General features: G+C 32.7%; 8 protein-coding genes across 14 annotated transcripts; 3 read left to right on the top strand and 5 right to left on the bottom strand.

Moving 5' to 3' along the window:
* Positions 1-547: 547 nt before the first annotated feature.
* Positions 548-4,975, bottom strand: LOC108912193 (E3 ubiquitin-protein ligase RNF216-like). Its single transcript, XM_023454020.1, has 5 exons — positions 4,460-4,975; positions 4,117-4,401; positions 1,266-1,555; positions 771-920; positions 548-717 (listed from the first exon to the last, which is right to left on the bottom strand). The coding sequence occupies exons 1-5, from the start codon at positions 4,664-4,666 to the stop codon at positions 657-659; spliced, it is 993 nt and encodes a 330-aa protein (XP_023309788.1). The 5' UTR covers positions 4,667-4,975; the 3' UTR covers positions 548-656.
* An 8,673-nt stretch (positions 4,976-13,648) lies between these two features.
* Positions 13,649-22,475, bottom strand: LOC108912192 (85/88 kDa calcium-independent phospholipase A2). Of its 3 annotated transcripts, none has more exons than XM_023454021.1 (11): positions 22,327-22,475; positions 20,884-21,088; positions 20,742-20,832; positions 20,384-20,686; positions 19,441-19,808; positions 19,142-19,332; positions 18,943-19,067; positions 16,202-16,448; positions 15,797-16,145; positions 14,404-14,671; positions 13,649-13,976 (listed from the first exon to the last, which is right to left on the bottom strand). In XM_023454021.1, the coding sequence occupies exons 1-11, from the start codon at positions 22,454-22,456 to the stop codon at positions 13,758-13,760; spliced, it is 2,496 nt and encodes an 831-aa protein (XP_023309789.1). In that variant the 5' UTR covers positions 22,457-22,475; the 3' UTR covers positions 13,649-13,757. The 3 variants fall into 3 exon arrangements, with proteins under 3 accessions (XP_023309789.1, XP_023309791.1, XP_023309790.1); XM_023454023.1 differs by lacking the exon at positions 22,327-22,475 and adding an exon at positions 21,164-21,611 and having other exon boundaries at positions 20,884-21,104; XM_023454022.1 differs by lacking the exon at positions 22,327-22,475 and adding an exon at positions 21,164-21,611.
* On the top strand, positions 21,689-26,588 carry LOC108912232 (eukaryotic translation initiation factor 3 subunit L). The gene is made up of 4 exons (XM_018717410.2): positions 21,689-21,805; positions 22,052-22,309; positions 22,852-24,069; positions 26,394-26,588. The coding sequence occupies exons 1-4, from the start codon at positions 21,773-21,775 to the stop codon at positions 26,526-26,528; spliced, it is 1,644 nt and encodes a 547-aa protein (XP_018572926.1). The 5' UTR covers positions 21,689-21,772; the 3' UTR covers positions 26,529-26,588.
* A 54-nt stretch (positions 26,589-26,642) lies between these two features.
* LOC108912231 (pentatricopeptide repeat-containing protein 1, mitochondrial) lies at positions 26,643-29,609 on the bottom strand. Its single transcript, XM_018717408.1, has 4 exons — positions 28,066-29,609; positions 27,880-28,010; positions 27,643-27,817; positions 26,643-26,985 (listed from the first exon to the last, which is right to left on the bottom strand). The coding sequence occupies exons 1-4, from the start codon at positions 29,593-29,595 to the stop codon at positions 26,752-26,754; spliced, it is 2,070 nt and encodes a 689-aa protein (XP_018572924.1). The 5' UTR covers positions 29,596-29,609; the 3' UTR covers positions 26,643-26,751.
* A 949-nt stretch (positions 29,610-30,558) lies between these two features.
* LOC108912234 (gamma-glutamyl hydrolase) lies at positions 30,559-36,832 on the top strand. Of its 5 annotated transcripts, XM_018717416.2 has the most exons (8): positions 30,563-30,708; positions 31,494-31,657; positions 32,070-32,159; positions 33,524-33,613; positions 34,036-34,171; positions 34,665-34,715; positions 35,638-35,864; positions 36,258-36,832. In XM_018717416.2, the coding sequence occupies exons 4-8, from the start codon at positions 33,562-33,564 to the stop codon at positions 36,743-36,745; spliced, it is 954 nt and encodes a 317-aa protein (XP_018572932.1). In that variant the 5' UTR covers positions 30,563-30,708; positions 31,494-31,657; positions 32,070-32,159; positions 33,524-33,561; the 3' UTR covers positions 36,746-36,832. The 5 variants fall into 5 exon arrangements, with proteins under 5 accessions (XP_018572929.1, XP_018572930.1, XP_018572928.1 ...); XM_018717413.2 differs by lacking the exon at positions 32,070-32,159 and having other exon boundaries at positions 30,559-30,708; positions 31,494-31,661; XM_018717412.2 differs by lacking the exon at positions 32,070-32,159 and having other exon boundaries at positions 30,560-30,708.
* Positions 36,833-40,001: 3,169 nt separating this feature from the next.
* LOC108912191 (serine/threonine-protein phosphatase 6 regulatory ankyrin repeat subunit C-like) lies at positions 40,002-42,932 on the top strand. Its single transcript, XM_018717370.1, has 3 exons — positions 40,002-40,095; positions 40,146-40,670; positions 42,583-42,932. The coding sequence occupies exons 1-3, from the start codon at positions 40,002-40,004 to the stop codon at positions 42,930-42,932; spliced, it is 969 nt and encodes a 322-aa protein (XP_018572886.1).
* Positions 42,933-53,530: 10,598 nt separating this feature from the next.
* On the bottom strand, positions 53,531-56,186 carry LOC108912203 (gamma-glutamyl hydrolase B-like). Its single transcript, XM_018717383.2, has 4 exons — positions 55,943-56,186; positions 54,716-54,766; positions 54,302-54,528; positions 53,531-54,176 (listed from the first exon to the last, which is right to left on the bottom strand). Exons 1-4 carry the CDS (start codon positions 56,131-56,133, stop codon positions 53,686-53,688), a joined length of 960 nt encoding a protein of 319 aa, XP_018572899.1. The 5' UTR covers positions 56,134-56,186; the 3' UTR covers positions 53,531-53,685.
* A 12,629-nt stretch (positions 56,187-68,815) lies between these two features.
* On the bottom strand, positions 68,816-69,409 carry LOC108912230. The gene has a single exon (XM_018717407.1). It carries the CDS (start codon positions 69,407-69,409, stop codon positions 68,816-68,818), a length of 594 nt encoding a protein of 197 aa, XP_018572923.1.
* Between the last annotated feature and the right edge of the window lie 1,060 nt (positions 69,410-70,469).

The following is a 70,469-nucleotide window of genomic DNA, read 5'->3' as shown; positions in this document are numbered from 1 at the left end:
TTGTTTTTTTTCCTCATAAAGGGTGGATTTTAAGAGTTTGAATGTTGCTACAAATCCAAAATTATTATTCAAAACATAAAAGAATGCTTATTCTATTGACATAATACTTAAATCTATGGTTTTTACGTTTTCTGCAAGAAGGGGTAGTTTTCACCCCCTAAACACCATAAGCACACATTATGGATATGTAACTTTACTAAAAACTAAAAACTAAAAAAGGGTATTTACTGACCAATTTAACTTGGGTTTGGAGCTTAAAAAAGTATTAAATCACATATGATCCGAGTTACGTTTTATCAATGTAATTTGTACGAAATTTCGAGAAAAAATATTTGTTGTTCATTGTAAAATTAATAGTAAAAGTTTTACCAATTCCGTTCTTCCTGAACGGGGTAAGCAACCTATGGAATTGTAAATAAATTGAATAAATAAAATGTACTCTTAAAATTCCTTTCACCTCTTTCGTGCTCGTTCGAGATCGAGATCATTTGTCACCGGTTACATAAATAAATTAATAAAAGTAAATTAAACTCACTTGTTGGATCGGTTCTCTAATTTGTTATTCCTCGGGCACCTTCTTGGCCCTGTCCCTGTGATCATCATGCGCACAGTCGGGTCCATTTTTAGTTTCGACACATCTATTTCGGCCTTGGCGGCTACTGCAGCCTCTTCAATATTCGACTGTTTGTCTTCTTGTCCTCGCTGAACAACGGGCACCTATAAGCGAACTGTTATCATACACAAACTTTAAACAACATGTAACAGCTTACAGTTCGTACTTGTCGTTGCTCATCCATTTGAAATGGGAGTAATCCGTCACGGGCTCTCGGCAGAGATAGCACATGCTGGCCCCACATGGGCACGTCATCTTGTTACATCCCTCATCTTTGATGAAGTTGATTCCACAGTGCCAGCATTTTCTAAAACAATAATTACTTGTTTAATTTATATATTTTCATTTCTGTGCGATATCTTATTGCCATTCTTTTAATTTATGGGGTTTGACAATGCGTGCCATAGCTCCCAAGTGTGTATGTCGCATGTTGCTTTAAAATTTTTACGTTTACATGTTTCTTCAATAACATTTGCTTGATGCTTGTTATAAACGCACACTAAATGTGCTTTATTTTGTTTTGAATTAAAAAAAAATATATATATTTTTTTTATTGAATAAACGATTGGATAAAATTGAACGTATTAAGTGTACAAAAAAATAAAGAAGTGAAGCTTTATCGAAGTTTATAAATATCAGTTTCCAGATTTACCTTAACAAAGCTTCCGTCATTTTGTTTTCTATGTAAGTCCTCGCCTTAACATTTTCATCTTTCTCCACCTCTTCGCACTTAAGGGGAAGGTGGTTGGGTTCCTTGCACTTCCGACAGGACTCCTTCATGCAGTCCGGATTAAGGCATCGGAAAATTTTGTCCGATTCGTTGGGGATGTAAGCAAAGTCACAGAAGGGGCACGATTCTAGTTCTTCTATACCAGCGGCCTTGATCTCTGCCACCGCCTTCTTCTGGGCCCACTTCGAAAACATTTTCGGTGGCAGAACACTCTGATGGAATACATAAAGAGAATTAGTAGTTTAACAAAATTAAAAATGTCCGTGCTTGATTTGTTTAATCTAGTCTAGTGTCAACACAGGTCCTGCTTTCATAATATTTGAAAAATTGCAGACTAATCTCTGCCAGTTTAGCCATTTAAAGGTCCAGGTGTCGAGTAGCAGTGACCATTCACAGATAAAGCACCGCTTTGTTTCTATTAACAGAGAGCACCGATGGAAATAACTCATTTAGAGGGAAAAAAAAAGAAAGTTGTTACCTGGACTTTTATATGTGGAAATAGTAAATAGGCTTATAACAAATTTTTTTAGATAAACAAATCAAGACGTTTCCGAGATATTAATTTTTTTCGGTCTGAAAAACTTTCTTCAAAGAAAAATTCTACTTAGAAAAATCATTGTACAGAGTTCTGCCCATGATCATTTTTCTCGTTTTTACATATACTTTTTGGTGAAATAAAAAAAATCTGTAATCACAGTTCAAAACATGCTCAAAAATGCAAAAAATTAAAAAATGACTTGCAACATTGAATTTTTCAGTAATTGTTGATAATTTGTTTAAATTAAAAAAAAATCAAATACTGTTTACACCATTCAATTGTACCGAAAAAGTACAAAAAAAAAACTGTTATTGTTTGACCCAAAACTTTTTTTGTACAGTATTGCTATAAAAATAAGTCGAATAGTGAATAAATAAAATAAATAACTTTTTTCTATAGGATCGAGTAGTGCTTATTTTTTAAAATTTTGATGAATTCATAGATATACAGTGTGTCCAAGATAAGGATGGGATAGCATTAGGACCTAGGAAACGGGTAGTTCCGGAAAAACCCGAAATTTTGTGAAATTGGTTCAATTTTTTCGGATTTATTTGAAAATAAATTACATATTTACAATACCACTTTTTTCGCTCTACACAATGGCGTCAACATATTTGCAATCTGACGTTTCGTCTTTGTTTCCTGAGTACGGCTCTGGAATGCTTTCAAAATATCTATTGGAAGAAGTCATAACAGTATAAAAGTCAATACCGCACAAAATATCTAATAATTTTTTTTACTACTATTACAAATATTAATTAGAAATAATAAAATATTTCATAAATTTGTATTATTTTTTTATTAGGTACAACTTTTTAAATTATTGATTAAAAAAAATTGGATATTTTGTGCTGTATTGACTTTTATACTGTTATGACTTCCTCCAATAGATATTTTGAAAGCGTTCAGAGCCGTACTAAGGAAAAATTTGAAATGATAAATTTTAAAATTCGTTTTCAACTAAAGCCAGAAAAAAATAAAACGATTTTGCAAAATTTCGTTTTCGGATTTCGCGTCAACAGTAGACTTTGCAGTTAATACTTTGTATTGCTGAAATCTCAAATCGTCCAAAGATAATTTATCATTTGTGCATTTGTAATTCGACTTAGATGTTTATAACAATACTGTACGAAAATAAAGTTTTGGATCAAACAATGACAGTTTTTTTTTGTTTTTTTCTTTCGTAGAATTGAATGGTGTAATCAGTTTTTGAATGTTTTTTAATTTAAATAAATTATCAAAAATTACTGAAAAATTTATTGTTGCACGTCATTTTAATTTTTTTTTGGCATTTTTGAGCAAAAAAATTATTACCGGCAGAACTCTGTACGATGATTTTTCTAAGTAGAATTTGAAAAAAAGTGTTTCAGGTCGAAAAAAATGAATATCTCGGAAACTACTTGATTTTTTTTATCTAAAAAAAATTGTGGTTATTTAATACACAGAAAAGTATACTTTCACCAAGTTTCATTAAAATTAAATTATTTTTGCGGAAATGAGAAATAAAAAACGAAAAATTAGAAGAAAAACAGTTTTTCGCATATTTCTCGGTAATTTTGAGGTTATCTTAAAAAGTGACCTGTACAAAAGTTGTAGATTTTTGCATGGTCTACAACTTTTGTATTGGATACTTTTTTGTTTGACGTCAGAAATCCCAATGATACAATTTTTCATAACTTTTCAACCCTCCAAATCAACCCTCCGCCGCCCCTGCTCACGCATTTATTTTTTTTAGGTTTATTATAAGCCTTTTTACCATTTCCACTTATAAAAGTCTAGGTAACAATTTTTTTTTCTTCAAGTGTAATTTGGTTGGACTACTATTAATTTGTATGTATGTACTACGAAAGCATGACTATAGTCCCGTCCAGCATTAAATCACACCCATCACATCTAATATTATTTGTCAGCAGAACCACTCATAAGTGAGAGAACTGACAAACGATTTAACTATTTAGCTCACGCGCATAAAATTTATTAAAAAAGTTGGGAGTGTTCGCTGTTCGAAAGAGTCCAGGCCGAACCTTCACGACTGCAACAAATTGGTTACCAAAAAAATCCGTTAACTTTCCCAGCCTTTTTTAAAAAAATTCATTAACACTCGGGGCAATTCCTATTACAGAGGCATAATAAAAAGAATTCTTAACTTAATTTTAATTATGCTTAAATGTGCTAGGAAGAGTCTAAGATAACGCAAATTGATACTAGAGCTTCAAACATTTGCAAAATACTCACCTGCAATGTCTGCACCGAAAACTCGGTTGGACAAGCAGCCAAGCATAGAAAGTCTGTTTTGCCTTCTCCAAAGGTGACTTCACAGCTTCTTATAATACATTCTCGGCAAAACCCACAACCATTTGGACAGCGGAAGATGTCTTTCGGCATGACTTCATCGTCGCAGCAGCAAGAGCAGGTTTGCATGTTGTTGTCTGCTATTGTTTTCCTCCGCTCCTCTTTATCCCTCGCCTGTTTTTGCCGGAGGTGCTCCACGATCTCATCTCGGTGAGTAATGTAGGCAAGCTAAGAAATTGTACAGTATCATTAAAGGAGACTGGAACTGTCGAATTAAACGTCTTACCTCTTGCAACAACGGGATGTTATCACAATTTGTAGGTAACCGAACAGGCTTTCTTTTAGTTTTCATAGTGGCATTCTGCTCAACGTAACTGCTCAAGACTTTGTCACAGATTAAAGACTTAAAGTTATTCTCGGTCAGTACCTTTTGAATCGTCTTTACCGACATATTATTGTACCTATTTCTAAAAAATGCGCTAGCATAATTCATTGAGCGCGAGTCCAACTTAATGCTCCTGTCGGGATCTTCAAAGATTTTTTCTGGTTCGGGGAAGAGATTTATAAAATTTTCCACATTAAATCGTGTTGTGTAATCCCTTTGTTGGGCAGAAAGTTGCTGTTTTCTGAAAATTACACAAACAAGAAAGATTTAACACCCAGTCAAAGAGAACTCTTGAAATTTATTTCCATATTAATTTTATCATGGAATAATCAAATAAGAGTTAATTATAACTTAATAACCATTCGAGCGTTTACCTCCTATTCTCCTTTAAAGTGGGATAATTTTTCGTTTCTCGATCACGATTGACAAATTCCTTTAAACCATCGCTGTCATCGGCATACCGTTCACATTGCATTCTGATATAGTTAGGATCTGCATCGGGCAGAAGCGCCTTAACTATTTGGAATTGGTCTTCCGTATCGATTTCATTAGGCACACTTGGTTTATATTTTGGCCTTTTCGGGTAATCGGGATCTGAAACACCAAAGCCACAAAAAAAAATAATTTCCGAGAATTCATAAATTCAAGATGGCAAAAAGAGCCACAAAGATGGCTACAAAAATACATATTATATAGGGAGTCCCAGAATCCCAGAAATGGTTGCATTTTTTTCTGTTGGTTATCGTGTTGGCAAAAATTAACCAAAATCTAAAAAAAAATGCCACGCATGTCACTTATTTCTTCGTTAATATACAGGCTGTTACAAATTCGCTTCTCACTACAATGATCTCAGAAACAATAAGAGGTACGAAGTAGCTTTAATGGGGGTAAAGTTGTGTAATCAGGGGACTAACATCATGACTATAAAAAATCAAGGCTTACATGATTAGTTTTTGAAATATTTGAAAAATACCGAATAAAACTTTTATATAATCGTGGATCTGCGTAGGTTTCGATATATAAGGTTTTGGAAATTAAAGAACATCACATTTTTCCGAACATCTCCGCGTACGCTTGGTGTGTACTGTTAATATTTGGGCCCTTGATTTATCAAATTAGAAATGAATATTTGCTACATTCACTCAGAAATACATCAACCAGTTGCGAAAATATGGAGAGTAGGTACCACTCAGAACTTCGTTGCCACAGAATAATTTGGAATTTGAGTAAGTGCTTTTAATTTCTAATGGAATTTTAAAATGAATAAATCGAGAATAACTTTATAACTATTTGTGTTACAAACACAAATTATGGGATTTAATAATCGAAAGTTCAAAAAATCATTGACGCTGATATATTGATTTTTTTTTTTAATAAGTTATATTAAATTAATCTATTATCAAACGTTACTTTATCGTGAAAGAATCACGAATAGCCATTAAAATTACATACCTGAAAGAATAACAGTGGTGACGTTATCAAGATCATCCCACTTCTTTCCACCACAAATATTTATGATATACTGCGGCTGCGCATCGGGGAATAGTTCTATTACTTTAAATACTAGCTGATCATCCAGCCCACTCATATCCACGCCAGTGTTTGATCCCGCAACACTCGAATCAATTGTGACATAATCTGGATCTTTCGAGTGTCTACAAAGGAATCGTGACGTCGCAGAAACTTACAATGTCAGTATCAAATAAAGTTATTCTTACCCAGGTAAAGCATTGATTACAGGAATCGTATTGTCCTTTGAAGACGTGGGTCGGATAACGGACCTGGTCGTCTCGGTAGGAGGGGCATCAGAGTCTGTACCACCTGGAGGCAAAACCAAGACAGGCTCCCTTAGTTAAAGTCTCTGGTGTAAGACGATAGTGGTATCGATCCTATTTTTTTTATCGCAATCAATAGGTCAAAATAGCGTTTTCTTATTTTTCACATTTAAAATTTTCTTAAGAGTTTGAAAAATGCGATAGTATCAAAATTAAAATTTAAAAAGCTGTGCAATTTGGGTTTATACTTCTAGCACTAAAAATTCCTTATTAACACGTAACCATATGCCCTGAAGATGTTTATTTTAACTAAATGAGACATTGGCTTGGTAGCACAGTGATATACAGGGTGGTCCCAAGGTAATGGGCCAATGTTCATGGGTAGATTCCCGAAGCAAAAATATTGCGATTTAGCCGAACTTACCTTAGTCCAAAAGTTGATAGTTAAAGAGATACAGGGTGTTAAATGTTAAATATGATTTTAGTTTATTTCCATTTATTTCTTAAAAAATGCAAATATCTACACAAAATTCTCGGAAACGGTGCGAGACAGCTACTTGCATAAAGTATACCTTTTTTGTGTAAAAAAAGTTGGAAAATAACAATTTGATACCAAAGATGAGATATCTGAAAGTACAAAAAAGTTATGTCGTTTTCAACACATTCAATCTACGGCAGCTGGCGCCCTCTACGAACAATAACCAAAATGTGAGCAAATTTCAATTCCTCTACCCAAAGAACCCCAAACCCCAAAATTTTGTGAGGATATTTGCATTTGTTAAGGAATAAATGAAAAAAACCGGAAATAATATTTTACATTTAACACCCTGTCAACTATCAACATTTGGACTAAGGTAAGTTCGGCTAAATCGCAATATTTTTGCGTGGGGAATCTACCCATGAATTTTGGCCCATTACCTCGGGACGACCCTGTATTTATAGCGATTTCAATGACTGTCATTATTTTAAAGGCGCGAACTCTCAAATTTGAAAATAATACCTTTCTCGCTGCTGACTTCAGGGTTCTTGCTAGACTTCTTCTTGCTAGACCTCGTTTCCATTTCAGATTCTGAGATAGACTTAATAACGTGACTTATAACAGCAGTTATTTCTAGAAATTAATACATTACTTCAAGCAATGGATGTATTGAATTAAATTTTACCTGGGACCGTATTGTCCGGTAAAGTATTTCAAGAATGACTTGAGCTGCTCGTAACTGAAGTAGTCGCTTCCTCAATTTGTTCATCCACAACACTGAATAGTTAAAAATAAGTGAAGAAATCTAAAGACATTTTAATAGCGTATTATCTGGTTAGCTTAACTGAAACTATATTCGTCCAAAAAATTAAGCGAGCAAAATAAAAAATTTTTGTTTCTATTTTTGAAAGGCTGTAACTTTGGGAAAAATGATCGTGTCAAGATTAAAAAAAAGCATTTTGAAATTTGAAGGCATTAGATTTGATATATTCTGACGAAAAATATTTTATGGGTGAAACTTATACCACAATCAAAGGAAATATCACGAGACACAAAATCTTTGAAATTTTTTCTAGTTATGTTTGGGTCTAAAAAAATTTTTTCTTATTAAATGAAGGTCGTTAAGCCTGATCATTTATCTTTGTTTTTTTTTTTAACTGAACGCTGAATGAAAAGTCGCCTTTTGTCTTTGACCATCGATATCTCAAGTACTAAAATGATCGTACAGCGAATCGACCAGCAGTTTTAAAAAGATTTTCATCAAGCTAAACAATGGCTTTGATCGTAATACAAACACAGTTTTCAACAGTCAAACACAATCACATTTGATTCGAAACAATGAATTTTTAATTTTTGATGAGATTAATTAATTTTGATCTATTTGATGAGATTAAGTCCAAAAAATTTAAATGAAAGTGGAATCTTAACAAGTTATCATGATTTTAAAATTGAAAAAAATATTTACAGGAATAGTGTGTAAATAAAGTTACGTAACGGTAGAATTTTCTACAAAATTAATTAAAGATTTGCCATTTTTTTAATTTTTAAGGCAAAAATCTAAAACTTTCAGAGATTACTCGTGAAATAGAATTTAAAATAGTGAGTGATATAAAAAAAAATCTTAAAATTTTAATTCGAAAAATACGCTTGAAAATATTCAATAATTTAAAAAAAAAGGTAAATTTGATTTTGTACGTCACGTTTCAAAGTCCAATAACTTTAGTTCAAAATATGATATTGCAACTTTGCAGGAGCATTTTTTGAAGCTTGAAAACTGTACTTTAAGATGCTCCGTTTATTTAAAACATTGAATTGATAATAAAATTTAAAGAAAACCAAAACAAAAAATTTTTTCTTCTAAAACCATGAAATTTGTTGTTAAATAAACTTTAATAAAGTTAAAAAAAAATGTTTTTGCTTGTTTAACTAATATATTTTCAAACTATGATCTTACAAAAATATAATAAACGAAAACAAATTTTTTTTCGAAGAAGAACGAGAATCGGACCAATTTCCAGAACTTACAATGATTCATGAGAATGAAAATTGAATATTATTTTTTTATATTTCTATTTTTAATATGCAAATACTTTTTCTTATTTAATAAATTCGTTAATTAAGAATCCCAATTTTTGCAGAACCTTAAACATCATACCCAAGTTTCTTTAAAACTTAACGAGTTGATTTCATTTTATATTTATTCAATGATCTGAAAAATCCTAAAAATATCGAAGAGGAAAAAAGTTTTAGAATTGAATTTTGCACAATATACTGTAAGTTACAAATGTTTAAATTTATTACCGATGTTGCAAAATAGCAATAATTGATGAAAAAAGGCAAAATAAACAAGTTGTTTGGATAATTTTTTTAAAATACTTTAATTGCTCCGAGGGCATTCTAATTTTAGTAAAAAAAACTTTAGAGTATAATAAATCAACACACCAAATTTCATTAAAATCGGTTCTACAGTTTTCGCAAAATAATTTTTTGAAAAAAAATTTGAAAAAAAATTTTCAAATTTTCAAAATCTTGCACGGCCTCAAATAATGCATTTAGATACTTGAAAATGTTTTCACATAGAAGAGACCGCTCAACCTTTCAAATGGTTTTTGAAAAATTGAAATCGGTTGATTAGGACGGCCACAGTAAATTTTTAAAGTCAACACTCCTTTTTTTATTTTTAAACCATTAGATTACATTTATCAATTTGCAATTTAGTTTTTTTTTAGTACTCGGAAAGGCGCTTCGTTTTAGAAAAAAAAAGTTAAATTCCGTTTATTGGTTCTCGAGATAGAAGCGGTCAAAGTTTATCGAATTTACCGTTAATTTATAAATAATTTAGCAATAATCTTTTTCATTTTTTTCTCCGAGTTCTAAGCTAGAAAACATTTTCATATCCATAAGTTATCGGCAACATAGATAAATCAGCGAAAAAGCTGTCGCCTGTAGGCGCGAAAAGTGACTCAAAACAGGAAAAGTGGGAGAGGGGGCTTTTGCTCCGAGACTGAATTCGGAGGTTCAAAATGCGAAGGTACGAAAAATATTGCATTTGACCAATTTCGACGATCTTTTTTTTTATCTGATGTCTCGTGAGCCAAGGAATTCGAATATCGTAATGCCAACTGTCTAATTTGCACATATTTTGTTATAAACAAAGTTTATTATTTATGCATTAAATATACAATATATTTTACTCTATACTATGTTGTTGCATTTTTTCAATGAAAAAATTTGTTTACGTATATATTTCAACACTCTGAATATGAATGTATTTAGTTATAATTATTACAATTATTTAATTAAAAAAAAATATTTGGAAATTAATTTTTTTGTTAAATACAAATAATATTAAGAAAAAATAGTACTTTAAAATTATAATTTTTGGGAACAACTATATTGCAAATTGATAAATGTAATCTAATTGTTTAAAAATAAAAAAAAGTGTGTTAACTTTAAAAATTTACTGTGGCCGTCCTAATCAACCGATTTCAATTTTTCAAAAACCATTTTTGAGTGATCTATGTGAGAAAATTTTCAAGTATCTAGATGCTTTATTTGACGCTGTGCAACATTTTGAAAATTCGAAATTTTTTTTTCAAAATATTATTTCGCTTAAAACTATCGAACCGATTTTAATGAAATTTGGTGTGTTGTTTTATTATACTCTCATACTATGAGTAAAATTGCTTTGAAAATGTAATGTTTAAATAATTTTTTTAAAAAGTCGGCCATAATGGATCAGCCATTTTGAATTTTTATTTTCTGATATAATATTCTTATAATATTCTTGTTCAGCGACTTTGAAAACCCCTAAAAAATATCAATTTGATTAAAATTGCTTTGAAAATTGTCATTATTTAATAAATCATTCGAAAAAAGTCGGTCATATTGGATTAGCCATTTTGAATTTTTATTTTTTAACATTATATTCTTATTCAGTGACCTCGATAACCCCTATAGTATCAATTTGATTAAAATTGGTTTGAAATTTGATATATTTAAAATAATCTTCGAAAAATCGTTTTTTTATTGTTTAAACAATTAAATAATAATTAGCGTACAAATATAAGTTTATAATTTTTTTCTATAAGCCATTTCAAGGTGATTACAAAAGGTTTTATGAAAATCCAAGGCTCTGCTAATTATTACGAAATAATGCATATTTTTTTTACTCCACTAATTATATTTAAAGGAAAATGCGTATTGGTAGATTACTGGAATAAGTTGACCGACAGTTGCAGTATATTTTTCGTAAAACATTTAAATAGATAAATATTACATAATTAAGATTCAGTACTACACATGTGTTGCAGCTGTTAAAACATCTATTCAAATTCAAATGTGGTTTGAGAAACCATTTTGAATAATTCTAAGATTTTTTATTGTTGGAACCAAATCAAATTTATACAAATTAGTAAGTAGAAAAGAAATTGTGCTGCAGTATGAAAACATGTTTCAAAATTCACAATTTACATTTTGTTTAAATAAATTTATTACCTGCTTGTCTTCACAACAACACACCCACATTAAAAATGCCTATCATATTCTAGAAATTTAAACTTATCTACTCTAGCAAAGACCAGCAAAAAATAAGCAGCTCATAAAAAGCTATCTATAAAAAGGGTTAAAAAAATAGTTCTTACTTTAAAAATGTAACATTGTACCAATTTTAAACATGAATATTCTTTATCACTCATCTTAATATAAAAATATTTTAAATAGGTACCTATTGTAAAATAAATCATAAATTATTATTAATTGGTTATAAAGAAAACAAAATGGATTTTTTCCCCACATAAACTTTACCGAGTTTATGTTGCTGTATATCAGTTGCAAATTGCACCCTTTCCCCGATAAAATAGATGTTTTTATGCACCCATTTACTGAATTTACACTTTTTTTAATATATTAAATAATAATTAATATATTAATTAATTTTTTCTTAATATATTAATTTATAAAGTAAATTAATTCTATTTTAATCAATTTCTTCTTTAGTTCTAGGTGAAATCTAAGTCTATTAAAAAAACAACCATTGTATCACAATGGTAAAATTGTTATTTTCTCCATCTTCAATTTATTTTTCAAAATTATTCGTCTGACAATCCCTTTTTTTCAGAAAGTAACATAAGGTCACTTGATTTNTATTAAAAAACCAACCGTTGTATCACAATAGTAAAATTGTTATTTTCGCCATCTTCAATTTATTTTTCAAAATTATTCGTCTGACAATCCCTTTTTTCAGAAAGTAACATAAGGTCATTTGATTTCGTAAACGACTTTCATCCAAAGGTATTTTTTTTTATAAAATATACAGGGTGTTGGTAAATAAGTGCGAAATATTTTAGGGGGTGGTTGCCGAAGTTATCTTGTGGAAAAAAGTTCATTTAAGTGTAGGTCGAAATATCGTCGTCGTCGTATCGAGGTCGTTTCCAAGATACAGCGTTTAAATTTTAATTATTTATGTATTTTTATTAATTATTTCAATTTTAAAGATATCGACTCGAAAGAGTGACCACAAAAATGCTGCGATTTTCGCCCGTTTTTTCACAATTCGCAGAGAATTAAAAAAAAATACATAAAAATTTGTTTTTGGTCACAAATTACAAACTGAAATGAGCATAGCTTTTAGTATTTTGAAAATTTAAAAAATCACCCCTACTTAGGGGTTGAAAAAAGCCAAAAATGAAGAATTTTAATAATAATAATTGATATAAAAACTATTAGCATGTAAATTATCTATTTATTTATTATTTGAATTATTACAATTATTTCTGATATTCTCTATTTTTGGGGATGATTCCACCCCTTGAACGCGCTTAAGGGTTGATTTTCTAATTCAACATGCTTATTTTAGTCATGAGAATAAATCTTTCTTTGTATCAAGAATCATTCGATAGAAAAATTTACATGCTAATAGTTTTATATTTATTGGTAATATTCGATTCTTCATTTTGCGCGTCTTTTCAACCCTTAAATAGGGGTAATTTTTGAAAATTTTCAAAAAACTAAAAGCTATGCTCATCTCAATTTTTTACGAGTAATTTGAGACCAAAAACATTCTTATTTATTTTCCTCAGTTCTCTGTGAATTGCGAAAAACTGGGTGATTTTTGCGGTCAATCTTTGAAAAATGCTTTGGAGGGATAAATGTACATTTTTCGGGTGATCCAAATATTTCTACTTGCACCAGTGACGTTCGTACGAGAATGCAACCTTTTTAATAAAAAAAAATTGGTACGCCACTGACTTTTCCCATTTTCAATTTTGATTTCTTTCATCGGATGCGCCGTTTTTGAGGAAAAACTAAAACATTTTATTGCAAGTCCTGCATTTTTAATTTCTATTCATACATTATCTTGTAGGTTGCCGTCAATATTTCTAAATAAATTACAACCATCAAATTTCGAGTCAACATCTTTAAAACTCTTTGAAATAATTAATAGAAATAAATAAAAAATTAAAATTTAAGCACTCACCCTCCAGCGTCAAGAATTTTATGATCCGTTGCGCAACAGACGGGTGAACTTCCTTCTCGTTCATCTTTGCCATTACTTGGCTAACGGTCTTAGGGTTGTGTCGACTGCGATCCCCCACTCGACCTATCCCTACCAACATTCCCTGTCCATACGTGAGCCAATCGGTGCCCTTTCAAGATGTCCGCCTTGACATTCTCGTTTATATTTGAATCACCCTCGTACGTTAAAAATTCATAATTTTGACTGATATTGGGGAAAATTAAAGCAAACATATAACACGTACATTTACTTTCATATACAATAATAACAGTAAATAGATCTATTAAAAAAAAAAACATAAAATATTAAGAGTATGACTAATTTAGAAATAAACCAATAGACTATTAAATTAAATAAAAATAAATAAAAACTGGTATACATTTCACAATTCACATCAATTACAGCCTTAATGAAAGGGTGTGGAGATTTCTAGCCTCTATTTAATATATCGGATATTTCTTTCATGACGTTTATATGTGCGTGCATGTAAACTTTAGCCTCCCACAACATGCCGCACAATTTCTCGTCAGATTTCTCGTCCATCGCGATGTCCTCTGACAACTGCGGGTTGAAACGGAAATAGGGCACGCCAATCATAGAACACCAGGCTCTGGCTCTATCGACCACCCTGCCGTCGCTCGACGTCGCCTTGAAAATAATATTAAGGCCAATTTTATTTACTGCGGACAGCTGCTTCCTCCATCACATGATTTTTCACACATTCTGCATTACATGTGAAGGAAGAAAGGAAACGGAACAATAAAATGCAACATAAAATAATTAAAATAAGTTGGAATTTTCATCGTTAGATCAGTAAAAATTACACTGCCCCACAAAATGTCCACAAATAACAAAAAAATTACAATGGAAGAGCACTAACGAATATCAATTAGAAAGATTTTAAAAGAACAGTGGGCCCGAGTGATGTCGCTGCGATTTTGTCGTAGAAGAGTACCGCAAATTCTACGTAAACGAATTTTTATGTAGATTAAAATATTCCGATTCATTCTGACAATCCATCCGTTAATTATTTTTCGCGATAAAAATACCACGGTAAAAAAATGTATTCTATTACCTGGTCTACGAGGAGTGTGCCGAGAGCAGATATCCCTATGACCAACTTGGCGCTGTCCCAGATGCTTTCCGGCCTAAAAACATCGATTTCCTTTATTTGCGTCACCGGAATCAGTCCCGTCCCGAGACTGATCACTACAGACACGGGGCAAGATTCGTTTTCTTTCCCCTTCGCTTTGAGGGCCAAGCAATGCTCATGGATCTCCGTAAGTGCGTCCAAGGTTGGATTGTTGGCTATCAAGCCGCCGTCGAGGAATCGACCAAAGGCCCTAAAAAGTGCATCACTTACTTGTCAGTTTTAACAAAAAAAGTTAAAATACAACAAAAGTGCGATGGAAAGATAGCAACGATCAGTTGGTCTTTGACGTTCATGCTTGTCACTTGTTGGGTATGATTTTGTCTACTACTGTTTCGTTTGCTTTTTTAAATTTTCTGCTAGAGTAGGTACAACATATTTATCACCACCGCATCCTCAAAGGCAACTGCCCAATAAAAAAACACTTATGGAATTGTTTCAATGGCTCCTTGATACTGGTGGTGTTGTCTCTTGCACTGAAAGTCATGGCCCAAACGGATAGGTGGATGTCAATACAAAAGGTCATATTTTAGACATTGTTACAAGAACAGTTATATCGATATCATCTACAGCAGATTCGAGAAATATTAGTTGTAGATTTCGCCCCTCGAGCAAATTTTTGTAGACGGTTTTAAGAAAAATGACAACATCCAGTTTTTTTGAATATTTTTAGCTAAGGGTGAGGAGTACGTTACTAGAAGTGGCATTCTTTTCATAATACTCATGACCGAGCTACAGAAAATTCAAAAATACAGAAATCAAATTTCCACAGTCATTTTTCGATCGATTTAGAGGGGATCATAGAAGACAATCTAATAGGATCTTTAATCTTGCCTGACAGATTCCAACGTAAGAGCAAATATGTGGTTTTTGTACGAAGTCAAAGTACAATCTGATATTTAAATAATTTTTCAAGAAACCATTTGGATGGGTAGAAAAGGCCGACAGTGTTGGCCAGCTCATACACCAGATCTATATCCATTAGATTTAAACTTATGAGGACACATGAAGAAGTTGGTATATGAAACCGAAGTTGAAGCAGAAGAATACTTGCCAGAACGGATTTTTGCAATTGCCCACAAATAAGAAAAAATCCTGCGCATGGATTGAAAATGATAATGGACATGGACATTCAATTTATCATTTGAATCTAAATTATTTTATTAAAACATGAGTTACGATTACTATGAAAACAATTGCGATAATCGCCAAGTGATAAAATTTGAATACACAATTTTAAAAAAAATAACCGTCAAACTTCCAACACCCTATATATGTACTTTTTATAATTTTTTAAAATTCGACTACGATTTTTTACCTGAAATACGTCGGAGCGGCTCCGGTGGCCCTCCCGACCTGCCATACATGCTGTTCCTCGGGAGCCGGAGGTAATTCGTAAGGAGAGTCGTGTTTCACTTCCAGTATATCGTTAGGACTGGTGTAATTTCTAAATAAATGTAATTCGACTGGTTTCCTATCTGCTAAGACCCCCGTTACCATCAATCGGGGGTATTTAATGTCCGACATCACGGTATCCACTCCGAAAGTTTCCTTCAGTATGTTCTCGAGTGCTTCACTGGAATACGGCCTATTTCCAATGAAAGTAATCTCTTTCAAGCGAAAGTACAGGCAAAGGCATTCCTTCATTGTCTTTCCCGAAGCGATACCTAAGGAAAAAAAATTTGTATCCACGTGCATATCGAAAATCAAACACTATAAACACCTAAAGCTAAGATGCCTCCGGTGCTGGTTCCCGCTAACCAATCGAAGCAACTGTTGATGGACTTTCCCAAGACTTTTTCTAATTCTAAGAGCATCTGTACCAGAATCAATCCTCTGATGCCTCCGCCGTCTAAACTCAACAGCCTGCCCTTGTTCGGAAATTTGTTTTTGTGCTTATCCGACGCCACTTCCATGGCCGCTACGGACAGCATCAAATTGAGGATGTCGCGATTAGTTGGTCCGATAACCTAAAAGCACCAGCCATTAACAAAAATTAATAAAAAATCCATATTTGGGTGAATCGTATATCCAAGGAGATTTTTGGCATTTTGGCTTTCAAATATCACTGGAAAGGAAAATTATTCTATGCGCATAAAAAAAACGTAGGCTTAACTTTTGGCGGCACAATATGTTAAAAAAATTCGAAAAATGTCATATTTTTCTTCTTATTTCATTATATATCTTTTCAAGAGTTGATTTTAGGCAGAAATGGAAGCCGAAAAAATATTTGTAATTAAATATTTTACAAAATATGACTAGTTACCAATCGAATGAATCATGATCGCCAAAATATCGCCAAAAATGGGGTTAAAAAACATTACTTTAAGGGAATTTTTTTGGGGTCTTTAAATCGGGTATAGGACCTTCATACTTGGCTCAAGAAAACTTCATGTTATGTAGAATCATCACACCAAATTTCATCAAAATCGGTTTGATAGATTTTGCAATCTAAATTTTGAAAAAAAATTTGCAAATTTTCAAAATTTTGCACAGCAAAAACAAAAGCCCTTAGATACTTGAAAATTTAATAACATATAGAAGGGCTCTCAAGCTTTCAAACGCTTTTTGAAAAATTCGAATCTGACAATTAGGAGAGCTCTGGCGTTTGTTTAAACATTGGTCGACTTTTTGTACTAATAAAAAATTAGAATAACTTTGTGAATTCAAATACCAATTCAAATGTTTTAAAATAGGTTTTAAAAGTTCTTGGAAAGACGCTTCTTTAAAAAAAAAACAGATTGATTGGTCAATTAATTACGTAGTCATAGCCAATCAAAATTAATCGTCATTTACACTAAATGTACTGGGACATCCGGGCTAATTTTTCGAAAAATACCTTTGGTATTCCGAGTACTTACCTGGTCTAAGTTTGTTGCAATACTTTTCTTCATTGGCAACTTACTTTAAAACGTGTTTAAAATTATTTATGCAAGCGAGAAATTCAAGAAAATCGTACGGGCGGTGGTGGAGGGGGAAGCAGTGTGCGGCCGCTTTGACCTGTTCAAAATTGAATCGGCGAATTCAAAACCGCGATGCGCTGAAAAATTTTTAATATCTCAGTTTCTAGAGGGCCGATTTTTTTTTAAATTCATGTCTCGCAATTTAAAAAAAACAATTAATGTATTTTCAAATGCCTATTGTTAATAATTATTGGTCTTTGAACAGTCCGATAATTATTTATCTTTAAACTTCCTTTAATAAAATAAGCGCCAAAGCTCCTCTAATTGACGGATTCGAATTTTTCAAAAAACATTTGAAAGCTTGAGAGCCCTTCTGTATGTGATTAAATTTTCAAGTATCTAAGGGCCTTGGTTTTTGCTGTGCAAAATTTTGAAAATTTACCCAATTTAAAGACCCCAAAAAAATCCATAAAAAGTAATGTTTTTTAACCCCATTTTTATCCACTTTTTCGATTTTTCCAATAATAATCATAATCCATTCGATTTATAACTATTTTGTAAAAAATTTAATTACAAACATATTTTCCTCTTCCATTTTCGCCTAAAATCAACTCTTGAAAAGATCCATAATCAAATTGGAAGTAAAATATGACATTTTTCGAATTTTTTTAAAAAATGGGCCCCCAAAAAGTAAAACCAACGGGTTTTTTTTATGTGCATAGAAAAATTTACAATTCTAGTGATATTTGAAAGCCAAAAAGCAAAAAATCTCCGTGGATATATGATTCACCCAAACCAAAACAAATACCGCCTAGTCTAAAACTATAATGGATGACAATCTGAATTAAGACATATTAAACATGGGGCGACTCAAGGATCCACTGTAAGTCCTATACTTTTTTTATTGTACGTAAATGATTTACCTACAAATAGTAATGCATGCTGTCTTATTTGCTGATGACACTACCACAGTGACTTGTAGTGAATCAACATATAATCTCTTCTCCGAAACAATTGCCTACTTTTGAAAATTAGTTCAGTACAAATAAATTAATTTTAATTATTGCAAAAACTCAATCCCTCCATTTTTGTCTTCATAGATGTGAAGTAATGCGGTAATAAAGCCGCATTTAGTTCAGTGAACCGTGGGGAGCATAAAAACGTTTAGTTGGGTAAAAAATTCATGTCAAAAAAAATCACAGGACACGTCTCCCTCGATACAAGGCCAAGGCCATTAGAGTGCTGTTCGGCGTTGTAATAAAGTGTCAGATAAAAATATCTATAAACAAGGCATCAGTCTCGGAATGTATTGTGTACCCTTTGGCTGGACTGTGACTCAATTTTATCACAAGGCATAAAATAACACAAGCAAGATAAAAAGTTTAAAGTTCATAATATTTACAAAAGGAAAACTGTCTGATAATCCTGGTAACAAGTAGTTTAGATAAAATATACATGTTTCGCAATTCTCATAATTATAAATAATTTACGGTATCAATATAAATGTATCGACAGAATGAAAACCATTACATATAAAATTTTAAACGTTTTTCTGGCTTACCTTAGGTGGTGGAATTCCTTCGTAGGTACTATTAAATTTGCAACCATCCGTGCAACCCTGCATATCAGAGGAACAACGTTTGGCACCCACTGCGTGAAGATAATATAAAAGTTTCGGTTCTTGTTCTGAAAAAGAAAAATAAAGAAACAACATTCTATATACAGTCAACCTGAGACTAGAAACGATTAAAAAAAATTACCTTTGGTAATTAAATGTCGAGGCGTTTCACCAGCATTATTCAAAATATCTAAATTAGCACCAAATACAATGAGGGCTTGAATTATTGATATATTCCCACCCTTCACAGCTAAATGAATCGGCCTATTTCCATCCTTATCGCCTAGATCTGCATTCGCTTCCCTGCTTAAAAGGGCAACGACACATTCTAGCCTGAAAAAAGTCAATACCAGATAACGCACGGTCAGCAACGTAAACGAACTTCACATCAGAATTAAAAATAAACTCTGCTAACGTCTAATAACTTAAAACGTTACTCGCCTGTTCCTTTCAACCATGACGTGAAGAGCGGTCTTTGCCTCGAAATTGAGAGCATTGATATGACAATTAACATCGATGAGTGCTTCGATAACTTGCCTCGATGAAGACCAATGTAAGGGAGTGCCGCCGTTCTTCATGTCTTTCTGATATAAAGTGTTTGGATTATCTTGAAGGAAATTTCCAACGTAGCCCGGTTCTACGTCATTTTCATTTTCGGCTTCCGTGGCCGCTATATTCACGTCGGCTCCAGCCAACAAGAGAGCTTTGACACACTCGGGTTTATCGGCAAGACAGGACATGTGGAGGGGCGTGTATCCGTTTTTGTTGCGGGCATTTAAACATCTGGGTGGTGAGCCGTGGGCAAGGACCTGAAGGTGGGGAATTAGAAAGTGGAATTTATTAAACAGATAGACAGGTTAAATTCCAAACTCGAGTTAAATTGACAGCATAACATTAGCTATGTCGAGTAAAAATACAAATCGTGAACATATTATTTTATATGTGTATTTGTGTATTTTCAAATGAATCAACAAAGAAAAATACTTATAGTTTTTTATGTATAAAGTAGAGATATAAAAATCAGATATATTTAAAAAAAAATAGATTACGACACACAAAGCAATATCAACAGGAAGTAGTGTTTACATAAATTGGTAAATCACTCAAGTGATATGTCTGGGACTTTTTATTTATTATCTACCATTATTTGCTTACAAAGGTTACTAATGGTTTAATATATTTATAAAATATTTTCAAATAATTATGAGATGAACTATAGATATATAAAAATACTTTAACTTTANGTCTATAGATATATAAAAATATTTTAACTATACATATCTTCAAAATATTATACATGAACATAATTTTAATCAAGATACGCATGTCGTCCAACAATAATTTTAATGCCAAGAGAATGTATGTAATAATTTACGCGACTCACCGAAATAATTTCCTTTGTGGTACTAGCTGCATAGTGGAAAACAGAATTTGCTTCATAGTCCAAATGCTCTAGGGAACAGTTTGCGGAAACCATTATCTGTATTGTTTTTAGGTTCTGGGTCGTAATGGCAACCTGTAATGGAGACATCCCAGTGTCTACGTCTGTGCTGTTGAGAAAGCAATTGATTTTGGGATTATTAAATGAATCATACAGTGCAAAATAAGCGGCTAAATGAGCTAAGGACCACGAAGGATGTTCCGAGAGAGTGTCGCAAATTTTCTGCAGACCGTGAATATTGCACATCTGTAAATGAGAATAATGTAATTCTAACAAACAACAATAAAAAATATAAACTGACCTCTTTAGCAACTTCTATAAATACTGGCAATTTATCTTTTAAAGTAATAAATCTTATTTCTGCTTCACTTAGATCTGTGGTCCGGTACAAACTAAAACCAATTTTGGATTAGTCGGTTGTTCAATTTAAAATATGTTTATACCTGAATATTTGATGCAATGTTTCAGTGGTTGGTCTATGTAATACAATCTCGTAGTTAGATTTAGCACCTTTTTGTAGGTTCTTAGGTGGTAAATAGAGCACAAGTCCATCTTCTCTGGAATGTATTTCTCTTGAAGTAAAGATGTCTGGTCTAGTCTCGACAACTTTGTTTGGTAATGGTTCGGCACTTAATAAACTTCGCAAAACTACGACACAAATAACCTTTAGTCAGGTGAAACTAATTTTTACTAATTGCTTAACAATTTAAAAATAATAATTACCATTAAATCCTGTCGCCAACATAATTTTTTTAAATAACAATAACTACCTAGTTGAGATTATTATATATGGTGGTAATTAACACATTTAAATACTAGAATTTTTAATACATAATAGGTACACAATTTTTATTTGATTTGGCGAGATAAAAAAAACCATAACCTTCAGCTTTCAATTTTTAATTGTGACGACACTAACGACGGTACTGTGCTGACCACCGACCAGATGACAAACCGGAACTGATTATTGATGACTGAAGCACAGAATATCCTGATATTCTGTGACTGAAGCCCAGATTAATTTGAATGAGTGAAACTAGAGAACTAGAACTACACCATACTTCTCAACATAGGAACTACACTTAAATTAACTAACAATCTCCTGTTCGAAAAACCCGTAGTGAATGAAGGTGTAAGTCGTAGTTCATATATGTGATCGATAAGTCAGAAAGTCAACCATCTTGGTTGTGCACCTTACTTTTGTCAGTACTAGCCATAGATAATATAGTACTATATTTTCTATGGTACTACTAGCAGCAGCAGCCATTGTGACAAATACTTTGTTGGTTAGAATTTTATTCAATCACATATTTCTCTAAAGTTTTAAGAACTATGTCTAAAGGTTACGTTGATGATTACGAACAGGTACAGTATTTTACTAATGTCTCATTTAAATATCTTGATGTTTAAAAATTGGTTTAGTTGTTTAGTTACACTGTAACTTATAAACATTTGTTAAAAATTCCCATGTGTTAGTGGTAAATAATTAACATAACTACATACCTACATGCTTTGCTGGAATTAATCCCATAATTCAGTATAAATTTCATTATAAACTTGACATTGATTAAAAATTAAAACTAGCAATGCTAACTTGATTGTGTGTTACAGAATTATGAGTACAACTACGATGACTATGGAGCACACACAGGTGATCCCACCTTGGACGAATACAACAGACAACATGTAAAGATGCCCGAGGGAGTGAAAAATTTCTTGATTTATTTTAGAAATAATGTAAACGAGGGTTTAATTTTCGAATTGCAAGCGTTATACGAGCACTCTTGGCCTAAATTGACCGAAGATTATTTTGAGAAAAGACCATGGCCTGAAGAAAGTGAAGTAGCTGCCCTTGTGGACAGTGATCCTGTAAGTGTTATTATTACCTTCAGTTCCCTGCACTGATACGTCTTTGAGTTTCTCTATCACTTGATCTCCTTTGTCTTTTAACTCTTCTTTGAGTTTTTCTTTTATCTCTTCACTTTTCTTGAAAAGCTGTTCTTTATAATACTCCATCTCCAAATATCGAAGTAGGTTTTTGATAACTTGCGGGTTAAGTCGCAATTCTAAAACTGTTTTATTTCATGGTTATCTTTACTTTTTGTAGTTTATCGTTATTTAATGGGTTTTATTGATAACCTCATATATTTTAATATTTGATTAGTTAAGTATCGATTTAAGCTCTAATGATCTAGAATTCAAGGTAGAATTACAGTAAATTCATAGTTTATTCATCGGGGAAAAATTTTTAAGTACATAAATCAACCAATACAGTTTTTCTTTAGTTCTGCATTTTTGTGAGAACAATAAATTAATAATAATAACTCCTTGGATTTTTCTGAATTCTATATGTTGACATTATTGACCACAAAAATTCAATTTTAGAAATCACTTTTTTTTTTTAATTTCAGGTGTTTATGATTCTTTACAAAGAACTTTACTTCCGCCATATTTACGCAAGGATTCAAGGAGGCCCTACGCTAGAGCAACGTTTCAATTCCTTCTATAATTACTGCGACCTTTTCAATTACATCCTTAGCGCGGAAGAACCCGTACCCCTTGAATTACCCGATTTATGGTTGTGGGAGCTTATCGATGAGTTTGTATACCAATTCCAGTCTTTCGCCCAATACAGGGCCCGTCTCCAAAAAAAGACACCTCAAGAATTGGAAACGCTGAATTCTAACAATAAAGTATGGAACGTTCTTTGTGTTTTGAACGTGCTGCATTCTCTCGTCGATAAGAGCAACATCAAGCAGCAGTTGGAAGTTTATGCTAGTGGTGGCGACCCTGAATCGGTGTCTGGGGAATTTGGGAGCCACTCGCTCTACAAGATGCTGGGATATTTCTCCCTCGTGGGGTTGCTCCGGCTCCATTCCCTACTGGGCGATTACTACCAAGCGATCAAGGTTTTGGAGAATATCGAGGTGCACAAAAAGTCCCAGTACGCTCACATTCCCGCATGTCAAATTTCTACTTCCTATTACGTAGGGTTTGCTTACATGATGATGAGACGCTACTCGGATGCGATCCGTACTTTTTCGTCGATTCTATTGTACATTCAACGCACCAAACAACTTTTTGCTTCGAAGACTTACCAACACGATCAAATTAATAAGCAGACCGACCAGATGTACCACTTGCTCGCGATTTGCCTGGTTCTGCACCCACAGTGCATCGACGAGTCCATTCAGCAGACCTTAAGAGAGAAGAGTTATCACGAAAAGATGTACAAAATGCAGTACGGAGACCTGCAAGAGTTCGAAAACAGTTTTGTGTACGCTTGCCCCAAGTTTTTGTCCCCGTATCCCCCTCCGATCGATTCCGTGCCCGACGATTACTCTAAAGAAGCGATTCAACATCAGACTGCCGTTTTTATGGACGAGGTGGCGCAGCAGAAGATGTTACCCACGATCAGGAGCTATCTGAAGTTGTACACGACCCTGCCGTTGAGCAAGCTGGCCACTTTTATGGCGCAGAACAACAGAGTGAACGACGGGAAGTGGGACTTGGACAAGGAGATGCAGAGTCTCATTATACATTTGCTGTGTTTCAAGCATAAGATGAAGAACGTCGTTTGGTTCAAAGGGGCTTCCGGCTTGGAGGGAAAGTTCCAAAGTGGATCTGAAGTAAGTAGCAATGAATATTTGAAGTACGGTAGTTAGGAGAGTCATTTACAGACTTACATTGCACTTAGATAGGAATCCTTGACCAGCCGTTGTTCTTGAGCTAGGCTCTGTGGGTGTGGATCCGTTATCAGAGTCCCTAGGTACACCGTGATGGTGGGTCTGCACTCACAGAGCCTAGCCCGAGAACAAGACAGATCAGATTCCAAAGTAAGGCTTGGGAAGTGCAATATAGTCAGTAATTGGTTTCAATAATAAACTAATGTTAAAAATTAAATGGTTAAAAGAATTTCTGAAATTTTTCCGTGATGGTTGACAGACTGTATTTAGGTGAAAAATGGTCGTATCGGGAATTAAAAAAAAGCATTTTGAAGCTCCAAGATACTAGTTTTTAGATCTTTTGGTCGAAATTTTTTAAGAGCTATGGTTTCATGCAATTCTAAGAAATGGCGCGATAAAAAAATTTTGCAAATTTGTCATCGAAATATCGGACTTTTAATGGAAAAGGATCGTTTTGTCTTCAATCATCGATATCTCGGCGATAAATGGTCGTACATAGAATTGAAGGGCAGTTTCGAAAACTGGAATAAATCTCCTGTAACATGTTGCTGCAACTTTTTGGAAATTTTATTTCATCTTTTATACGAATTTTAAAAAATAGGAAAAAAGGTAATTTATGTTTTTTTAGAAAACTGAACACTGTGAAGTTTTATCTCAATCTAGCAAACCGTTTCTTTGTTTCAGTCAAACTTTTGAAAAAATTAAAGGATCATGTTTTTTGAGCTTAAACACTTCATAATCATGATTAAAATGGGAAAAAAAATTTTGAGGTTTTCTCACATTTTTACCTTAAATAACAAATTAATTTAAAAAGTTGATGAACAGAAGCATAGGATGGAAAAGCTGAATCGTGCTGGAAACAATTGGATTTTCTTTTTTTCAATGTCGGGGAAGTTTTCCTAAGAATTAAAAAAAAAACTTAAAATTTCAAATTTTTTTTTTTCATCAATTTAAACATTATTAGTGGTAAAAATGTGTGAAAATCTTAAAAAAAAAGAGTTTTTTTCCATTTTAATCACGATTACGAAGTGTTTAAGCTCAAAAAACTTGAACCTTTAATTTTTTTCAAAAGTTCGACTGTTTGAAACAAAGAAACGGTTCGCTAAATCGAGATGAAACTTCACAGGGTTCTTCTGGGTATATTGAACTGTAAAAGTCATGCTTAACATTAGTCATTTTGTGAATATTTCTAATTTAACCATCAGTTTTCTAAAAATCCATAAAGTACCTTTTTTCATATTTTTTTAAATTTGTGTAAAAGATGAAATAAAATGCATGTTATAGGAAATTTATTCCAGTTTTCAAAACTGCCCTTCAATTCTCTGTACAACCATTTGTCACTGAAATATCGATGATTGAAGACAAAAGGATCCTTTTCCATTAAAAGTCCGATATTTCGATGAAAAATGGTCGTATTGAAATTTAAAGAAAATGAAATTGAAGCTGAAAAATGGACTGGGAAAAATAAATTGCAAAATCGTTTTGTCACGCTATTTCTTAGAATTGCATAATAACTGTAGCTTCTAAAAAATTTCAAGTGAAAGATCTAAAAACTAGAATCTTAAGAGCTTCAAAATGCTCTTTTTTATTCCCGATACGACCATTTTTCACCTAAATAACAACAGTTTGTCAAAAATCACGGAAAAGTTTCTTTTGACCTTTTAATTTTTGGCATTAGTTTAATTTTGCATATTTGATTGTTTTACATTCAATAGCGTTTTTTTTATTTAGGAAATTCCTTAAAATTTGCGGAAATCGTGATCTGGTAAAAACTTTTTAATAATTTTCAAATGGTAATAGAATCAGAATATTTGACATTCAAAGTTTCTCCGACCATCTTCAGTCTTAGCGAGACATTATTTTATACAAGGTGTTTTCTATTGATATACCAACTATGTGAATTATATTGTACAATGTTTTTGCTAATTTTTCAAATGCGGTTTCTATTTTTAAGCATCCCATTTTGTAGTTTTTTATTTATTAAATTTGACGTGCAAAATTAATTGACGCAAATTTAACATAATTAACAATGTTGATCACTTCCACTTATTCAGGGCTCTCAAAATTGCGAAAAATAGAAGAATTTGGAATAAAAAAAACTTGCTAGTCTTAGAAACCCAAAGAGTGAGGATTTTTAGAATCACTATTTTTTAATTTGAATTTTTTAGTGTTAAAAGGAAAACAGAAAATTAAAACAGACCCTGTATAATCATTGAATAGAATTTATAACGTGAAATAGCGACTTACAGTATTTTTGTTTATTTCAGTTGGACTTTTATATCGATAACGACATGATTCACATTGCCGATACCAAAGTGGCCCATCGGTATGGAGATTTCTTTATTAGGAAAATACTGAAGTTCGAAGATTTAAATAGGAAGCTTCATCAGTTGAAGCTATAATCCTCGGAATGTATTTAAAGTGAAGATACATGTAATAAAAAATACAATTATTTGTAACTACCTCTTGTTCCTTTTCATTTACAACTTCCCGTTCATAAGTCTGGTAGAGGGGGCAGTATGTTATTATTTCGTATGCCGCTACTTTTTTGCTAAATAAATAAATATAACGTTACTGGGGTACAAATATTTATATACAGTTTTATCACAGCTCGGAAAAGAAAAACTATTTATATTTTTTGTGTTTCGTCGAAGTTTTCTTCCTAAATAACGATGTATGTCTCGGTTTGAACCTAGTTCCATCTTTCCACTTGTATGCTCTTACGTCTTGGTCATTTTCCTCTCTGTACTGTTGCCAAGGATGCACGTCTTCAGACTCGTCTATTTCGATCTCCTGATTCCATGATTTATATCTAGCTTTCAAAATTCCAAAAGCTTTCTCTTGGGATTTTGTTAATTCCTAAAAAAAATCACATTTAACCGTTTACACCATCTACACAGTCCGGCTATTAAATTTCAAGACTGATTTTATTGTGGCGCTATCTATGTGCGGTCACCGGAACTTCGTACATCGCATATCTACCACAAAGTTATAACGTTACGCATGAAACGAGTTTTGGATAATTGAACAGCGTACAGCAATCAAGTTCTGTTTTAAAGCCGGTAGAACAGACACGGAAACGTATCAATTGTTACAAACGGCATACGGTGAGGAATGTGTATTACATCCGACTGTGTTCCTGTGGTTCAAGGAATTTCGTGATGGCCGAAACAGCGTACACGACGTCGACAGGATGGGGTTCATCACACAAGATGAACAAACGAAAACATTGAAGTTTTGCGTCAAACAACCATCAGAATGCTGGCAGACCGTGTACCATTGATCGACGATCGAACTTCAACGCTGAGCGCACGGCTTCTAGGTTTTCGTTCGTTCAGCTTGTGCGCGGACACTGCGTAGAAGCTACGTTTAAAAAGACCCTATTCTAGACCCGCAAAGTCCTTCGCCACACTATACGCCTCTAGCGAGTCGGGCTATTTCACAATTTATTTTAAAAAAACTGTTGCACAATAAAATCTACAACTAATTCATTTTATTTATGTTTTATACACTTACTTTTGGTTTTAATAACTTCTTGCATTTCTTTAGAAACTCGTCGAGAATCGACATGAATTTTTTGTTGGGTTGGACATTTTCCTCTACACAAGTTTCCATAATTTTCAGTACATAACCAAAATTCACCTGGAAACAAGCTTGGCGCAGCATGGCCCCCAGTATTTGAATATTCAAGCTGGAAATAAAATATAGTTTTTAGAGCTAGTTCCGTATACAATAACATTCTGTAAGACTTACTGGTAACTTTTCAATTTCATCTCGTCCAACAACTCCATAGCCTCCTCTTTACTTCTACAACTCAATGCCAGCACGCCATAAGTTATAAGATTGGGTTTGTAGTTTTGCTCCATCATGGACACCACAACTGCCTAAAATAGATAATTTAAACAAGTAAAAAATTTATTGGAAGTTTTTTAACCATACCTTGGCATTTTCATAATCGAAACGCATGCTCCTTTTTTTAATGAGCATATTGAAAAAATCTATGTCAGGTTTAACGTTAAATTTCTTCATAAAGGATAATAGCTCCTTCTCTGATGCCATAGTACTAGGAATGTTGTCCAACAGCTGCGTAAAGGTTTTAATATCGGGTGCGCAGTTATTCTCCTTCATATTTTCAAGGAAACTCCTGCAGCCCCCCACAAGTAACAAACGCTCCTCTGGTTTTTTTACTTCAGACAATGATATAAGACTTCCTAAATGAGGGATCCGCGCCATTAAATTTGGCCTTAGATCTTTAATATGGCTTGAGGTACTAGTCTGTATTGTAGTTTCTTGCGGAAAAATAGTTGTAGATTCAGATTCACTTTGATGAGAATTGTCAGTAGAATTTTCAGTGACTAAATTTACGTCTTCACTTTTATGAAAGTTTTGATCACTAATCTCATTATTATGTGAAAGTAATTTTAGACCGTTACTTTCTGTATGTTTTTTAGAAAGTCCATTGCTATCAGATAATATTTTATTAATAACATCCTCCGTAACTTCTATATCACCCAAACCACAGTCCCTGATACACCTTAACATTAAATTATATGTATGCACACTAGGGAATATCTTTCTTTTAATTAACTTCCGCCAAACTAGTAAGGCATGTCGAAAACCTGCGTCTTTATCAGCAATACAAGCTTGTAACAAGAAATTTATAGTGTCATCTTTGATTTTAAAACCTTTTGAGCACATTTCATCCGCCAGAGTGAACGCCGTGGCTATGTCTCCACAACGACCAAATGCTTTGATCATAGCATTGTAATTCGTATCGTTAGGCTCATAACCTTTTTCAATCATTATGTTGCGTAAGTGAGTAGCTCGCTCCAGGCCGTCTGTAAGCCATGGACTATTTGCACAAGCATTAAATAAAGCAGTGTAAGTTCCACCTGTTACTTTCAGACCCCTCTTTTTCATATCGTTATACATCTTAAACGCCTTCTTTGTATATCCAACTCTGCCACAAGCTCCAAGTAATAAGTTGTAAAGGTAATTTTCAGGTTTCACTCGATCCTCTTTTAACATTCTAACTTCTACCACGTCTATCGCTTCCTTAATTTTACGCTGCCTTATTAAACCTTTTATTATATCTGCGTACTGTTTGGTTCGAAGTTTTTGTGAGGGGCTTGGTTGCTCTGTGAAGTATTTTTCTTCCTGTACGTCACCCTCATCGATAATTTCTTTTTCTTGTGGGGGGCCAAACCTGTCCGGGTCATTTTTCAGTCGCACAAGATATTCTTTTTCTGTAAGGTTTTCATTTTCTAATTTATTTGTGGCACTCGCTTCTTTAGCATTTATCTCGTACTGTATTAAACTTTGTTTTGCATTTATATTCGATATGCTCTGGCATCCTAGCCTGTTTACATTATTATATAAAGGAATTACATTATTTATAAACTGTTTCTGTGTTATATATTTCAATAATCTTATTCTGAACATTTTATGTTGATTGTTAACAAATTTCATCAACTTTCATGACATAACCTAAATCTAAGCTCAGCCAATGAAATTTCATCTGGAAACACGTGCATATGACAATTATTTATACGACAGCATCGTATAAGTGGCTGCATAATGTACAGGGGCAAAAAAATATGAAATAGTACATGGTTCGAAACAGAGATATCACTAAATTTCAGAAACCAAAATTGTACTGGAAAATTAGTGTAATTAATTTAATAGAATGACTCCTAAGAAGAAAAATGAATAAATATGTTCATTGAACAGAAATTCTAATATATTTAATGCGCATATAGCTCCAATGATAGAGGAGACAGGAGACATACTCAAAAGAGTTCAATCATGCGAATAATGTGAAAAACAGACTTGATGCTTTTTGCTTCTACTTCCATTAGGTAGTTACTATCAATAATAATAAATACGAAATTTCGTATCGATGTAAGTATTTGCAAATAAATTCTAAAATATGTATTGCAATATACAGATTGTTGTCTTTTTTTGGGACACTGTATAAATTACACTAATTTTAGGAAAACATATATTTTCTCTTTCGTTTTAGATTTGTACTTTAAATAACTATTCAAATCATCATATATACAAATCATATTCTCTTTTATGTAAATATCATGCAGTATTTGTTTGTATCTACATGTATATTACAGTGACACTTATATTTGGCCTAACAATTTTCAGATGTATGTAATAGGTACCTATTGAGGGTAGATGAGAAATAGTGGCAATAGCAAGACCTGAATCTGTTTATAAAAAATGCAATTAAGCATTTTAACAATTAAGGAAATGTATAGTGCGTATAGATAAGTTACGCGGTCGGTTAGTTTTACTCATTGCTCATCGTCTGTGGTTAGCAGTTGATTTCAGTTAGTTAATATTTTCAGCCTACAATGATAACATTGTACACATGATGTTATTTGGTATATTACTGCCATTTCCCTATTGTGAATTTTCCAAGTGCTCAGCTTAGTCTCCATTTTGAGTTCAGTCAGATGCTACGTTCTGTGATTCAATCGATCATAATGCCAGTTTGTGCTTTTCCGTGGTTTTAAGAAGTGTTTCAATTTACCTCATATTTCATGAATGATACCGACAACTGCCTCAAAGGTTGTTTTATATTTGTATCCTAAACATTATTAAAAAGGTCATGGTTTAACATAGCATGTCTGTGTCGTCTAATTTTATGTTGCCAAGCTGCATATATTATATATAGAATCTGTGCCAAAAAATTAATTCTAAATAAAAATACGGTCCTACTAAACTGTAAGGCACAATCCAAAGGTGATTATTAAAAAACGTAACATTTACATAGAAAGTAGATTTATACGTAGATAATTATTTTTAGTTGGAAAATAATAAACAAGCGATTTTGAAACATGCACTGAATTCTTATTACTCATTTTACAGCTAATTTGAATTCATGTTTGAATTTTGAAAGAAACTATTATTTAAGTATAATATAAAATCACAATCAGATCAAAACGGTATTGAAGCAGATGGAAATATTTTAACAATAAATGAAATTAATGTTTCTTAAAATTTTGTATGACAAAATTCTATCAAGATATAACTGAAGGAATTCTGACTTCTGACAAACTATAAAATTTATCCGCTACATTGAGCTTTTTGGCAACTAACAATAAATATGACAACACACAGATACTAGAATATGAGCAAATTAATTTAATCTGAAGCATAAAATAGTGCGATAAAGATTACAATAGTCATTTAGGAAAGACACTATTTCGTGGTTTTATTTTGATTGAACAAAACGCTGCAATTTTTTTCTCAGCTGTCGCAAACTCATTAATAAAAACAACAATATACAGATATAAATACACCGTTTGGGTGTGTCATGTTTATCTAATCAAATAATATTCTCTTTGTTTTAGTCGATATTGATTATGATGATGCATTGTGTTTTTCAACTGCATATCATATTATTGGTTATTAGATCATACAACCAATATCTCGTATTTTAAGTGACCACGAATGTGCTTTCTTTGCTTTGTTTTAATACAACATGCCCTCATGCAGCATCAATCACAGTCAGAAGGTAGGTAAATATTTTCTTGCAGTGATTAAATTCTCTCAGCAATTCATGTAATACCGAATTTACATTATAAAAATTCGAGACGACATATAATTTTGATTGTTATATATCGTGAGGACATGGGCTTGCTTAGTTATGTTCATGTTATACTAAATTCGAATGTTGTTTATATGTTTACAGGTTGAGTTTTATGAATATCTAAGATTCATTTCCATTTACGTTATGTTACCATTTAAAATTTATAATCTTCTAAGCTTATATTCAAATTCAAAATACTGTATATATTTTAACGCTAGATAAGTGACTGCTCGTCATAAATCAACGTTAGTATCATGTTGACATAGTAATTAGTTTAGGTTTATTTTAATACATATTTTGTCTGTGATTTTTCGATAATAGTGTTTTTGTTTTATAGTCGAAAAATAAACGACACCGGAACCCACAAAATTGCGTGTAGTTACCTGCTCAGTCTTTGGTTGATCAGTTTATAGCTCTTAAAAACAAGGTAATAAACCTATTTATATTTAATCCTGGTATGATATAATGAATTTTTCTATTAATATCTACATATTAGCACAAAGATTTAATTGATATGGAAATTAATGTGGACAAATATTTGATGTCTGGACGACTGAATATCTTAACTGATTTTTAGGGGTCAAAGAAGAGAGAACAACCTTAAGTGCATAACCTTAAATTAGAGGAAAGTGGGGTAATTACGCTCGGTAACAGAAAGGAACCATTCAAATGAGGGATAATGTCCAAAATATCTACCTCTTTTTGTTATTGTGCATAATATAAAAAAGTAAACGGCAAACAAGGATAAAGCCATATACAACATTATTGAATTGACCTCAAAAATCCCAGAAATTAGAGTCTACTTAAAATTTATAACTTTTAGTTGTATTTAGGGGGGAAAAAACGAACCAAACCTTTTAACTTGCAATACTGTACTTCTAATAGCTGTTTTACATTGACAATTTATTGATGAATAAATTGACGAAGTTCTTCATGAATTAATTCACGAATTTATTGGTAAACAGTATGGTTTTACACTGCTACAGACTTTATCAAGTTTTTTGACCAACCAATCAAAGAAGCAAATAAATTTCAAAAATGTCACCTTTCCACTCATAATTGTACCCATATTATATGAATATTAGTGTTTGTAAGTAACAAATCAGTAAAAACAATGCAAAACTAGTACGACGCCACACAATTATTTACATATTCCAATAACATAACCTCATTACTGATCTGAGTCTGGAAATCTGTTGGGTTGGTACCTCCGAACTTCACGAAGAAATTGACGAAAATTAGAACATGCTCTAATTCGTCAAGAACTTGATGAATAAATTCATGAAGTTATTTAACTTTGACAGCAGATTTGGTGCATTACACTTGTCCAATTTCTTGATGAAGCGACTTCATCAATTAATTGATCAATAAATTGTCAATGTAAAACAGCTTTTATATGTAAAACTTTGACACCAATATTTCGGATTTATTATGACTCTGTTTTATCTGACCATACAATTCGCCCGAATTGTTCTAAAGCATTTTGTGTGAAAATTCGCTTTTACATAAGTCTGCTTACACATAAATTAATAACAACATATCCATGTATTTACATGCCTTTAAATAATCTTAAATTTTACAAAAAACTTGCCTAAAACTTTCACGCTGTTATTGTTGTTTGAAAAACTGATGGACTGAGAATTAATTTTGTAAGTTGACGCAAAAAAAAATCACTATATCTTGATAATCACTTTCAGCCATGTTGAATGCGGATTTGGGTTTATTTTCTCATTTTTTCGCACCTTCTAATATACCGAGTAGTTTAACAAACTTTTGAAATTCTTGATTTAGGTACTTGTGCAAAAAAACAAGTAGAGTCTTCGGGAGATATGGTACAAGATGCAGTAAACGATAATCTGCCATCTGTATACGAAAAAGGAGGTTCGTATTAAAATTACATTAGTTCTATTATTTATTCTAACTCATGATCATGCACATCTCAAAAAAATAGACAAATAAGTAAATCTAAGTCGCGAGTAATTTTCATTAATTGTAGTTCTTTTCCCTAATTATTTATCCATTATGCTTTTGGGGGAGATTACTATAAATTATATGCACAGTGACAAGCAACTTTGGTATCTGTCACGCAAATCTTCACGTCAATCCGTGCAGACGAAATCAATCGGAATTTATCGCCGTCTTCAAGCATTAATATCCTCTGGGCTTATCAGAGATTTTATCTCATCTCGGGACTCTTGATTCGAGATGTGCTGTTAATTGATGTTTCCACAACGATCGAGCTGCAATAAAAATGTTCAGACTTCTTGTGGTTCTGTCTTTAATATACATTAATTGTGCTACAGATGGCCCGATCATAGGGATTCTGTCTCAAGAGACGTACTTGGTCGCTAAGTATTTTTCCGAGGAACATGACAGTTACATCGCAGCTTCCTACGTGAAATTCCTGGAGAGTTCTGGTGCGAGAGTCATACCCGTGTGGTAAATATAATATAATTCTTTTTACAAGATCTTCAGAAACCGGTAATTAATTGCATAAGTAAAAGAATTGTTAATAAAATCAGTTGCTGCTGTCGGGTGAAACCATAGACCTTATAAACTATCAAAACATATGTGAATAGTTGCAACATACCGATAATACAGATAAAAAGATGGTTTCTACCTTTGCTACAACAGGAACTGCCAGAAATGATTTCTTGATATTTGTTACATTGTAATATTTTGTATAAAGTTTCATTTTCGACATATCAAATACTTTTTTAATTCCCAGTGTATATTTGAAAGCAAATACTTCAAGTTAAGTAAAATTATTCTAGGAACAACAGTTTTCTAACAAATTGCTGACGAGACGAATTTGATAAGTCGTAAGATCAAAATATCAATCTGCAAATTGTAAGATGCCAGTAAGGGTGACTTATTTTTGCTTAAAATATCACATTAGGGACTTGTTAGGCCGATTTTTGTTTTGTTACAGGATTGGACAAAACAAGGATTACTACAGAAGAGTCGTAAATTATACAAATGGGTAAATATTTATTCACATAGAATTACTCTTGCCTAAATCCAAAAATATCAACTTTATAATATTGTTTACATTTCCAATGGTTTTTCACATCAAATTAGTTGGTTTATCTGTATTTTTTAACACTGCCGTGTCTACTGAAATGTTTATTTGAATGTTTATAAAACTTCCAGTGTACAATGTAGCACGATAATTTCCAAAATCTCCATTGGCTATACAGGATTTAATAGTTTTACTTGACTAAATGATCAAAAACTATGTTTCACACATTAGGAGTTAAAAAAACTTTGAAACTTGAATGTCACGGAATAAATAGATACATATATAGATAGGATACCTACATATATAGACATGTATATAGGTAGGTACATAAGGAAAAGTATATTTCACTTGGTGTTCATTTTAAACTTCAATTTCGCAGATTTAAGTTTCCAAAAAACGTTCATTAATCTAAATCACGTTTAGCATACATATAAAACTGTCTAAAACCGTCCTGAAAGAATTTGATTATTTTTAGATCATCTAAAATAGACCCGTTATAAAAAATTTCTAATCCAATTCATTCAGTGAGAAAATGCTTACAAAATAACAAAAAAATAGAAATTCGCCTACATAAAATATACATCAATACAAGGTTATTCGTGTAAAACCTAACCTAACTTAACCTAACCCAATCGTAAAACCTTATAAAAATGTGTTTGTTTAGCCTCAATACATTATTCAGCTGATATATATATTATGGACGTTTAAAAGAATAATTTAACTACCTACTTTTAATAATGTTCATTTTTTCAACCACAAAAGAACGGTTGATTTCCCAACATACCACGAATTATTGTCACTGGGAAAATACGTTTTAAAAACGTATGTGTACTGGATACTAATGTCGATGTTAGGTAATAATTACAATACAATTCGGTTTTAGAATTCTGTTTCCTGGCGGTGGCACGTACTTTAACGAGTCCGGAGGTTATGGAGAGGCGGCTCAGACGATCTACTCGCTAGCTGTGGAAGCCAACAACAAAGGGCGCTATTATCCTGTGTGGGGTACCTGTTTGGGAATGCAAGTGCTAGGATTCGTGGCCGCTGGGGAAGATATAAGGGTGGATTGCTCGTTAAAAAATAAGGCTATACCCCTGGATTTCGTGGAAGGTATGAGCTTACTTTGTAGGCGGAATAGAATGATCAAAGTGTATATAAATAGTATCCAAGAATATTATACACATATTTTACGTGGAAAGAAAAACGTGTTTTGCTATGAAGATGGCTAATTATTCCAGTTTCTTTTGCATCATTTGTCACATCAGAAAAATTATCCAACAAAGTAATTTGAATTTTAAACAACTAACCATTTTTTTCAATCTTATCTCATGCCGAAACAATATTATATCTCCTTTATTAGTGTTGCTTTCCTTGTGATTTCAAAGCTTTTAGAAAACATAAGTTTTTTAAGGAACTCCTGTATATTTTTACATAGTTGGATGAAACGCTTACATTCGATGTGATTTTTTTTGTCTCAATCTAGGTAAGTTATTTTTGTTTCAGGATTTGAAAACAGCAGACTATTTAAAAAAGCACCAGAGGATATAATATCGATCTTAAACAAGTACAACGTTACTTTCAACTACCACAGTTATTGCCTAACAAGAGAAGTTCTAGAACGAAATGGAATCTTATCGGATTGGAAAATATTATCCACAAACAAAGACGAATACGACTTCGAATTCATTTCCTCCATGGAATCTACGCAGTACCCCATATACGGCGTTCAGTTCCATCCCGAGAAGAATCAGTTCGAGTTCGGAAAGAAGCAGATTCCTCACGACGATGAAGCTGTGAAGATATCGCACTATTTCTCGGATTTCTTCGTTGATGAGTGCAGGAAAAGCCCTGGAAAGTTTCCAAATGAAGCAATGGAGAAGGAAGCTTTTATATACAATTACAGTCCTAAATATACAGGTCGTGCCAATGGTTCCTTTGAACAAATCTACGTATTTGACAAGGAAGATTTCGACAAAGTCCAGTTAACCTGATTATTTTTATGATACTCTATGTGATGATTACTATTATGTAGTTGTAGTCTATTACCAAAGTTTGGATAATAAATTCTATTTAGTTTCTTCTGTTTTTCAGTGGCATCCTCATGTCCTTAATAGAAGCATACTTTTTTTTTTACACAAGTGACCTGGAACTAAATAATATAAAGAATACAACTGTTTCATTGCCATTGACATTTGTTTCAGAGCAAATAAAAAGCTAAAAGTCTTATCTTTGGGATTTTTTGTACGTTATTCTGATACACCCCGTATATTATGTCAATCACATTTTATTACGTTCACGAAGACGTCTAGGATTCTACACTGATGTGTGATTACCATAACAGGGGCACATGTTTACAAACGTTTAGGGACACAACCACTCGAAAAACAATCGGATGCGTCCCGTAGAGAAGCGGAAAGATGCCAGCAACACCTACAGGATCCACAAGGGTAGGCACGATTCAAGGCACGCTACGAATATTGTCCTCGTGCAAGATTTATCGAACTGTTGCCTAGAAACGGATTTATAAAATAACGTTTGTATAATATTTAAATCCATACACGTTGGTTTGTAGGTATTAGGTATATTAAATACTAAAATCTACTTATACTATCCCTAATATCGCTATTTAGTAGTAACATTTTATGATGTTATTTTTTTTATTCATGTATGAGGAACAAGGGATTTTGTTACGGTTTCTCTATATCTAATATACAGCTATATTCATTGATAATCAAGATCATCAGCCACAGACCTGTTTCGAACTTGTTGGTTCTCATCAGTATGACATTGACGAATGATTTAACAATGCCTTTGCGAACAGGAAAATGATAAATATCGAATCAATCTATGTCTGTCACTTTCCTTATGGTTGCTTTGTGAGATATACCAAAGTGTTAAAAAAAATCAAATAAAAGTGAAAATATTTTACTTGAAAATTAATTCATACTTAAGTGGCAGTGGCAACTTTGAACATAATTCATGTGCTACTGTGTGAAAGCAACTAAATTATGTAAATATTATTGCGAAAGGCGCAAATTAATCTATTTTCAACGCTAATTCAGAGAAAAATGGATGAGTAAATACAGTAAATTAATCGAAATCGACTTTTTAGTTGATTGATAGTGACATTTTTTTTTAAGGAAATTGATACGGGTCTATATCGAGGAAATTTATAGAGAAGGAACGCTAAACACTCGGTATATTCAAGACAGACTTCTTGCAGAGAATGTGTTTCCTGAAACTGACATGATCAGGCAAATAAAGATCCCGTTTTAGAAACTTACATAACAAATCTAAATGCTTATGCGGCACTAGTATAATTTTGTAAGAAGTTGCATGAATACTACACAGAGTATTTATTAAGTACTTGTACAAACTTTAAAGGGTGAATCTTTGACTAATTTTAAGATAAAAAGTTCATATGAACATGAGTCATCAACGGCTTGCTTATTGAGATTTAGAGCGTCAAAAAAAAATTTTTGTTTGGTTATTTTGTTTATATTTTTGTTCAATATAACATTGCAATTTAACGAAATTCGGGAAACGTGATAATGATGATGAGAAACTCAAATATTTACTTAGTTACATACCTATTCTCTATTCAATTTTATGTACAAACGCTACACGTAGTATTTGTCGTTGACATCAGCCGTTTTGTAAAAAAACGGGTTTAAAGTTAAACCTCAAACCTGCGTTGGTTAAACAAGTGAAAAATGTGTCTTTTATTCATTGAATTGTGATAAACTTAAAACTGTTATAGTTAAGACTAAAGGATAAACTTCATATCTAACAAAATACAGTCAATTCAATTAAATTATTGTTGTTTTTAATATGCGTGATCGTAGTGAAATGTTCCAACCATATAATTCTAGACGTAATATTTCTAAGAGCTTCGAATTTTATTACAACTGAGCAAAAATAAATCCGTATGTATTTATAGGCGGTTTATTCAATTTCCTTGTAGGTGTATATAAAATCCCGAACTCTGACCTTTTTTTAACAGCTTAAGCCTGTAACAGGAGCGAATAATGGATCATCAGATTGCAAGTTATTAGCGCCTTCACACCTCATCATTGAGATCTCTCGGAATAGTATAATAGAATTAATTGTTCGCGTCGAGATCTTAAGCTCGTAACAAGCACATGTTGCTTCAGGTGCCACGTGGCCTTGCCAGAACAGCCGCTTCACATTTTGCGGGTGATAAGCGACGTCTGGTTATTTTTAAGATATTTCTGGGAATGTCTCGAAGAAGTTAGATCGATATATTCCCGTTAGTCCAACCAAATTACACTTGGAGGAAAAAAATTGTTACCTGGTTTTTTATAAGTGGAAATGGTAAAAGGGCTCATATTAAACCTAAAAAAAATAAATGGGTGGCAGAGGGGTGATTTGGGGGGGATGAAAATTTGTGAAAAATTGTATCATTGGAATTTCTGGCGAAAGTTGAGGTCAAACAAAAAAGTATCCAGTACAAAAGATGTAGATCGTGCAAAAATCTACAACTTTTGTAGGGATCGCTTTTTAAGATAGCTCAAAATTTCCGAGAAAAATGCAAAAAACAGTTTTTTTCTGATTTTTCCTTTTTTATTTCTCATTTCCGCAAAAATAATTTAATTTTAACGAAGCTTGGTGAAAGAATACCTTTATGTGTCTTAAATTTGTGGCTATTTATTTTTCTCAGAAATTTGAGGTTATCTTAAAAAGTATCCTCTACAAAAGTTGTAGATTTTTGATGATCTACAATTTTTGTATTGGATACTTTTTCGTTTGACTTCAACTTTCGCCAGAAATCCCAATGATACAATTTTCAAAAACTTTTAAACCCCCAAAACAAACCCCCCCCAACCCCGCCTAACCAATTAATTTTTAATTTTCTCCGTTAATAAAAACCCCCTTAAAAATTCCAACTAAAAAAAGCCAAAGAAAAAATTTCCTTTTTTTCCCCTCTAAATGAGTTATTTCGATCGGTCTACGTCGGGAAGAAGTTAGTACAACATGTGCTTGGAGGAGAAAAAATGTTGCTATGTTTTTGTTTATTAAAATTATAAAAATCAACGTCGAATGTCAACAAATGAATTAAAAAATATATTAATAAATTCTCAATATTCTGTAATATAACCCTTTCTTCGTATCGTACCTTATGAAACCAGTATTTCAGTCCAGATCAGAGGTTCTGTTAAATCGGTGTAGTTATCTGTGAACTGGACATTATTCACGTACGTCTTGTCTCCACAAAACTTCAATGAAATGTCAGAATCAGAATTGCCTTCCTCGTCCAACCCCAAGCCCATGCTCAACAAAAATAAGAGGTCTACCTCGGGCTTTAGAATCTGGAAGGAAGGTAGTATCCAATGTTATAAAATCAGTTGTTTGACACTTCACTTAAATTAGATACCGATGAACTAGAGGCCAAGTTTTTTGACGCTCTCTACCAAGGCAACACACAGGTCGTGGAAGAATGTATCAACTTAGGGGTGGACCCCAATGTGACCGACGACGATGATATGACCCCACTTCACCACACAGCTATATGTGGTGATACACCAATGGGAAAGATACTAATGTCATCTGTCAAAATCGACATAAACAAAACGGATCCTGACGGGAATACAGCTCTGATGTTCGCCTGCATATATCGACACGAGGATTTCGTGAAGGAACTGTTAAACAAGGGAGCCGAACCTGAAATAGTAAACATGAAAGGACAAAGAGCGTTGCACATGGCTTGCACTGGTAATAGTTTGAAAATAAGTAATCACTTAATAGCGAATGGAGCTAATATTAACGTATTGGATGCGTTTGACAACACTCCGCTGTCCATAGCTGTAATTGACCATGGTTCTATACCACTGAGCGTGATGCTGTTAAAGAAGGGGGCCAATGCCACTTCAACAAAAAAGTTTCCTCTATTTCTAGGTGGGTACCTTCAGGAAGAGGTAATTTGGATACTTAATAAGGGCGACATCATCATACTCTAAAAATCCAAAAGTTGATAGTTAAAAAGATACAGGGTGTTCAATGTAAAACATTATTTCAGTTTTTTTTTAATTTATTCCTTAACAAATGCAAATATCCTCACAAAATTTTGGGGATTGGAGTGCTTTGAGTAGAAGAATTGAAATCTGTTCACATTTTGGTTAAAGTTCATAGAGGCAGTAGATTGAATGTGTTAAAAACGACATAACTTTTTGTACTTTAAGGTTATTTTTCAACTTTTTTTGCATAAAAAAGGTATACTTTATTAAAGTAGCTATCTCGCACCGTTTTCGAGATATTTGAAACTTCCAATGCTGTTGCATTAAATTACAATTAAGTACCTACAGGTATTATTAATTTAGCGGTAAAGTTTCTTAAGTAGGATTTGGACGAAAATCAAATAACGTCTTCCACTTGTCTTATTGCTGTCATTTGTATGCTAATTTCTATTAAGTATTATTCGTATCTAATTAAAATTACATCTTAGCTTACAAAATAAATTGTATACTCGTATACGTAAATGTGAGATAGAATGACTAGGTTTTCGTTTTTGGAGTTACATGAAATCAATTGTTTATGGAGAAACTATAAACACTTGAGAAGAACTTTAGTAGCAGGTTTTAAATGCTGCAAAGTCATTTCGCATTAAGGATTTATACTTTAAAATAAGACAATATTTTAATAAACGTGTTGATAAATGTATTGAAGTTAGAGGTGAGCATTTTGAGCAATTATTGTCAAAAAGGCATATTTTTATACCAATGTTTACTATTTTACTGTGCATTACAATATTTAATTCTAAATAAACCCTTGTTTTTGACATTTCTAAATTATTTTAATTATTTCAACTATTAGCATTGGAAGTTTCAAAGCTAAATATCTCGGAAACGGTGCGAGACAGCTACTTTCATAAAGTCTACCTTTTTTATGTAAAAAAAGTTGGAAAATAAGAATTTGATACTGTCTTCGCCTCCGTTTTCTACTGGATTCTTGTTGCGCGATTTTTTCGAAGCCGCGACTAGTGAGACTCCTGGAAGGCGTAGAATTTCGTGTTACTTTTTTTTGTAAAAAAAAAATCACATAAACTTTCGAAAATGGTTTGATATTAAAATAATAGTCTGATTTATGGTTTTACCGTGGTCCGAGAGTCAGTAGTCGATTCGTATTTATATGACTGTCACTATCTTTATTTTATTGATGACTGATGACAGCGATGTCGCCGTATTTTCACTGTCTACGATGATTTTGTATTTATTTTACATTAGATTTAATGCAAAGTCTCGGGTTCGGTGACAATACCAAAGATGAGCTACTGCAGCTAGCGCCCTCTATGAACTTTAACCAAAATGTAAACAGATTTCAATTCCTCTACTCAAAGAACCCCAAACCCCAAAATTTTGTGTAGATATTTGCATTTATTAAGAAATAAATGGAAATCAACTAAAATAATATTTTACATTTAACACCCTGTATCTCTTTAATTATCAACTTTTAGACTAAGGTACCACCCTGTATATAAGTGTTCTACACAATGTTATTATTAGAAAAGTATAGTCGCTACTTCATAAAGGTAAATTATTAAAAAAAAAATGAAAATAAAAAAGTTTGGTATGGCGAAGAGATATTCGGGAATTTATTAATTAAATAGTTGTGTGTTTCAGTATGTTCTATGCACTCGTATATGTTTTAGTATGCTCTGTTTCTTGTAGTAAATTCGGGAATTTATTATTTTAACTCGTTTTAACACGACGAGGTTCCCGAATAGATCATTTCTATTAAAAACCATTTAAAAAGAGTACCTAACGAACGATTTGGCAGACATCAAAACTTTCAAACCGTTTCACCATTTCAGAATGTGTACTAAACTGCAACACTATGGCGCGACTGAAACTTATAAAAATACTGCTTTGTTACGGTGTTGACATATATTGCGTACATCCCATTTCTAAAAGGAACTGCCTTCATTTCGTGGCAATCACGGGTTACCTTCCTGCTGCAAAAAGTTTATTAAAACGCGGAGAATCGAATTTGTACTCTACTGATCTTGCTGGTAGGACTCCCCTACGTATCGCCTGGGATCATAGGAATTTCGAAATATATAATCACTACATCGACTGGTTCGAGAAGGATGAGTTGAGAGCTACGCTCGAGGATGATATCATCGAACATTTGTATAAAATATTCGATCAGAAAAATGAATGAGGTACAAACATCAGTAATTCATATTCATAATTATGATAAATTAATGATATGTCCTAAAACTGTTTAGAAAAATGTTAATAAATTAACAAGTAGACTCGTTTTTTTTTTTCTTTTTACTTATGGAGACCATATTCAATTTTTATCGTAGCATAATTTGCTTAGCTGGACATGACTAGTGTTATAAAAAAATTGTACTAGTACTAGTCGTCACAGCATGTTAATTTATTTAGTACCTGAAAGGGTAGTGCTCTATGAAAGTTATAAAACTAAAAGCATCATTAAAGGGCATTCAACGTTGCACGAATGTTGTGTTTGATCCAACTTTACACCATAAATCAATTAAACTTTTCAGATAAATTCAAGTCACAGCTGCTTTTTTGTTGCTACAGTTTAATTGTTTTTCTTTCTCATAAGTAGTTGAAAAGTAATCAGAGGTAACAATTACATAATTATCGTGAATGTAAAAGCTAGTCTTGTACGATATACAACAGCTAAAACATATGATAAATCTAATTTCTGGAAATAGCTACAGAAATTAATAAAATCGCCTTTAAACCTAATTGTATAAGTGGTAAGGGCAAACATTTACAAAATAGGTCTGATGGCAAAACAAAATAATCGTAGCATTTTCAAACAACGAACTAATTAACTTGATTGGCAATTCCAGAATCCTCATTACGATGTTTACGAGGGTTGTTTACGTTACCTCGACATTACGGGGTTTATGCTGTATGGTTGGCCCTGGTCACGGCCTATTACTATTATTTTCTAGAGACGTCTCTAAATATATTCGCTAATTATGTCACAAGGAGACTTTGAAGAAGATGTTGCGAATTGGCAAAAGTAGGCTGCTTCAACGATATATTTTCCAACTTGTTATAGCAACATATTGATAAATCATAATTTAAATTTGAATACCCCCTTAACTTATCACATTAGATTACGTAATAGTTGCTACGATAAAATCTCCGAACCATGTAAAAATCGACCAACATCCCTTCTTATGATACGACAAAAGTTTGCAGAGGTAATGAACGACTGACAGTTCTATTTCTGTGCAGCACGTTTGGCTACATGCTTTGTTAAGGCAAAAGGGAATCTCGAATGTCAGTTGCTTAGAGACATCAATAAAAAGGATTTTATTATATTTATATACTTAATTGAATAAGCAGTCTATTATGTCTCCTGCGCATTACAGTGGAGAAAAAAACATGTTTTATAAAATATTGCCAATAAATAAATCGATTTATAAAGAGCTGATTACACAAAAAATAGGAGATAACTTAAAAACTAGTAGAGATAGGTATAGGGAACCCTGATATAGTTCGAAAAAAATAACTAACTATAATAACTAACTATACTAAGTACTAACGTTATTACATAACGTTTTATTGCCCAAAAATTCGGAACTGAGGTGAATATTTTTGCACGCCAGAGCACTTTTGTCATATGGCTTTCCTCATAGCAATCACTTAAAAATTTAAAACGCAGAACAGATATTTACTCAGTCAGGACGAACATTTGCCACTGAGCCTTACGGCTTGTCTGGATGCTTTCAAATTCTGCGTATCTGCTTAATTAAAGTGGAGGATATTTTTCGGGCGCCTCCAGAGGGTAATTATGCTGTTGAAATTCACGCTCGTGTGACGTGGATGTGTATACTTTTGCAGCGCCCATTTTTTACGGACACGTGGAGCTTTTTATGGTTTGTTTACGTTTGCTTTTACCAGCTCTAGAATTTATCCGATAAAAAATCGTCCATTAAAAGTTATTAAGGAGTTCGAGGCTATAAATACGAATTATGCTCCTACTTTAGAGAGGTCGTAAACAGATTATTTAGCGGATCCGTTAAGGGGGGGGGGAGGGGGGGATTTATTACAGTTATTTGGGCATTAAGTTAAAAGGTTGCGCAATAAGGGGATAATAAGGGCGGAAGAAGTAGGCCAATGAGTTGATCAACGTGAGGATACTTTTTTATGAACATAGATTTGCCTAACCAAAAATCTCACAATGAAAAAAGAAAATAAATACAAAATTTCAAAATCTTTTGGATGGAGGTTTTTGAAATGCCTAAATCCTGTTTAACAGCACGAATTGATTTAGGGTACGCATAAAAATATGCCAAAACATTACCTTCATTTAAATTTATCGGCTTTGGCAAAATTCTATGTGCAGAAATTCGACCATGTTCTAATTGATTTCTTAATATTCTTCGTATAATGTGCCTGCTCATTGGCGGTAAATGAGGATATCTCTCATTAAATACCTTGCAAGTCCTATTTATTATCTTGTGGTGCTCTCCATGAATAAATAATAAAATAATGTCAGCATTCGAATAAATGTTAACTTTTTCCATTCTTTAACAATAAATAATACTCAAATAAACATTCGTTCTCGTGTCGCTATATCATAATGAGAAATTAAATGTTTTAACCTTCAGAAAATATGATATTATAAACAAAGCAGCATGATGCTGTTGCTAATGCATATTCTGGTATAAACAAAAGTTGCTAAATAGCACGTGTCGCGCATGGATAGTAGTAGGCAAGTTGACGTAATTTATACTAATTTTCAAAAAGCTTTTAATCAAATAGATCACAATGTTCTGCTATTAAAATTAGAAAGGTTTGGTTTTTCTAATATCTTATTGAAACTATTTTCATCTTACTTGTCAGACAGACAAGTTATGGTTAGATATCAAAACTTTTCTTCCAATCAATTTTTTGCAACGTCGGGTGTGCCCCAGGGTTCTAACTTGGGGCCGCTATTGTTTTTGTTCTTTATTAACGATCTTCCGGATATGGTTTGCTTTTTGCTGATGACTTTAAATTGTTTTCTACGATAAATTCCCTCTCTGATGGTAATTTCAACATAAATTTTAACAAGATAATAATTTCACTGTAAAATCTACACAAATCGACATTCCTTTTGCTCTTTTTACACATTAAACTGTTAATTTTATTATGTAAAATATATTATTTGCAGGATTAATCTCTTAAAATAATATCACAAAATAAATGGTAAGTATATTATTTTTTCTGATGTTATTTCAAAAATTTTAGTTGTTTCTCGTTAAAAATCGTTAACTGCTGCTGAGATATCCCGTAAATAAGCAAATAAGTGCTTTAAGGATTTATGTTGTTCTTACAATCTGATGTTTTTTTTTTCGCAGAATATTTCGGGAATTGAACATACATGTTCATTTCTCGCAATCGTCCTTCCTACAAACAGACAAGCATATGCATAAAGCAATACAAAGCAAGTATTCCTCGGCGACCTCAACAAAATACATCTTAATCCTGTAACAGTGGCGTGGGTAGGACGTCAAGGACCAATGTAGTCTGGATTGTCCAACTGCATCCGCTTTCTTGTTAAACTCGACGCATAGGTCAGTACTCCTTGGTCGGTGGGCGACGGATAATTTTCCACTCAAATCAAGGCTTGTTGTGCTATAGCACAATTTTCGTTAATTTAGGCTACTTTGCGGCAGGGGGACTCGTTATAAGTCATTAAGAGGATTACGACTGAGGTCGTGATTGCTCCGATAATGATATCGCCTGGGCTGGGTGAGTTCTAAGAAAGTAGCTACTCTTCTGTCTGAGATTAATCAAAAACATATTTTTTTTGTCATACATGACTTACCAGTAAGATGAAAATGCAATATTCATCTTCTAAGACTAAAAATATTTCAAAATCTAAAGAAAATTAAATAAAATAACGGAAGAATGTTACTTACAATAGCAATGATTAAGACAATACTTAATTACAACTTGTAAAAATAGAATTTCTGATCTATGTAGATGTAGTGTTGGTAGCGCATTTGGTAACGCCATTTCTAACACATTTTTCATTTTGGACAGAGTACCTAAATAGAACATATCTTCAATCTTCATCTCTAATAAATCTACAAAATGTGACTTTTTGAAATAAGAGATTCAATTTATATCTAGCAAATTAATAGAGTAACATTAAACTACTTTAAACACATCACATATTAAAAACTTTTAAGTAATTAACATGAAAAATTCTACATTATATATTTTATTTAAAATAAACGAAGCATTTTTTCACCGATCATACAAATTCACAAGATTACAAGAGGTGCATAATTATGTATCTGACGTTTAAGGAAGCATACGCGCAATTAACGAATATACGTAGGTATGATCTTTGAAGCTACCTCTTATCAATTCAATTGTAATTCGTCAGTGAATCACGTTTATGCAGCACGTGAAATTATATCGGCGAAGACGGTAATTATTGATACTCGCTCTTACTTAATTAATTTAATCGGTGAAAGAGCAACGACGTCATATCGTTCTCTAAAGGACAAGGGAAACAAACGACGAACTGCTTTAGGGTTAAGACCAACACGTGAACCCAGCGGCACGTTAACAGATCGCCAACTTGATCAAAGTTTGCCGTGTCGGAAGTGAGACTTGTTGCAACAATAGCTTTGTAAAGTGGGTTTCACATAATTAAGTAGGTATAAACTTTTAGGGATCACTCACAATGTTAGTCCTCAGTCAGTTTTTGCCTTAATCCAGTCGATCAGTTTTTCGGTGGCGTACAATTTTTTTTTACAAAAATTGGTAACGGTGATATCTATTTTTATTTTTCTGTAGTACATCAACTTTGTTTAGACCAACTGGTGGATTTACAGCTGTACATGCACCTATTTTTTCGAATAAGTTCTAAATCATCCCGTATGTAGGTATAAAACTAATACGTAAGTTATAATCTGCAGAGTTATTAAATACTAACCTTCGCCAGGCCGTCAATTCTTATCTTAGACGGCGATTGGTGCAGTTTACAAAAGCGTTATAATTTGGTATCATGCTCTTAACATCATATAACGTCACTTCAATACTTCAATGAATCACGATTGACCTAGTGGACGCCTGAGGGCTTCGTATAAGTCATCTGTAATCTTCTACTTCGGCTTCTGTTTTAATATAAGATTCAAGGATAAAAGCTTACACAGAAACGTCTATTAAGATTTTCGTTTCAGTTTAATAAATTAATAATTTAACGAAGAAACTTTTAAAACTCGATAAAATGGCGAATGCGCTAGTGTAAATCCTTGTTGTGAGTGATTTTATTTTTATTCTTTTATTCGTTCAATATGGATCGAATCTTAATTGCCTATGTGTGTTTTAACAGTGTTTTACATTTTTTAGTAAAAGAAGTTCGCCGAAAATGGTTGTAGATTTAGCGGCATCTACAATACATTCTTTATGGAAAGAAATATTGTTTTAAAATATCATTTTTGACGCTCTATCAAGAGATCCATCAAATTGAAGTGCCTTTTGTGATTGATAATAGCTAAAAACAGTCTATATCATTAGAGTTGATTGAAATTCAATATGAAATTTGAAATTTTCAACTGGAATAAAGATATAACCGCACCATTCATTGAAAAATCTTTGACGCACTGACTGGGGGTGGGGATGAACTGGTGCATTGTAGCCTAGTTTTAGGCCTGCAATTGCGTAAGCACTACGTCAGCGACCCAATTTATGGACATTGCACTGACACTAAAATTCAATCAAGGCCTTCTAAGGTTTAGGTGTATCCCCACATTTTTGTTAAATAGTACACAATAACTTTGAAATTGTCTGTTAGATATATTGTGTGTAAATATACAGAGTGTCCCAAATTCGTACGGTTAAAACAAAAACATGCAGCTAATAAATAATTCCGGACACAGCTACATAAATAAAGACCCCTTGAAATCTTGCCCTGGATTGGACTTTATGAAAAACCGTAATGGCAAAATGAGAATTGTGGGAACTAAGCACATAAGAGAAGTAGGTTTATAAAACATATATAAATATGAGAAAGGAGGAATATGGGTTACATTTCTGTCGGGTGTTTGCACAATCATACATGTGTGACTTTGTTTTTTCTAAATAAAAATAAATAAATATTGGGAAGGTCACAAGGAGCACGTGGTAAGTAAATATACGATCAACTTGTTCAGGCGACGTAAATATATTGAATGTGGAAAACGACTTATTCTAAAAATAAGATGCTTATATTAATAAAATGAAATGCATATATGAATACAACAATATCTTTCGTGCCTATTTAAGCGTAAGCGGATATCAACGTATCATTATAAATTTTCCTGAGATAGCATATATATTAAGAATACCTTTTTTGGAATGGCCGTAAATTGTCCACAAAACGATTTAGTTAATGAAACGGCTTGAGTTGACGTATCAGAGATTAATTAACTCTAATAATTTTCTTAATTTTCATAGAATGGACTAAACAAATAACACATTTTTTCTAATGGCACTTTTCTCATTTTTTCCACCAAAAAACGTTGTCGTATGGCCATGACATTCAATTATAAAGCGAATAGAACTACTAAATCTATATAACAAAAAGTAGATCGTTGATATCAAACAATAAAAAAGATTTTCGGTAGGTGGCAAGTTCTTAAACAAAATGCGCTGTATACAAAACACAAATTGTCTACTGAAAAGTATAAAATGTTGAGAAGACAACGTCAAAATTACTGTCAAGTTCGAGTAGCAACTTCACAAATAAGAAAAATACGCATTGAAGTCAAAGAGTCCGTTCTGTTACCTTTGAAGAAGACAGGAATTTATAGTATTCTATCTGGTATCCACGCATAAAACTAATGAATGTAGAAAAGTATATCATGTCACTTCACTATAACGTTACATTACCCATCGGCATGGCATAAAACTCCACCGGGACAGGTCAGAGGGTGCTTCCCACTGCGATTTGACCTAGTTCCATTCAACTCTAAGTTCAGCGGGTGAACGAAGCTGTAACCTACGTTCCGTAAACAAACCCATACCGCACTGGATAGCCGTATAAACGGTATGTCTGATTAGAAATTGCATAAATTTCTCAGCCGATGACGTCTGGCCTGTGTTAATTTTGAATGGCGTTTGTCGCGGTTGACACAGATATTAAAAATTTCTTGATTCGTTTGAATGTAACCTTATGTTAAATTCGATATTCAGTAACAAACGAATCTAGAAAACGCTGTTGGAATCGGTTACGTCTTTTTATATTTTTTCATGTCACTAACATTTCGCAGTTAACAATAAATAAGAAAGTTTGACACAAACATTTCTATAGGCACAGAATTTTAAACAGGATTGTGATAAATTTTTTCACATTATGTATACACTGTTTTTTACTACAAACAGAGAAATAAATAGGACCGTAGGTATTATTTAAGTCCACTGCAATAAAAGTAACACATTTTTCTGTTAAAATAAGCTAAAAATACATTCTATATATTTTAATTGTGACAGTTTCTTGCACAAAATAGAGGACCGCAATAATATAATAATTATTGCAGGATACAATTTATTTTATAATAATAATTTTTTTATTCTAAATTCAAAGACACCTTCGCTGTAGTTTTCTTGTACTTAATGACAGTAACAGTAATTTATTTTATAATAGAATTAGCTTCTATATTTATCGCTAATCTTTTTTTATTGCGTGGTCGTGCTGTACATTCAATAGGCATTCAAAAGTACTTAGTAGAGCTATTAATATCGACACGTGTACAGCCTCCTTAAAATATTCCGGGACATTGTCGATTCTGTTTTTAATTAATTTTCTGTATTAACTAAATCCCTTTTGTTTGGAAATTACAATGCCAGTCCGATAAAGGAACAAAAGACTTCGGTGAACTTATCGGGATTCGACCAATATAAGGCAAAAGTTGTCAATTGTTAAGTCAATTGGTGGAAAATATAAACCTACAACGAAAAGTTTGTATACTGTTTTCTGACCTCAATTTTGTTAAAAGTAGATGTACCGTATTTTTTAAAGAAATCAATGAGAAAAACACATTATACACAGACACTCTCAAAATATTGCGTTAGTAACACTTTACGAGTATTAATTTCTGATAGACATTGATCTTTTATTTGTTTTTATCCAAATATCTGGGAAACGCTTTACACCAATTTGAAACAGGAGTCCTTTTCATTTAAAATTATCAAAGTTTCCCGAATTTTCCAGAAGAATTTTCGTCAAGACCTCTTCCGAATCGCGCATACAGTAATTTCATTTCAACAATGTTCAATGTGTTTCAATATTTCTCTTAAGCAGAACTTTTCCTTTTCCGCTGACAGCTGTTACCAGTCTCCAAAGATATTACTACCTACTGTTAAATTGACATTCTGAATAGAACTTTATGTGGACAGGGTACTTTATTTGCTGCTAAAGGGGTATGCTAAAGAAACAGTTTGTAGACAGGCTATTAGTCCAGAGAACCAAGGGTATAAACTTGGGCTGCAAGTAGGAAATAGCTCAAGAAACAAAAGTTATATAGTGCCGATGAGCGCTTTTGTCCAGGGGGTGGAAAATAAAATATTGAAAATAACCCCAGGAATCGATAAAGCAATCAGTTTTAAGCAAAAAGTATCTTATGAACATTTTTCGATAAGTCAATATTTTGGTGATTGAAAATGTACATTTTTTATAAAGAAAAAGGCGTTTTTCAGTTGTTTTTCTCGAATAACTCGGAAAATAGACATTCTATGAAAAGAAAAATCACGAAGAAAATGGAGATATATAAAAAGAAAAAGATTGTTTTTTTTTTTCATTTATGTAGGTGCAATAGGCGCTGAGATACGGCTGACTGAAAATAATTTCATCACCGCCAGAAACAGAACATTTTTGAATACTTTAAAAAATCATTAAAATGAACTTGACTTTAAGTCATTAGCATAAAAATTAACAGAGTTATGATCAAAATAAAACTGTTAAGTCGATTTTTCGAAAAAAAAATCAGTTAAAAAACTGATTAATTTTTCACGAGATTTAAAATTAAAGGCAATCCCTCTACAATTTACATTTTTTATGTGCTAACAATAGATTATACAAGTTTAAGCGGTTTAGAATGCATATTTTTGAAAATATTACGATTTGTTGAAAAACAAAATTTTCAATTCCAAAAAAAATTACATATTTTTGAAAATAACTTTAAAAATAAAAAATATACGAAAAATATTCAAGAGTACAAAAGAAGATCCTACCTATAATATAAGTACATTTAAAAAAATCATAAAAATATTGTAATTTCTTCACTTTTTTTTGTTGTGTTTGCTATATTTGCAATAATTATGTTGTATTTTTTTAAATAGGTATATCATTTGTAAAATTCAATTACGAAACTATTTTTCCTCTTCAGTTTTTCTCTAAAATAAATAGTTTTTGAACTGTGTTGAAAAAAAGAGAAAAAAATTGAATTTTTTCCAATTTTTTCACTATTTGTTTAATAATAAGTTTAGCACACGTCTTGAAACACGCGCATAGTAAAATTATGTATTGTTATATCATTTTGGAGCCATTAAAACAACAATTAGCGATACTATATAAAACATCCATGCATGGGTGTTTTGAAACAGATCCCGCCTGGTCTAATTGGTATTGTTGCAGCATCCAAAACTTATTTTTGAATTTATTTTGATTACTGGTAGTTTGAAAAATATTTTAAATGTTTATGCATCAATTAATCTTTGCAAATATATAATAACTGACAATACCTAAGCATATCATCTCTAATTTATAGGCTAACAATTACATCAACAGGATTCTGCAACAGCCAGCTCCTGCAGGATTGATTACAGATTACAGTTCTTAGACGACCTCGATTACTAGGTCAGTTCTGACGTATTTTGCATAGTTGTTTAGGGTGGACGACCTCACTGCACACAGCTCTGTGACGTCATGTTTTAGAGCCAAGACAGGGCCGTTCCGATGCAAATGACAATAACAGATGTCGTGTATGGGGTGTAAGCACCTAGATGCATGTGATGTCTGCCACTGACAACTGATAAGGATCGATATGCCATTTTTCAGGATCCGTTATCTCTGTAGACGCATTCAATTAATGATGCATGATGGGCTTGTTCAATCGATGGCACAGTCTTGATTACATTCAGTTGTTAACTTCGAATGTTTGTTAAATATCTGGCCAACTTTCTTAAGACAAAATAATATTTTTAAGGTAAAATGTCATGTTCGGCGACCTGTTCCTAATGGGTTCAACGTCCCTACAAGGCCAATGTCGCGGTGTATGTGCACGTAGGCCGGGATAATCTGCTAGTTCATCCATATTAATTCGAGCAGCACCTCAAGGAACACCACGTTTGTCCCCAAGGGATGTTATATTACCCCACTTAAGAGGTCAGGATTTGTCAGACAGACCTTTCGACGGATCCTCTTCGTCCCACAACGAGATATCAAAGCGAGTTTAGACGAGGTTCATTGAATGTCAGACGGGGATTTGCCCAACCCACATTCGAAGGATTTTATCAAGAAAAAAATTGTGAGTGAACGTGATTCAGAATTGTCTGCATAGAAGGAGAAAATTGAATGAGAAATTGCTCTGCTTTAGTAGTAGACTGATTTATTCTTTTCGGTAATTTCTGATAAAGCTACTGCTATTGCTCTCTTATTCTAACAAAATTTCTGAGAAAATGGACTGTCTATTTATACATACAGGGTGTCTGGTAAGTATATGGCATACTCTTGGGAGTATACAGGGGAGGACCAAATAATCCTAGTTTGTCAAAAAAAAAGAATCCTTGTAAGGTGTAGAGTACCAGATCTAAATCTACTGGAGTGGATTAAAAAATAAACTCCAGAACCTATTTAAGTCTATTGGTACATATTTTATTATTTATTAATATATTCATTTATCGGTATTCATATCAAAGTTAAGGCATTTTAAGGGAAAGTATAGCTATAAAAGCTGTGCTGCACTAAAATCAGTTCTGTTGAATATATACACTTGCTCGTAAGGACTCTTGACAGAGATACCCGTATACCTAGGATTATAGTTATATATCAAACTCTTCTTCTCCAGTTCTTCGCTGGGGAAAGTATTATTGTTCTTTTTGGATTCTTCTACAAAGAAACTAGCGAAATACAACGACACGTCTACAGCTTCTTTAGAGTGTGGGACACCCTTTTTCTCAAACTCGAAAGGGTTCTTCTCCGGGTGGAACTGTACTCCGTATATGGGATAATTCACGGATTCCATGGCTGAAATAAATTTGAGTTTGTTGACGTCTTCGTTGGTGGCCAATATCTGCCAGTCGTTGAGAATGCCATTTTTCTTCAGAACCGTTTGGGTCAAGCAATACCGGTGTTCGTTGAACGTGAGGTTCTGGGAAGAAAGCAACTCTAATATATTCTTCGGGGCGTTCGAGAACAGTCTGCTTTTGCTAGAGGCTGCAATCAAACACATTGATTTGTGAAGACTTAAGCGAACATAAAAAATTATTCAGATTCCTGATTACCTAACAACAACAACAACTACTACTACTATTGTTGCTAATTCAATTTGAGGCACTTACTTTTTTTAAAATTCAGGGGCACGGAAGTATTTTTCAACAGACAGTCGACACGAATGTCTACCCCAAGTTGAGCAAAAGGCAGGACTTGCATGCCTAAACAACACCCCCATATGGGATAATAGATGCCTTTTTTATTGGCCTCCAACGCTATTTGATAGATTTGTTTCGCCGCTTTGCCATAGCCTTTCGTTTCGTTAAAATAGGTACCACCACCGGGAAACAGTATTCTACAAAAGAAAAATTATTAAATTTTGTAAGTTTCTATTCAAGTATAAAGCACGTTAGAGTATTTCCTTACTTTATTTGAAAGGTGTTAAGTTAATTATCAAAAACAAATTTCAAAATTTTCTCTATGTGGTAATGAATAGTCTTTGTCAATACTATTTAATAGGACGTAGTGGAAATATCGCTTACCCATTAGTATAATTTATTACTCTTCTATAATATTCCTCGGACTGTCCAATCCTATTAACAGAAGTAGAGAAATTGTTAATATATTACATTATTATATGAAACTACTATAACATAATGTCTACAAAATAAGCGAAAACCATTTAGTATAAATGAAAATTGTTGAAACCAAAAACACAACTAGAGTTATTATGAAATTAAATTGATAATTACCTAATATTTTATAGTCATTCACAATCTTTAGTTACATTTAGCGACTTTTAACTGTATTAATCCTTGAATTTCATTAAAGCTACATTAGCAATGCGATTGAACAAGGTTTTATGACTGTATTTTATGATACAAAGTCGTCTGTAAAACTCTCCGATTTTTTTTTGAATGTCATTACTGTTACTATTTAATATGCTTTAAATGGCAAATAAATTATGATTAATTAGCAATACATTTCATGTTAACGCATATATTACATTGTGTATCCGTCGCCCCAGTATCTTTAGAAAATATTTACTTTTCCCTTGAATAACTAAATATTATATTCCGATAGAACACTGTAATCAAAGCATTGTAAACAACAACAAACGTCGTTATTAGTAATGTAATGCTGAACATCACTCGATGGTCGAAAATGAGCAAACTATTTACCAATATGCATTAATTAGGTGTAATTACTGCGATATTTTCTACATTGTAGAAGAAGAATGATTAAATGCGTTCGATATACGAGGTCTGTACAGAAAATAACCGAATTTTTTCAATTACGTGCTAACTAAATTTTTTAAATGTACGATTTTCTGGAACAATGCTGCAACGTAAAATTTGAGGAAAATTGAAGAAAACTTTCACGGAAACGTTCCAACTTTTTACACAAGCTTACGGAGTTGGAGCTCTGGGTCGTACCCAATATTACCAAAGTTTACAGAATAAATATTCTGTAAACTTTGATATTACGAACGATTTTCTCGATTTAAAAGTGGTCGTCAATCAATTGAAAGTGATACTCGACCGGGAAATTTTGGCTGAAAAATTGAACATGCATCCAGATTTGCTGCAAGCATGCAAGATTTGTTCCTCGCTTGATGACTGAACAACAAAAAGAAAATCATGGGGACATTCTAGGTAATACAATTTATTTAAATTTTCAGTCTATTCAACATCTCATTTGTCTAATGTATACAAAGTGCTTATTTGTTTATGTTTATCATTGTGATTTATGTGATAATAAAACATTACCAGACTGGAACAACTCGACCTCCCGCACTTTCTATATATTTAACGTACGAAGCAGTGATGTAGCTGTCATAGTGTTCAGGAAATAAATGCTGCACGATGTAAGTTTCTTCCGAGAGTATTCCAATTATTGGTGTATCTATACCATAATTTACACTCGCGTACGATAAGAGGATGACTACAATTTTAAACATCGCGTATGGGATTTGGCCGACGACTGCTTGGCATAACGTTGTGCAGCAAATGATTATAAATTATCTTATTATTCAGCGTATATCAGTGACATTTGACTTAACAATATTAATAAAATATTTACGTGACCTGGAAGTGTTCGTTTACAACATTTCTATATCTTTGTTATATGATATATTAATTTTGGGATCTAGCAAACTATATGAGATACAAAACGGTCAAATGAAAAAAGTTTTAAATAATATCTCATCGCTTTTATTTCTCTTAATTTCTCTGGCGTAATTTTTGACGTGCATTTTTTTACATTGTATGCTTTTAGTATCATTTTTCGCGCATTTTGTTATCTAAGACTACACTGACTCGTATAACTCTCACTATTTGATGGCACTGATGAACTAAACTTAATATAACTACGTCCAAACCAAATCAAATCTGTAACTTAACGAAAAAAATCCAACTCCTCATTTTCTTATTATGCCCGTATGGAAGAAAAACAAGCGATAATTATAACCGGTCTCGTTATATTGATAGATTGCGTGGTGACACATGACACATAATAACATCATCTTATGTCTGTCTTAAGTCGGTAAACAAGATCCAGAATAAGATAGTGATGAACTTCGGGACCCTGAACGTAGTCGGGTGAAAGACCTAGACCTTGAGTTTCGTAATTATGACTCCTCTGCGAATGTCAAGTTTCGCCGGCTTGTAGACCTGGAAAAGCGACTAATTACCAAATGATAATATTAATATAGTCTTAATTACATATTTTTCGAGTCGCTTAACATTGTGTAACGAAGCAGCTCGCTTGGGAAAACACAATTTCGCCAACGTTAATTTACGAAAATGGTCCAGAGGGTTTTGACCTTTTATTTTCTTTATTTATTACCACTAACTCGATTTCAAGGGCAAAGCCTTCATCTCAAACATTTAAAGCGATTTTGTCAACTTTTTCTCAGAGCCTAGTTGCTTGCAATGTGATAATGTCCAGTGCATGCCATCGTCGATGACTTCCGGTCACAATGCCCTTCAACTTTAAAACATCCTTCCTACATCTGCAAACATGGTTGCAGATGACCTTCTATAACTATGATCCGTATACGTCTGTGGAATAAACAACCAAGATATCACTACGCGTCTATGGGTATACAGGGTGGTCCAATTAAAACAGTCCACCTGAAATATTTTCAATGCAACAGGTTTTTCCGGAAAACCCCGCAACAGGTCGATTTTGCTTTCAAGGGGGATCTTTTTATCATAAATTCATGGTGTCGGTGAAATAAATCGAACAAAAAGACTTGAAATAGTAATAAAAAAACTCACCGGATAATGAAACTGTGAAAAATGAGGTTTATCATCGAAGTCTTGATAAGGTCATGGGTTTTATTAGAATTTTACATGTAGTTTTTCAAATTATCATGGTTTACACCACTGCAGAGGGAATTGAAATTGTCACTCTCTATTTTTGAAATAATGAAATGGCCCGGGTAACTGCAAGAATTTGTGGAGATTCTTGAAAACGACGATCAGAGCCCAGAGAATGATATTTTTTCAACAGGATGGCGCTCCGCCACACTACGCAGCTGCTGTACGTGACTTTTTGAATCAACATTTTCACTGAATGGCCCCCAAGATTGCCTGATTTAAAACCAATGGACTTTTTCTTATGGAGTCATTTAAAAACTGTTATTTATAAAACGAAACCTACCTCTTTAGAAGACCTTCATCGCCGAATATATTGAACAAAGGTTTTATTACTGTATGGAAATAAATGAGTCGCAATTTGAATACTTAATTAATTAAAATTTGTTTGAAAACTTTAATTTTGTATTTGTTGTTGCAATGCAAATATTTCAGCAAAGTTAACATCCGCGGCCATTTTGTTTGGACTTCATTTGTTTTTCGAAAAATTCATAAAAAATCGTGCAACTTTTGTATCTCACATTTTTTTATAACTTTAAAAACAAAAAAGTTAACGGAGGAGTAAAAATATAGTGAATCACCCTGTACACAGATTCATTTTAATTAAAAACTCATCTACTTCATTTATAATCACTATAACAAATTTTTAACTTGATATTTTAATTCAAACTTAACTTTCACCAATTCTCTCTATTAGGAAACTGTCATGGCCAGTCTAAATATGACAATTTTTTCATCGGCTGACATATTCCAGTACCTTATGCAAACAGATATTTCGCAGGGAATATTTCACCTAAATAAGTTTAGACAGAGTTTCGATTATAAAGCATATTATGTAAATTAAAACGTTGTTCACTGTAATCTCATAAACACCATTACAATTATGAATATTGCTTTTATTGAAAAAAATGTAGTCATTATTTAGGAAATATTCGGTTAATTAGCTGCTCACAGAAATGACTGAACAGCTTTGGAAAATGAAAGCATCAAACTCGATTCACCTTTCAGTATACGTTGGCCTTAGTATATTGAAGAATAATTAATTAACAGGAAGAACCGCATGCTTTGTCGTTACCCAACACGTGCTTCAGTGTAAATTTGGAATCTCTATTTATATAAAGCAATTGAGTGGGCGATAAAACATCTGTCTTGATGGGAGTATTTAAAAGTTATTAACCACAAAGTAACTGTCGAAAGAAGTAATTAACATGAAAATTAAGGTATAAGAGGCTTTCATTGGAAAAATGTATTGCTCGTTATATCTACAGCAACAAAAAAACTTATAATAATAATAATAATATCTACTGAAATGCTTCTTATTGAGTGTGTTTATAATTTAGATTATATTCCAAGGATTAATCTTCTTAGTGTACATTCAAAACATTTTGCATTATTGAGAAAAGCAACAGGTAAATTTTAAATCGATGGATTTTATAAAAATGCGTATATACTTTTCCACAAATCCAGATTAAGAAATTGACAATTGAAATAGGAATTCCCTAAAACACTTTTAGTAGAAATTTTTAAAGTGATGTTAAGGATATGGGTATCCTTGAAACTTTTTTAATAGCTCGTTTTGAGAACAAAATACAGGACTTTGCTTTGAGTCTGTACTATACTAATTGTCTTGTTCTTTAGGCTCCAAAATTAAGAAAAACATTTAATATATAATCTTCAAAGCTAATTAATAGAAAACCGATAACATTTATATAGCCATCAAACAGAACAAATATCAAAGGTATTTGCAAAGCCCTTGGGCGACTAAATGTGTGGGATTCTGACTGAGCTGATCGTTTAAATTGGTTGGAAAATTTGAATACCTGCATTTTACGGCAGTATTAAACAAATAAATTTTTTATAAGGACGTTAATTAATAAAATATTTAGGATTCTTTGGTTTGATTATAAAATCCAGCATAAAAATTGATATTAATGACATACTTCTCCGGATTCCTTTCTAATTTTAAACAAAAATTTATTTTACGTAAATTTAGAACGCTAGGATTTTTTTTTGAACACCATTTTTTATTAGACACCTAACCATGAGACATAATGTAAAAGGAGATATTATATTTTAATTTTTGTTTAATTGGGTATTATTTCTGACACATTAAACAAAAAAAAGATTAAATTAAAATATTAAAAATTGAGACAAAAGGATTAAGGAAATAATTTTGTTTTATAAATTTAGCTTTGTTTAGACTGAGAAAAGTAGATAACTGTTCAAAATTTCATTATAGCACATTGTAAGTTAACGAAAATTTATTGTTTTCATTCTCAAAATTTTTAATGGAACTGTCTGAAAGCAAATGTGATAGATTTTTTGTTTTGCTTATGCTTTCAATAGAAATACGGGATTCATACAAAAAAAGTTTATTTTAATAAAATAAAATAGATTTTTTATCATTGCGTTCTGCCATAGTTGACTGCAAATTTTCGATTTCTCAAATTCTTATTTTTTAATGTAGTACTGATATTCCCCTATTGAAAACTTCCGCCAAGTATACTATACTGCAGTTTTTTGAATATTTAGTTTCATTTTCCAGATAAAATTTTGATAAAATTGTCCTAATATTGAACCTATTGCTTCATATTTCCTTTTAATTTTTTTATACCTATATAAGGAATGCTATTTTTATTGTATGTACCTAATTTGGTGGGCTTTGAGAATGTTTATTATTACAAAAATATTCTCTTAATAATTTTTTGGAGTTATTTTTCCATAAAAAAAACTCGACCGAAAATAAATCCAGTATACAGATCCAACAAAAATAGCCACAAATAAATAATTACAGCGGGAAATTTTACGAATATTTTTTCTAAGCTATTTGGAAAAATTTAATAGTTAGTATTTATTACTAAGTGCTATTGAACTTATATGTTCCTAGACTCGTGTTTGACACGAAATTCCCTACCACTTGCCAGTATTTGCAATTATTCTAAAGCACCATTTGCCTCTAGCCTTCTGTTTGTTTGTGTTCGCAGTTTATCAAAAGCAGACACCTCCCGGTTGTATTTTCATCCGGATAAAACAAACAGACTTGTGTTATCCCTGGCAATAAAAACAAAGATCCCGGTTTACCCGAAACCGTTGATCTGAAAATGTTCACAAGTGCCTAACTTCCTCTAAGGTCCGAAACTTTAACAATTACCCTTTACGAAACAGGAAGCCCAACTTAATTGTTGCATATTCAGAACAATTAAACCTTAATTAAGACGTGGAACAATTTCGAAGGGAGTAAGGACCTTACGGAATAAAACAGCTTCCAGTCTTATTAAACTGACGCAAAGTTTAATCTCACGTATATAATTGTGTTAACTATTCTCCGTTCACATGGTACAACGAAATATAATATTCTTGTAAGAAATAAGCGGATTAGGTAAACGTCGGTTTAAAGACCATTTTATGGTGTAGCGGGTGTCACAAACGACTTCCTGTCTAGTGAGTAACTTTAATTAAACTGTTTAAGATCTACTGTAATTTTTTTGGAAACATCAGTCGCTGTCTTTCGCCATACTTATATGACATTGGCCCCATATGACTAAGTTGAAATACAAAAAAGCGTATTTTCCATCGATCTCATTCAGGTTTATGCAACTTTCGGAGTTCCAAATACCGAATAAAAAAAATGTCTCTTCGGATGTCTCTTTATATCGTCTAAAAGGTCATCCATCAATAGAAAACTACCAAACTTCTATAGTAGCTGATGAAGATTATAGCTTTAAAAAGTATAAAAAAAAGTTAAAACAACAAATGACCTTATCCTTTAACTTTAACGTGAAAGATATTCTGAGTCTTACAAATCCTAATGAAATAAAAGTTGTGTGACCTCGGGGACTACTCATAAAATTTCATAAATCCTAAATTTGTTATCTCTGACAAACCCCCGGCGACCGAGCTAAAACAATGGATAATTCCGATCGAAACTGTCGAAAATTCCTCGACAATGCATTATTTTCATTCCTTGGGGCCTATCCTTGCTGAATAAATCAGCAGCATCGCCCTAGTTCCCGGGTTCACTGACTCCCCCGGCTATATTTAGCCTGGGAAAATGTCGGCAGCGCCGGGCTCCGTCTTGAATGGTTTTGGAGGGGTTGGATTTTGGGGTTACTGGGTCATTCCTTTGTTCGCTGCACTCAATGATGCCGACGTCATAGTTTGTTGTTAGCGGTGCATAGACGTGCATTTGGAACCGACAATGTTGAAATTATGATCCTAACAGAATTTAAAGAAAACCACCTTCTCCTCGTGTTCGATGGGGCGAACGATAAAAATACGTCAAATATTTTAAAACATTTAATTAAGAATTATTTTCCTTAAACTACCAATGACTGAGCAAAATTTTAAAATGTAGCAGTTCAAAATATCTTTATCTAATCTTTTCTAGCATGTTTCTATGAATGTCATAATTGGAACACCAAACAAATGACAACACAGTCATATTCAAATCGTTTGATTACCTAATACAAAAAATTGTTAGCTCTAAGTTATAGCATATCGGCAATAGTTTCGATATGCTATAACAAATTAGATGAAGATAATTTGCTAGTAAACGACATAACGTTACACTTTGCAGCACTAATTGGTGATCTACCATGCACCATCTGGATAAATAGTTCAAATTACCTCGGAGATATCTGCAGTCTTCTAAGGTTCTGACAGTGCTGAAAATTTTTAAATCATCACCACAAAGCCAACAAGGTATACCTAATACATCAGTTATGCTATTTAGAGATATATTAAATAATAACGGTCCTAGAACGGAACCCTGAGATACACCTTAAAAGGGTTGGAAATGCAGTCGATTGTTAAGTCATTGTATACAATGTATTTCTATTACTAAAAAACGAGTTATCATTTTAATAATAATAATACTATATTAATTTAATACAGATTATTGTTGCTTTTCCTAACGATAGTTTTCGAGTACTAATAGGGTTGTCTTCATACTGTATCCATGCAAGATTTACTTCCACAGCTCCATCGATTACGGTTGCATGAACTACTGATAGATCAGACATAAGTCAGACTGACTTTTAACCAGTCTATTAATATCTACTAAAGGTGGCGGATGTTACGGTTTATAATAATTATTATGACACCAATCTTGATTAAAATTTTTCAAGAAGAGTCATTTTCGCCAATTTACAAGTCTTAATTTTTTTGACAACATTAGAATCAAATCATATATTCCTATAGTATATTCAATATTTTACTGTCATATTTCAGTTAATCTTTAAATTATTATCGATTAATTACTTAATTAAAATTAAGTTTTCCGTTCTTATTAAATTTTTCATGTTTCTGCCTACATTCTTGGTGTCCTATNAACAGAATTTAAAGAAAACCACCTTCTCCTCGTGTTCGATGGGGCGAACGATAAAAATACGTCAAATATTTTAAAATATTTAATTAAGAATTACTTTCCTTAAACTATCAGCGACTGAAGAAACAAAAAAATATGTCAAGACTGCAGTTCAAATTCATTCAAGTTCAGTTTCAAATGTAGCAGTTTAAAATATCTTTATTGAATATTTTCTAGTTTGTTTCTGATGTGAATGTCATAATTTGGACACCAAACAAATGACGCATATTCTAGTTTGCTTCCAGAGTGAAGCCAGAGTAAATGGTTCCCAAATTGTTTGGTTACCTCATATAAAAAAAGTGTTTGCTCTAAGTGCTTTATCGGCAATAATTTCGATATGCTATAAAAAATTAGATGCACCGTCTGGATAAATAGTTTAAATTGTCTTGGAGATGTCTACAGTCTTCTAAAGTCTGACAAAATTTTCAAATCATCACAAAGCCGACAAGGTTTACTTAATACATCAGTTATGCTGTTTAGAGATATATTAAATAATAACGGTCCTAGAACCGAACCCTGAGATACACCTTAAAATGGTTAGAAATGCAGTCGATTGTTAAGTATTGTATACAATATATTGGTTTCTATTATAGTTATATATGACTTGTGACTATGAGTCCAATCGAATGGCTTTGAGGAATATAACTGAGTATCCTGAAAGAAGAGCAATGGATCCGTCTTGGATATTTGGTTGCTAAGACGAAGCAAAGATCTAGAATTTTGTGGGTTATATAAACCAGCAGATATGATGATTCATATGTATGATTCATCCTCTTGTTTATGTGTTGGATAAAGGCATTTTTTTATTTTTCAATAAGTGATACCAGTTGTGTCGATTTCATTGTCGCTATTTGAGTTTGATGTCTGAATTTTCATTTCCATGTAGACATATTTGGTGCCGGAACAATAAGAGTACATCGCTATTTCCATTACTAAAAAACGAGTTATCATTTCAATAATAATAATAGTACTATATTATTTAATACACATTATTATTTGCTTTTCCTAACGATAGTTTTCGAGCACTAATAGGGTTGTCTTCATACTGTATCCATGCAAGATTTACTTCCACAGCTCCATCGATTACGGTTGCATGAACTACTGATAGATCAGACATAAGTCAGACTGACTTTTAACCAGTCTATTAATATCTACTAAAGGTGGCGGATGTTACGGTTTATAATAATTATTATGACACCAATCTTGATTAAAATTTTTCAAGAAGGGTCATTTTCGCCAATTTACAAGTCTTAATTTTTTTGACAACATTAGAATCAAATCATATATTCCTATAGTATATTCAATATTTTACTGTCATATTTCAGTTAATCTTTAAACGATTATCGATTAATTACTTAATTAAAATTAAGTTTTCCGTTCTTATTAAATTTTTCATGTTTCTGCCTACATTCTTGGTGTCCTATGAATCCATGAATGATAAACCAATAACCAAACCAGGGCAAATATACAGAGTGTTCCACATAAGAGGGATTCTTCTGTAACCCTGTAACTGTAAAATTTATAAGAAAGTGGTTTTAATAAAAGTTGTCTGGGATTATGTGGGCTATGTAAAGAAAATATTTTTAGCTTTACAAGGTGTTCCATTTGGCGTCAGCGCTACATAACTTTGTTATTTTAAATGAAACNCAGATTATTGTTGCTTTTCCTAACGATAGTTTTCGAGTACTAATAGGGTTGTCTTCATACTGTATCCATGCAAGATTTACTTCCACAGCTCCATCGATTACGGTTGCATGAACTACTGATAGATCAGACATAAGTCAGACTGACTTTTAACCAGTCTATTAATATCTACTAAAGGTGGCGGATGTTACGGTTTATAATAATTATTATGACACCAATCTTGATTAAAATTTTTCAAGAAGGGTCATTTTCGCCAATTTACAAGTCTTAATTTTTTTGACAACATTAGAATCAAATCATATATTCCTATAGTATATTCAATATTTTACTGTCATATTTCAGTTAATCTTTAAACGATTATCGATTAATTACTTAATTAAAATTAAGTTTTCCGTTCTTATTAAATTTTTCATGTTTCTGCCTACATTCTTGGTGTCCTATGAATCCATGAATGATAAACCAATAACCAAACCAGGGCAAATATACAGAGTGTTCCACATAAGAGGGATTCTTCTGTAACCCTGTAACTGTAAAATTTATAAGAAAGTGGTTTTAATAAAAGTTGTCTGGGATTATGTGGGCTATGTAAAGAAAATATTTTTAGCTTTACAAGGTGTTCCATTTGGCGTCAGCGCTACATAACTTTGTTATTTTAAATGAAACACCCTGTATATTATTGCGTTTTTGAATTCCTTGGTTAATATTGGGTAGAGTTTATTAAATATACATGGTGTTTAAAACTTATTTAATTATTATTAAACCTAATCCAAAACTTAAGGGATAATTTCCGAAGGAAAGTTCCCTTTCAATTCGCCATTTACATTCAACCGGTATCAATGTTGACATTTAAGAAGTCTGGAAAATTTTATGAATAAGCAATATCTTCTCTCAACTTCTCTTGTCTGCACATGACGTCAGAAGGGAACTAACTACAGACTTTTGTTTGGATACATTTTCCTATATAATTAGACAATTTAATTTAATAATCATAATTTCCATCTAGTCAAAATGGACTTGCTATACATAAAATATTTATAATTTTTTCTGCACGTGTCCAAAATACTTATATTTCTATATATTTCTGACATAAGACTTCAACAAAAGGCACCAAAATGAAAAACTTAGTTACGAATTCTCCAAGTGTAGCCGAAATTCAAGGAGGCACCCCTTCGTAGCTATAGCAACATGGACACACCAAATGACGTTGGCACAAAATGATGACGTCACTGGATCGTTGGTATATGGAGGGACTGTAAATAGGTCACTCTACACAGTAAATAGGACGACGACCGACAGAAAGGTCACCGATCCTGCTTCTAGGCTCCTCGTTCTCTCAAGGGTTGCACCAAATTCATTCTAGTTTGTATTGTCTTAATGTTATAAAAAAAGACCTATTGAAAGATTTGTGCAAAGAAAATGATTTATAGAAGTGCCTATACATCTGGTACAACATAAATCACTGATTAGAATTTGCGTCTCAAAACTGTTTTGCTTTCTATGTATGTATGTTGTTTCTTAAAAAAAATGTTTGTTTCAGTGAAAACGTTTATGGAATGTAAACGAGAAAACTTGTAGAAGAAATAAGATTTTTCCAGATGCTTTTGCTTCCATTAAGAATAAATTGAGGTGTCGCAGTTAGCCACAATGACAAAATTAATTAAAGAGAAATACGAGCCAGCAAACAGATGAAGGCTTATTAGGATGTTTATTTGGGGTTTCATAAAAACAGTTCTCCATTAAATGTAGCTTTGTGCGAATGGCAAATAAATATTTATCTCGAATATATTTTAAATCGTATTAGCTGCGACGTTATTTGGCATAGTCCATATTAAAAAAAACGTTGCTTCGTTCTAGACTGTATAAAAACTCGACATTCCACACTTAGACAAAAACAAAATTGTTCTAGTAGAACGCACTACTCTGTGATCCAATTTGAAAGCCTTTGATTTCATATACGTAGGTATATGGTTCGTTACTCAAAATAAAGTCAGTTTAGACTGGTGTTTTTTGGTAGATGATGCAGAGTTGAAAAAGTGAGTGATTTAGGTGAGACATAAAACATTGAAACATCCAAAACAGAGTTGCTGGAACAAATTTATAAAGTTTTCTATATGTATAATACTGCTTTAAAAAATTAAATTGTTAAAATACGTAATTAAAAATCCTAAATAAAACTCAAAGTGTCTATCGGTTTATTATATACTTCTGGAGATGTCTTGACAATTGATAACTAGAGGAAAGCTTTCTTTATGTATCGCGCAAGGTTTTAGATTTTATAACTGTAGTATTTTGTAAAATATTGGAAAAGTAAGATGATTTATGCACTCATTTCTCACATGGACTTTTCTTATCAAAAGAAAAAATACCAATTAAGTATTATAAAAAAACATAAACCGATATTTCATTTTGATACGTCCCTAATAACATTTTTTTCTATCTTACAAAATATAGGCGGGGTATAAAATATTGAAAAACACACTGTACGTTGCTCTGGGTATTGAATAAGTATAATATTCTACACATTCGAGATGAATTTTAATTAAGTCAGCTTAGAAAATTGAGGCCCTTATCATTTCTTCCTTTTACGTCATTTGTAGTCCATTGAATAAGCTCACTTGTTACTTCATGAAAGACCCTTTCCCTCGGTATACAATTCAGTCAGACTATTGATATCGTACTTGGGATAATGGGTATGCCGTTTATAAATAACTGTGAATAGATGAACTACTTTCGAATGTCTAGTTTAATAGTTTAAATCCTAAATCGCGCATTTACCTATATGGTTATGTTGTAGACTAGCGAGTAGCGAGTCATTACATAAAAATAAAGTGAAAGAGTAGAGGTCTTAGATTATTTTTGTGCAAACAAGAAAAGAGGCATTATGCATTCATCGCGTTAACCATTTCTAATAAAATTAATAGTTAACAACTTGTTAAATAACGAGGATAAGTCTTTTTCGTTACATCATTTACTATTATCACATTATTGTGTTATGTAAAATTGAATAAAATTGTGTAATATTAATACTTATCAATCTTAGCATCGATGATAGGATAAAAGATTTAATCCTACCAAAATTTAAAGCTCGTTTTAAAATTAATTTGAATCAGTCTAATTTCTTCGAAGTAATGTATGTATATTAATATATTTTGTATGTTGTTCATCGTGTTTTTCACATTGTTGGAGATATGATTGGTACTTTACAAGAAATATAAAGTTTCTATTTAAAGGGCATAATGTAGAAATGAGAAGATTAAGAGATTTTACTACGGTACATATTAACAATAAAAGAATGTTTTTTTAAACGTACTGTATCATCAGTTCTACTGTAAATTGAAATCGAATGATGATTCTTTTACTCCACAGTAAAAGTGTCAAATCAATTCAAACAACGATACCAGAAATTTATTTGTGCAAGAGACAGTTTGATTTAGATTTGATTTTTTAGAAAAATATTTTGAATTTGTTTACTACAGAGTAAAAGACTCATTCGATTTCTTGGTAAATAATGTTACTTATTTTTCCAGTAAATTTAGACATAATTGGAACATAAATTATTGTGTTTCTCGCATTTTTTTCATTTTTAATTGTTTTTAATAGTAAAATAGATAAAATAAAGCATGATTTTACTTACCATTAAAATCTTATAAGTACATAAATCAAAACATGAATTAATATTGTAATAACATCAGATTAAAATAAGTTTTATGGACATGATATAAAATTTAACAGCATAACTTTTATGTATAATTAAGATAGTAAGTTAAATTATAAAATTCAATAATTCGTCTTAATCTGTAAAAAAAAACACTTGGGGAGAAGGTGATACAAACAGCTGCAATTTTTTGTAATTATTTTATTAAGGGACAAATCTACAAGGCACTAAATGGGGGAAATATGATATTCAGTGCTTTGAACAATATCAGTAAAATTGTAAAAGTACATCCTAAAAGTGTGTTACCAATTAGGCTTACATATGTCACAAATTGACTTGGTACTTGAATGAATTTGAATTTTCTTTTTTTTTCAGATAAAATTTTAAGCGTAGTTGAGTCCCTCTTTATAATAGGTATACATAGTATATCATATATGCACATAATATAAAAAAACATCAAGTCTTTACAAGTGTTATGGTACTTAAACGATACTGATACAAACATACCGCTTACCAACAGTCTTTTCAAGTAGGATTAGTTCATAAAATTAAGCATATTGCTAGGATTTATATACACTCAGTGTCTTTGGCTGGTACTTTATCGGTTCAAGCCTGCCATGTACTGCATACTGCAACAGCAACTGTTGTAAATCCTTGGATCTTTGGGAATCCTCTGGGTGGGAAGTCCAGACAGTCCTTTCACGTACGTGTAAGTGACGGGCTGTCTGAGTATCCTCTTCGGGGCAGGCTTCTTACTTTTCCTCTTCTCCTTGGTGTTGTTGCAGCTTTGTGACCTGACGTTCAAGTTCAGGTTCTGGAAGACCTTCCTGATGCTCTCCGCAGAAGTGGAGTGGTGATGCCTCGATCGCTGCTGGATGTCACTGCCTGCATCACTGGAACTGCTGGAGATGTGGTTGGGCGACACGCACCTGAAGACCGACTCTCCGGACGCTTCCTTCTTGGTCCTGGAACCGTGGCTGGTGGAAGTCGAAGAGCAGGAGTCCGAACTGGAGGAGCGACTGTCACTTTCCACTGGGAAGTGCAACTCTTCGTTCGACCGCCTGGCCAACTTCCTGCTGATCACCCTGAAGAGGCGGATGCCCCTGATTTCTCTCGATGGGGAAGGAGTCATGGAGCTGCGGCTACCCGGCACCACGGTCATCAAGATCAGCGGATTTTCGTTGCTTGTCATCACTGTTTTCATCGGAATACTAGCACCGTATCGTTATGTTGGGGCAGAACGATAACTGTGCGGCGCAGTGTTTACAACGGCTTTTATAAGGAGTGCAACGTGGGGAGGCTCTCCGCGCGCAAGCTTCTGGTGTGTAGGGGTAGAAAGCACGTGAAATTGCCGGCAAGGTGCTCCGTGATTGCGTTTGGCCCGTTGCGAAGTTTACTTGTCGAGGGGCCCTTTCGGCGCAACTGGATGGAAAATTCTTTTGATGGTGGTTGCGGCTTGCAAAGTGTTCACTTTAAATTTTTTATTTGACAGCTTCTAATTACACCTTTAACATGTATACAGGGTGTCCCATTTTTATTCTGAAAAAATTCAGGAAAAGGTAGATCCGATAAAATTAAAGATACTTTACTATATAAACTTATTTCGAAATCTGAACTATTTTCGAAATACAGGGTGTTGAAGTTGAATTTTTTTTATCATTTTTTGTTAATATCTCTTAGAGTTGTAAATCAATAGTTCTCAAATTTTGTGTGGTGAATGCCACAGTGCACTAGTAATAATTCACAAAATCTCAGCTCGACAGAAAGAGCCAGTGGCGTGCATTCCGCACTTGCCGATACCTTTTATAAAAAGTATGTGTTACGCCACTGACTGATCTTCAAAATAATAAGTAATTTCAATTGTCCGTGCATTGTTCTGCCAAAAGGCATTCTTACGTTTTTTCCATAATAGGCACTGTTACGGAGTAAACCGGCATTTTATAAAATCATTCCTGATCTTAATTTTAGCAGAACTGTCGTAATCAACAACTCAAACGCTCAACTCAATCACTATTCGTTATTTAAGAAATGTTGAAGCGCACTCCTGGCTAATTGAATATTATCTGTGATTACTGACAATGATACTTTTTTTTTTAAGTTGGAAAAAAAACATTTAAAATTCTCTTGGTGATTTAATAACAAAAATTAATTATAAAATTAATGCACATTAACATTTAATAAAATAAACAGAAACTATATCATTAATGTATCAATGAATATTTAAATATTGTTCAAATTGCAGGCCATTGGCC

The sequence above is a fragment of the Anoplophora glabripennis genome, unplaced genomic scaffold (assembly GCF_000390285.2).
Source record: "Anoplophora glabripennis isolate ALB-LARVAE unplaced genomic scaffold, Agla_2.0 scaffold215, whole genome shotgun sequence".
NCBI lineage: Eukaryota > Metazoa > Arthropoda > Insecta > Coleoptera > Cerambycidae > Anoplophora > Anoplophora glabripennis.
This window is presented reverse-complemented; position numbering and strand designations above follow the sequence as displayed.

What these genes read in the sequence shown, in the direction of transcription:
- LOC108912193 (XM_023454020.1), bottom strand. Translation starts at nt 4,666, where the DNA reads ATGAATTATGCTAGCGCATTTTTTAGAAATAGGTACAATAATATGTCG. An exon ending in TTTCGGTGCAGACATTGCAG is followed by an intron (nt 1,556 to 4,116) that starts GTGAGTATTTTG and finishes GTATTCCATCAG; the next exon opens with AGTGTTCTGCCACCGAAAAT. An exon ending in AGCAACGACAAGTACGAACT is followed by an intron (nt 718 to 770) that starts GTAAGCTGTTAC and finishes GTTCGCTTATAG; the next exon opens with GTGCCCGTTGTTCAGCGAGG.
- LOC108912232 (XM_018717410.2), top strand. Translation starts at nt 21,773, where the DNA reads ATGTCTAAAGGTTACGTTGATGATTACGAACAG. An exon ending in ACGTTGATGATTACGAACAG is followed by an intron (nt 21,806 to 22,051) that starts GTACAGTATTTT and finishes TGTGTGTTACAG; the next exon opens with AATTATGAGTACAACTACGA. An exon ending in CCCTTGTGGACAGTGATCCT is followed by an intron (nt 22,310 to 22,851) that starts GTAAGTGTTATT and finishes TTTTAATTTCAG; the next exon opens with GTGTTTATGATTCTTTACAA.
- LOC108912192 (XM_023454021.1), bottom strand. Translation starts at nt 22,456, where the DNA reads ATGGAGTATTATAAAGAACAGCTTTTCAAGAAAAGTGAAGAGATAAAA. An exon ending in TCGACATTTAATTACCAAAG is followed by an intron (nt 19,068 to 19,141) that starts GTAATTTTTTTT and finishes TTTCTTTTTCAG; the next exon opens with AACAAGAACCGAAACTTTTA. An exon ending in GCCGCTCCGACGTATTTCAG is followed by an intron (nt 14,672 to 15,796) that starts GTAAAAAATCGT and finishes TGCACTTTTTAG; the next exon opens with GGCCTTTGGTCGATTCCTCG.
- LOC108912231 (XM_018717408.1), bottom strand. Translation starts at nt 29,595, where the DNA reads ATGAAATTTGTTAACAATCAACATAAAATGTTCAGAATAAGATTATTG. An exon ending in TCGATTATGAAAATGCCAAG is followed by an intron (nt 28,011 to 28,065) that starts GTATGGTTAAAA and finishes TATCTATTTTAG; the next exon opens with GCAGTTGTGGTGTCCATGAT. An exon ending in AGAAGTTATTAAAACCAAAA is followed by an intron (nt 26,986 to 27,642) that starts GTAAGTGTATAA and finishes GATTTTTTTTAG; the next exon opens with GAATTAACAAAATCCCAAGA.
- LOC108912234 (XM_018717412.2), top strand. Translation starts at nt 31,594, where the DNA reads ATGTGCTTTCTTTGCTTTGTTTTAATACAACATGCCCTCATGCAGCAT. An exon ending in GCGAGAGTCATACCCGTGTG is followed by an intron (nt 34,172 to 34,664) that starts GTAAATATAATA and finishes GTTTTGTTACAG; the next exon opens with GATTGGACAAAACAAGGATT. An exon ending in ACCCCTGGATTTCGTGGAAG is followed by an intron (nt 35,865 to 36,257) that starts GTATGAGCTTAC and finishes TTTTTGTTTCAG; the next exon opens with GATTTGAAAACAGCAGACTA.
- LOC108912191 (XM_018717370.1), top strand. Translation starts at nt 40,002, where the DNA reads ATGTCAGAATCAGAATTGCCTTCCTCGTCCAACCCCAAGCCCATGCTC. An exon ending in CTTTAGAATCTGGAAGGAAG is followed by an intron (nt 40,096 to 40,145) that starts GTAGTATCCAAT and finishes CACTTAAATTAG; the next exon opens with ATACCGATGAACTAGAGGCC. An exon ending in AAAGTTTCCTCTATTTCTAG is followed by an intron (nt 40,671 to 42,582) that starts GTGGGTACCTTC and finishes TCACCATTTCAG; the next exon opens with AATGTGTACTAAACTGCAAC.
- LOC108912203 (XM_018717383.2), bottom strand. Translation starts at nt 56,133, where the DNA reads ATGTTTAAAATTGTAGTCATCCTCTTATCGTACGCGAGTGTAAATTAT. An exon ending in GGTCGAGTTGTTCCAGTCTG is followed by an intron (nt 54,767 to 55,942) that starts GTAATGTTTTAT and finishes TTCTGTTAATAG; the next exon opens with GATTGGACAGTCCGAGGAAT. An exon ending in GTAATAAATTATACTAATGG is followed by an intron (nt 54,529 to 54,715) that starts GTAAGCGATATT and finishes TTTCTTTTGTAG; the next exon opens with AATACTGTTTCCCGGTGGTG.
- LOC108912230 (XM_018717407.1), bottom strand. Translation starts at nt 69,409, where the DNA reads ATGACAAGCAACGAAAATCCGCTGATCTTGATGACCGTGGTGCCGGGT.